This window comes from Tursiops truncatus, chromosome 1 (genome assembly GCF_011762595.2).
Source record: "Tursiops truncatus isolate mTurTru1 chromosome 1, mTurTru1.mat.Y, whole genome shotgun sequence".
Taxonomy (NCBI): domain Eukaryota; kingdom Metazoa; phylum Chordata; class Mammalia; order Artiodactyla; family Delphinidae; genus Tursiops; species Tursiops truncatus.
The window spans coordinates 173,842,522-173,914,610 of record NC_047034.1 but is presented as its reverse complement, the minus strand read 5'-3'; the positions used below and the strand labels follow the sequence as shown (position 1 = coordinate 173,914,610).

The following is a 72,089-nucleotide window of genomic DNA, read 5'->3' as shown; positions in this document are numbered from 1 at the left end:
TTTGCACAATGCGCCCATGGCTCCAACACGATCCCCTCAACTGGCATTACACTTGAAAACTCTAAGTCAGTCTCCTGACCTTCTGCTAGGCCCATCTGTGCACATCCTTGTAAAATCCAGCTTTAGGAAGAACCCTGATTCGTCAGTTTTAGAAGAATCCACACCTTTGATACCTGCTATTCCAATAATAACTGATCCAAATTCCTCACTCCCCACTCTTGGTATCTGATCACAGGATTCGGTAGGAATCCTGTTACACTGGTTTAGCCAGATTTCCCCCAGAACTGAAGTCTCCTCATAGTAATTTTCCAGCCAGGAAACCCCCTGCTTGTTGGTTGTGAATTCCCAAATGTCTTCATTGTATTGTGAACGGAGACCAGTTCCATACTGGTGTATCTTTTCCTCTGTTGCAATAATCCTGAATAAAATTCGCCTTTACCGTATAAACCTGTGTCTGTCTCTGGTTTTCTTTGACACAGCTCCCACAGTTGATTACTGCTCAGGAAAGAAAGCTCCTTCCCAGTATCCTGCAAATTCCCAAATATCCCAGAGAGGCTCAACTTCGAGTCTGCCCACTTTGGACCTTTCCATTTCATCCCTGGAGTTTTCTTCAGAGAATTAGTTACAACCTGCCACTTTAAAACAGTTGTCTTGGGCTTCCCTGGTGGCGCAGTGGTTGAGAGTCCGCCTGCCGATGCAGGGGACGCGGGTTGGTGCCGCGGTCCGGGAAGATCCCACATGCCGCGGAGCGGCTGGGCCCGTGAGCCATGGACGCTCAGCGCCTGCGCGTCCGGAGCCTGTGCTCCGCAACAGGAGAGGCCACAACAGTGAGAGGCCCGCGTACCTCAAAAATAAATAAATAAAATAAAACAATGGTCTTTTTGGATCTCATGGAAGCTGCAAACCCATAGAAACATCCCCACCTGAGACACTGCACTTTCCCCATTTCCACTAACATTCGAGTGAAGTCTCTCAGTCAGTTGTCTCCAAAATTTAGGTTGTTTGACAGCTCAGGGTTCCTTGGTTCCTTCTGATCCCGTCAACAAAGGGAATCTACCAGTTATTCACTGCATGGCAGTGGGCAGATTCCTCTACTGAGTAAGACCCCAATCCACCAGGTTAAAAATGCAGAGAAATAGCAGTGACCTCTAGATTCTGTGAAGGTTAATGTCTTAACTAGTGGATAAAAAGTGTCAGCACCAGTGGTCACCCAGTTTGTGTTCCATAAACAGAGATGGTTATGATTACTGTTGTTGCAGATCTCACTATACTGCAACTCATTAGTAAAGGTGCTTGATGGCCTGGGAGTTAAAAGTCTATTGAGTACAATTTGGTTTAGCCCAATTTTATGTAAAAGTCATTTATACCCATGGTAGAAATATGGTGAAAAGAATCTTCAGGAAAGATACCAAGATAGAGAACAATCTTCAAATAATCCTTGCCTTGGCAACCAGTGGTATACAAGAATTGTTTGGGCACTGTATGGAATGGGGGGTGGGAGGCATGGAAAATTCTGGGGGTGGAGAGAAGGTCCAGCTTTCTTTGTGTCCTGAAACTTCAAAAGAGTCTCTGTGTGGTGTAGCTGGGGTGGAACTCATACCTGAACGTGGCAGACCCTTAAACACCAAATACAGCTTCTGAATTTTGTTTGGAAGAGGTGTTGGTATTTGTGAACAGTGCTTAATATGAAGAGAAAAACAGAATTTTATTTCTGTGCCCATTGCTATTACCTTGATCAGAATCTGTGCTGAACTTAGTTAAGTTTTAGAAAACAGTAATTATCAAAATATACTTGGAAAGGGGACAATGGGACTATGGTTGAGCTTCCAAGACCCCTGGAAAATGGGTGGGGCTATTTGCCATCTGGGAATTATCCTCTGTGGGGAAAAAACCTAAAGGAAAACATCTCTTTTTAGCAGCTGCCCCTGGATGACAGGGTTATTTGTGACTGACGATGTTCATGTCTCCCCCTGGTTCCAAGTTCCCAAACAGCCCACAGTGCCCACCCTCAGTGGCTCTCAGTCTTGGAAATGCCTGACTTCCCAGGGCTCCCAGCCTCTCCCTCTTCTCACATTCTCAGATTAACCTTTTCATGCCTGTTTGCTGTGCTGACACCATCTTTCTGGGAGGAAACACCGTCAGAGATGACACTGCCTCCTCTTAGCCACTCCCTTTTAATTTCCAAACTCCACCCAGAGAATAGCCTTTAAATCTTCTCCCTTCTCAGGAGAAAACAACAACAACAACAACAACTATGTTTTCCACTGTTTGGCTCATTCACATGGTCCCTTTAGGAATGCCCAGCTCCATGCTGCCCAGCCCCACCCTTCTCACTGTGATTTTGACCTGACCTCCTTCAGAGAAGCCTTGACATAAGGCTGGAAAACCAACCACATCCCCCAAAGAACTTCCCTTGCTACCCGAATCAGCTCATGATCTCGCATGTTTCCGACATAACACCTAAGTGACACTTGATACAGGGATGGATTTATTGTGTTTCCGTTGGGAACAACACCACTGTCTTCATGAAGCTCTTTTTATTCTGGGACATTTTGATAATTGTGATATGGCCAAAGATCCCCCAACACTGATGCTTTAAATTTTTGTTTTTCCTATCCAATATCACAAATCAATAGCCCCTTCCCTGTCTCATACCCACAGGTATAACTATTGGTATTGGTCAAACCCAATGAATATTTGTGGAGTGAATCAAGGAACGTGCCTTTGACTCCAATACCCCTCCTTCGTTCTTTCTCTTTCCTGAATGAATATCTGATTCAATCCATTCCTCTTGAGATAGACAAAGATCCCATCAGGATTAACCTGATGGACAGTCTGGAATCTAATCAGGTATGCTTTCTGATTGGAAGTTAGTAGTTGGAAAGAAGGAAGTTGTGATTAGAAAGGTGTATAAAATCTTCCTGGACCAAAGAAGAGATGCAGAATCCAGTCACCTCCTGGATTTTCCGAGGAGTCTGAGGCCCTAGCACCACCTCGCCAATATCATCAGAGCTGGTCAGTTACATACCTCCGCTAAGGACACCCTCATCTTACCCATGATCTCTGTGTCTTGAATGGTGGCATGTAGCTTGGTATGGAAGGTTTCTTATTTCTTTTCAGATAAACTGATTTAAGATTTTGGTTTTACCTCTAAGTGTAAATTTGCCTTAATCCCAAATACTTTGATTTGTGCGTTGGTTTATATTATTTCTAAATGTCTTAACCAAACAGATATTCTTTTTAATGAAAAGTATCTCTTTGGAATTTTATTTCTTGGCGTTTAAAATATTTACTTTGTGCAAATAGCATTCATTTCAGGGGCATCTCCTTCATCTTTCTCAGCCAAGTTAACTGTGGGAATTGAAGATGGAGGCTGTTCTGGACCACATGATGCTCCTATTCCCATAGTTTTGGGGCCCTAAGTGATGGTCTGAAAGTTTTCCCCCAAGAAAGATAAGGGACATTGTTAAGGTTCATGGTACACACTTACCACTGGGACATGAATTAAGCAAAGCAGTGGGTGGAAATGGATGGACTAGTGGTTGCCTTTCCTTCTCCTTGGTACTTGTGAGATACTTGTTCTGCTGCTAGTAGGGAAAGAGTTATGGCTTTGTGTCCGCTGAAACTAGAGTGGAATTCGGGAAAATTGAGGCACTTCTACCACTGTGCTAAGTCCCTCTGAAGGGTGGGGAGACAATGGAGGCTTGCTCATGCTTGGCATGAAAAGGATGTCTTGTTCTCTGATGGCTTCCACAGGTTTCCTTTTGGAAAAGATCAGAATGAGTATCTGGAATCCACCCAGACTCCTGGACCTGGTGGGAATGAGCCTGCTGAGGGATGAGGCCTTGGCCTTTGCTGCTCTGAAGGATCTACCAACAGAGTTCTTCCCATCACTGTTCATGGAGGCCTTCCATGGGAGACACAGTGAGACCCTGAAGGCCATGGTGCAAGCCTGGCCCTTTGTCCGCCTACCTCTGGGAGGCCTGATGGAGATGCCTCATGTGGGGACCTTACAAGCAGTGTTGGATGGGCTTGATGTCCTGCTTGCCCAGAAGGATTGCCTCAGGTGAGTCTGCCAGGTAGGCTGGTAGGGTCCTAGACATTGTTGAAGAGACAGCTGGTGTCGTAAGAGTAGGTAGCCAAGGGATGGACCAGAGGCTTCTGATGATGCCAAGGAAGAAGCTCAGAGGCCTTGGCCATTGCTGAGCTCACTTCGGGAAATGCCTTCTGGAAGTGTAGGAGTGCCTAAGATGCAGGGGAGCCTGAAAGAACATGCCCCCACAGCCTTCTAGTGATGATTAAAGGTACTAGAAGTAGAAAACCAGAAAGAATGGAAGTGGGAAAGGAGATGGAGGAAAGAAAGGCAGAGAGGGAAGAAGAGGACAAGGCAGCAGGTGACGTCAGGAACGTGAAGTAAAAGCACACGTGGGAAGTGAGTGTTGCCTAAATTCTGAGACTGCGGTTTCATTCAGTGTGGATCTTAAACCATCGCTGCCAATCTGCTGTTTCCCCCACAGGAGGTGCAAACTGCGGGTGCTGGATTTAAGGAATACTGGCCAGGACTTCTGGAGCATGTGGTCTGGATCCAATGTCCGTGTGTCCTCAAGCTCATCAATGGCACCTGTGGCTGAGGACAGGTCAAGGACAGAGAAGCCCTTGGCTCCGTTGGAGGTGTTTATAGAACTTTGCCTCAGTGAAGGGACCATGGATGAATTCTTTATCTACCTCATGCAGTGGGTGGAGAAGAGAAAAGTTTCCATACACCTGTGCTGTAAGAAGCTGAAAATTGTTACAATGTCCATGGAAAATATTATGAACGTCCTGAGTATGGTGCAATTGGACTGTATCCAGGAGGTGCAAGTGAATTGCACCTGGCATCTGTCCACCCTGGCCGTGTTTGCTCCTCTCCTGGGCCAGATGGGTAATGTGCAGAGACTCTTTCTCTCCCCCATTCTTGTGTCTGCCTTTGAGGAGTTGGAACAGCAGCACGTTGTCCAAATTACCTCTCAGTTCCTCAGGCTGCACCACCTCCGGGATCTCCGTATGGAATCTCCCTCCTTCCTCCAAGGTCGCCTGGACCAGATGCTCAGGTGAGTGTGCACCACTGACCGAGTAACAGAGAACACAACACTAGAACGTCACGTGCATTGTTTCCTTTGTTGCTCTACCTTGAAGTGTGGCATCACATAACCACACAAATCAAGGTAGAGGGACAAAGTGCGATAGAGGCTCTGGAAAGGGACACCATGCTAGGAAGCTATAGATTGGAGGGTTCAGATGTATCAGAGTGTTTGTGATTTCTTTCTCAGGAAGAGATGTCTTTGTTCAGGTGACTTAAAAAAAACAAAAACAAACAAACAAAAAAAAACAAAAACAAAAAACAAACAAACAAAAAAAACAGGTAAGAGGGCACTGAAGAGGGGAAAGAACCTCAGACCTGAGTATTTCTAGAGGAACTCTGCGCTCAACCGTTTTGTGACCACAGTGAGCCTGTCTCAAATTCCCCATCTGTAAAATGTTGCTTGTGCTCCAGATTAGGTAATTAATATACGGGAAATGCATGATTCTGGTGGTAAGGAATGGGGAGCCAAAAGCAAAATAAAAAGTGGTAGGTGGTTTGCAGATGATGCAGGGATGTAACTGAGCCCCTGCAGACTGGAGACCCCAGGTGATGATGTGGGATCTTGTCCAGGTTGGTTCTCTGTGCATGTCTCCCTCCAGCCTCATCTGGCCCAGAGATATGGGCACCTGGGGCTCAAGTAGTGAGCTAAAGGCACCCTGATGTGAGAGTATTTTTTGTTTGTTTCAACTCTAAATATGAAAATTCAGTGATGCCCGCTCTTGATTGAGGCTCTGTGCTAGGCTCTCCTCTGAGCATGTTCTAGTGAATTCCACTCTTTTCGTTCATCCGCAAAAGGAAGTGCAGTATGTTGTACCCTGCTTGACTGATAAGGAGAGAGAGCTTTCAAGATTCTGTGTACTTATCTCAGCCAAACAAAGAAGATGACAGGAGTCAGGCTAAAATGAGATTGGGCCTTCTGGGTATTGATTGTTATCAGATGGTCAAAATGACCTTGGCCTTGGGTAAAACACTTATCTCCCTCCTTGAGGTCACGTTCCATCCCAGTTTCCAAGACCTAATTCCTCAGTTTCTCTCCCAGGTGCCTGAAGACTCCCTTGGAGAACCTCGCAATAACTCACTGTCTGATTACAGAATCAGACTTGAAACATCTGTCCCAGTGCCTGAACATCAGTCAGCTAAAGGGCCTGGATCTGAGTGGTGTCCCACTGACTGACTTCAGTCCTGAGCTCCTCCAAGTTCTGCTGGAGAAAGTTGCAGCCACGCTCCAGGAACTGGACTTAAATCTGTGTGGAATCATGGACTGTCAACTTGAGGCGATCCTGCCTGCCCTGAGCCACTGCTCCCAGCTCAGGACCTTCAGCATTTGTGGGAACCTCCTCTCCATGGCCATCATGGAGAAGCTGCTGCGTCATACTGATGGACTGCCCAGTTTAATCCTAGAGCTGTATCCTGCCCCAAAGGAGAGTTACAGCTCTCAGAGAATTCTACACCTGGGGAGACTTGCCCAGCTTCAGGCTGAGCTGATTGAGATTATGAGGAACTTAGGAAGGCCCAGGACCATCTGGATTAGCTCTAGCCCCTGTCCTCGCTGGGGCAATGAGATATTCTGTCATGAGAAGACCATTATATACTGCTGTTTTGTCCCTCCCTAGTTGGTTGCCTCTATGAAAAACTTTCTTCTGGGCACTGGAAACTGAAACCTAGGAAATAGGTGCATTGTGAAGAGAACACAGACCTATGGTTTCAGGCATCTGCTCAACGTGAATGTGAAAAGGAAAGGTGACCCAGCAGGGGTACAAGATTGAAGGGGACTTAGGTTGTTTCCATCTCTGGGCTATTGTAAATAGAGCTGCAATGAACCTTTTGGTACATGACTCTTTTTGAATTTTGGTTTTCTCAGGGTATATGCCCAGTAGTGGGATTGCTGGGTCATATGGTAGTTCTATTTGTAGTGCCCATCATCGGATGAATGGATAAAGAAGATGTGGCACATATATACAATGGAATATTACTCAGCCATAAAAAGAAACGAAATTGAGCTATTTGTAATAAGGTGGATAGACCTAGAGTCTGCCATACAAAGTGAAGTAAGTCAGAAAGAGAAAGACAAATACCATATGCTAACACATATATATGGAATTTAAGAAAAAGAAAATGTCATGAAGAACCTAGGGGTAAGACAGGAATAAAGACACAGACCTACTGGAGAACGGACTTGATGATATGGGGAGGGGGAAGGGTGAGCTGTGACAGGGCGAGAGAGAGGCATGGACATATATACACTAACAAACGTAAGGTAGATAGCTAGTGGGAAGCAGCCGCATGGCACAGGGATATCGGCTCGGTGTTCTGTGACCGCTTGGAGGGGTGGGATAGGGAGGGTGGGAGGGAGGGAGACGCAAGAGGGAAGAGATATGGGAACATATGTATATGTATAACTGATTCACTTTGTTATAAAGCAGAAACTAACACACCATTGTAAAGCAATTATACCCCAATAAAGATGTTAAAAGAAAAAAATATATATAATTGTCTCAAAGTGAAAAAAAAAAAAGGTTGAAGGGGAAAAGTTGACTCAAGGAGTTGATGGGAAATTCAGGGTGTTGGTGCGCCAGGGATGGAGTGGATATAGGGGTGGAGGAACATGAATCAAAAGCCTCGGTTGCCTTGCAAAAGGAAGATAATGATACAAACCCAGCTCATTAGACATTTGTAAGTTCCAATGAGAGAATGCACTTGAGGGCTTGGCCCTGGAGCTAGCATACACTAAGAGATAACTAAATGAGTCTTTCCCTTCTTTTTCTCTCCTAGTGGAAACCTCAGTATCTACATTCCTCTAGCTTACCCTCTATTCCTTACAACAGGGTGGAGAGCAAACCCAGGGCCTGAAATGGGTCTCACCTTTCACATGTGGACACCAATGAATCATGGTTCACTCAAGCTGCTCTCTCAGCCAGTGCAGGGAGGAGGAAGGGAGGGCATAGGAGAGATTGGATTCATCTCTAGTGATAGACATTCTGAGCCTCAGGTCTCCTAGGCCACCAGCTGGTAGATCAGACAGGAGGATATAAATCGGTTTTGTAAGCAGGACTGTATACGTCAGTACTTTTTAAAAATTTTGCTGTCCTGTTAATACTAGCTGAGTTTAAATATTTGCACATTTATATGAATATTAAATACATGAAATTTCTTTGAAAATTATAGAGGTAATTTAGTACTTGTAAAGAATGCATGTGGATTTTTTAAAAAATGTTGAACTTCCTTTGGCGTCTCAAGACAAATAAGACATGAAAACTGATTTTAGAGATCAATGAATGAGATTTTTTCTCCTTTAAAAATATTTACAATAATAAAATTTTAGAGCTAGGATTACAATTATATTTTTTAAAGTAGACTTTATTTTTTAGAGCAGTTTTAGATTCACAGTGAAATTGAGCAGAAAGTACAGAGAGTTCCCATTTGTCTCTTGCCCCCACGTGTACAGCCTCCCTGGATATCCAAATCTCCCACCAGAAGAGTACATTTGTTATAATTTATGAATCTACACTGAGACATCCTTATCAACCAAACTTCATCGTTTACACCAAGGTCCACTCTTAGGGTTGTACGTTCTATGGGTTTTGACAAATGTATAGTTGCATGTATCTACTAGTGCAGTATCATATGGAGTATTTTCACTGCACTAACTTATAAGAACCTGCTGTATAGCACAGGGAACTCTACTCAATACTCTGCAATGGCCTGTATGGGAAACAAATGTAAAAAAAAAAAAAGAGAGAGAGAGTGGATATATGTATATGTATAACTGATTCACTTTGCTGTACACCTGAAACTAACACAACATTGTAAATCAACTATACTTCAATAAACTTTTTTTTTAAAAATCCTCTTTGCTTTGCCTATTTGTCTTTTCCACCCCCCAGTCCCTGGCCACCACTGATACTTTTGCTTTCCCCAGAGCTTTGCCTTTTCCAAATTGTCATATAGAGTTACAGATGTAGGAAACAATGTTATGGTTTCCAGGGTGGAAAGGTGGGGGAGGGATAAATTGGGAGATTGGGATTGAAATATACACACTACTATATATAAAATAGATAACTAGTAAGAACCCACTTTATAGCACAGGGAAGTCTACTCAATACTTTGTAATGACCTATATGGGAAAAGAATCTAAAAAAGAGTGGATATATGTATATGTAGAACTGATTCACTTTGCTGTACAGCAGAAAGTAACACAACGTTGTAAATCATCTATGCTCCAATAAAAATTTTTAGAAAAGAAAAAATGTCATATTTCTGGACTCATACAGTACGTAGCCTTTTCAGATCGACTTCTTTCACTTATTAAGTTTCCTCCATGTCTTCTCATGTTTTGATCCCATTCCTTGTCTGAATATACCACAGTTTATTTGCTCACTCATATACTGAAGGACAGCTTTCTTGCTTCTTTGGTTTGCTGCTGAAATCATCTATGTGCATGTTTGGTTTGGACATACGTTTTCAACTCATTTGGATAGATACCAAGGAACGAGGCTGCTGGATCATACGAAAAGGGTACGTATTACAATTTTTTCTGTTGACAAACTTACCTGTTAGACAATGATGAAATAAAACTTATATTTTAAGGCAGGACAAGAAAAGCATTAAACAGAAAAGTCTCTCTCTGTGTTTGTCTGGGCCTCCTGCCTGCCTAATATGCAATGAGCTCCTCAAAGATGGGAGCGCCCGCTCAACATTAAAGATCAATTTTTTTTCTTCTGATGCCAGCAATGTAACTTCTTAAAAGAACAGTGTTCTTTCCCAGCTCTGTAGGGGTTCATGGTGACTTGCTGCTCACCTTGTACGTGCTTACCTGGACTATGTATCCTTGGTGAACTTCATGTAAAACATCAGGATGTCATTCTGATGAGTGATCCTTTGACTCAGAAATGTACATGACTGTGCCTTTGACTTCTAACACATGGAACAGTTCCCAGGGCTTTTTGAGAATCTGCTTCCTGGGTTATAATCCTCAGTTTGGCTCAAATAAAATTCCCTTTTTTTTCTTCTTGAGAGTTAATTGAATTTTCATCAACAACATTAATAGTCTCATAAAGTGCAGGGACTGTGTCTCTATCACCCTGTGGTCCTGCAGCTGAACAAGAAACCTGGTGTGGCAGTAAATGCTTATAACTGTGGGCGCATGGACATATTTAACAACGGTTTATAGCCAAACGTTATTTTGCACTGAAATGCACATTTGGGGAAAGTCAACACTAACTGTCTACCAATAACAAATAAATTGGATACGGAAGAAACAGCACTTGTGGTCAATGCATTTGTACATATAAGTTGTACTTGGAAGTGTAACTGAGCAGAACCCTATGGGTCCTTCCCAGGACAGACACCCCCTCATGTCCTGCACCTGCCTCTTGTTTGTAGAAAACCTTTATCCTCCTAGGCCTACCCTGAGTTCCAAGAATACACAGAAAATATGATAAAATGCAGAAACAAAGGAAACTAATCAAGCAGGACAAAATAATAATAGCTTAGCCATTAAACAAATTCAAAGACCTTTAGTTCCTCCTCAAGGGCTATAGATAACATTCTGAGCCATATCCTTGAGCTACTTTGAAAACACTGAATGAAGTGAACTCCAGGCTGCTACAAGCACATAGAGACCAGAGGGGTTGGAAGCAGAAGCTTGATGATATTTATTCCCGATTACCTCATCACCAACGACCAGAAGAATGTCCATGAGCTGATCACACACCCTACAACACTCTCTCTCACCCTGTCTTTAAAAATCTTTTCCTGAAAGTCATCAGGGAATTAGGGTCTTTGAGCAACAGTTGCCCCCGTTCTTTGCTCGGAGCCTGCAATAAGTGCTACACGTCCCTTCGTCACTCTCAGTAGCAGCAGATTGGCTTCACTGCAACAGATCAGTGGACCCGAGTTTGGCTCAGTAACAAAAGAAACCTTCATTTGTTTCCCATACTTTTGTCGGTTTTGCCCAAGGAAGACAGGACTATACTCTCAATGTAAAACATCCCAACAATACAGAGAGAAGAAACATCTCCCCTGAACTTCCTCTTCATCCCAGGCCCCTCTCCAGAGAGTTCAGTTTAGTGTACTTTCCAGACGTCTCTCTGACTTTCTGTACATTTATTTTTGCATGTGCTAACATCTGGTTCAGCTTCCCTTATAGAAACGGTGTCTTAGGGATTCAGATCATCTTGCTTTTTTACGTTTAAGGGTGGGTCTTAAGGATCAGTCCTCTTCATAACAGCGGGCATATAGTAGTCCATAAAATGAATGGCCCACATTTTAACACTTTGTCTCCTTATGTAAATTTAGGTTGCTCCAATGTTTTGCTGTTCTTGCCAACCATAGAGTAATAAAAATCCTTGTACTCCCCAAAGCTTCTCTTTGGTTTCTCAACGCTTTCTCCCTGTATATAGCCCTGTTGTTCCTGAATTATCCATTTCATCCTCTTAGAAGATAATTTTCCTCAACTTATGTCAAGCTCACCACTATATTCTATTTTTTTAATTAGCCAAAAGGGGGAAAAGAAAAGGTCACTGGATTTCAAATCATCCTCCAGTGCTTCTATCAGTAGGCTGAGCTGCTTGAATTTTTTTTTTTTAATTGAGGTATAGTTGAAGTTCAATGTTATATAAGTTTCAGGTGTACAACATACTAAATCACAATTTTTAAAGTTTATACTAATTTTATAGTTATTATGGTAAAATATTGGCTATATTCTCTGTGCTGTACAATATATACTCCTCGCTTATTTATTTTATACATTGTACTTAGTATCTCTTAATCCCCTAACCCTATCTTACCCCTCTCCCTTCCCTCTCCCTACTGGTAAACACTAGTTTGTTCTCTGTATCTATGAGTCTGTTTCTCTTTTGTTATATTTACTAGTTTATTTTATTTTTCAGATTCCACATATAAGTGATGTCATACAGTATTTATATTTTCTGTCTGACATTTCATTATACATAATACACTCCAAGTCCATCCATGTTGTTACAAATGTTAAAATTTCTTTCTTTTTTATGACTGAGTAGTATTCCATTGTGTGTGTGGAATATACCACTTCTTTATCCATTCAACTGTTGATGGACACTTAGGCTGCTTCCATATCTTGGCTTTTTAAATAATGCTGCTGTGCACATTGGGATGCGTGTATCTTTTAGAATTATTGTACTTGGGGTTTTTAGGTATATACCCAGTAGTGAAATTGCTGAGTCATATGATAGTTATATTTTTAGTTTTTAGAGAAACCTCTGTCCTGTTTTCCACAGTGGCTGCACCAATTCGCATTCCCACCTACAGTGTATGAGGGTTCCCTTTTCTCCACCCCTGGCCGACATTTGTGATCTGTGGTTTTTTTTGATGATCGTCCTTCCGACAGGTGTGAAGTGATATCTCATTGTGTTTTTTATTTGCATTTCCCTGATGATTAACAACACTGAACATCTTTCAATGTGACTGTTGACCATCTGTATGTCTTCTTTGGAAAAATGTCTATTCAAGTCTTCTGCCCATTTTTTTTTTTTTTTTGCTGTTGAGTTGTATCACCTGTTTATATGTTATTTTGGATATTATGTCCTTATTGGTCATATCATTGGCAAATATTTTCTCCCATTCAGCAGGTTGTCTTTTTATTTTGTCCATGGTTTCCTTTGCTGTGCAAAAGCTTTTAAGTTTAATTAGGGAACATTTGTTTATTTTTGCTCTTGTTTCCTTTGTTTTAGGAGACATATCAAAAAAATATTGCTATGATTTGTGTCAAAGAGTGTTCCACCTAAGTTTTCTTCTGGGAGTTTTATGGTTTTGGGCCTTACATTTAGGTCTTTAATCCATTTTTTGTTTATTTTTGTGTATGGTGTTATAAAATGTTCTAATTTCATTCTTTTACATGTAGGTGTCCAATTTTACCAGCACCAATTATTGAAGAGATTGTCTTTTCTCCATTGTATATTCTTGCCTCCTTTGTCATAGATCAATTGACCATAAGTGTGTAGGGTTTTTTTCTGTGCTCTCTATTCTGTTCCATATTTTTATGTTTCTGGGTTTGTTTGCTTGTTTTGCCAGTACCATACTGTTTTGATTAGTGTATCTGTGCAATGTAGTCTAAAGCAGCAGCATGATACCTCCAACTCTGTTCTTCTTTCTCAAGATTGTTTTGGCTATTTGTGGTCTTTTTCTGTTTCTGTACAAATTTTAAAATAATTTTAGTTCTATGAAAAATGCTGTTGTTATTTTGATAGGGGTTGCACTGAATTCCTAGATTGCCTTGGGAAGTATGGTCATTTTAACAATATTGATTCTTCTAATCCATGAACATGGTATATCTTTACATCTGTTTGTGTTAGTTTCTGGCTGGAAACCCAAGATCTTCTGGACAACTGGGCAAGGGGTGAAGCCCAGAGGTAGCCAGATGAGAGAGGATAGGACACTGGACTAGGGACAGGCCTTGGAAGAGCAAAAGCTTAGAAGAAGACCAAGAGTGTTACTGAGTGAGGAACGTCTAATTCAGTCCCCTCTGGAATGGTGTCAGATCACTGGGGTTATGGAAATAGAGCTGGAACTGGAGAGCAGTTGACCTCAAGGTGGACCTAAAGCTCTTCTCCAGAACCTTCCATCAGAGCAGCATTTATGTCTATGCAGGAGAGCACACTGGGCTGTGTCTGGGTTAGTTGTCAACCACATCCTGGGTCCTGGGCTCTAAGTCACCTTCTTCCTGCAGGTTCTTCTCTTCAATGGGCAGAGGCTGGTATGATGGGCTCCTGAAAAAAGAGGTATCATCAGAATACTACACAGGGGGTCAATGATGCTAACAGGAATGGAGGATGGGAGTTTGGGGCTGACTCATCAGCAATGTTGCAGCATCCCATCACTCCTCATGTGTCCACTTTTCCAAAGTCTGAAGAACTGTGTCCTGAGAACATGGATGAGAAGTGTTCTGAGGTGGCCTCAATGACTGTGCACAGTGAGATCTAGGAGTGCTGAGGATGAAATTTCAGTTATAGAGATGAGGATTTGTGCTTCTATTAATAAGTTCAGGGGGCATACTTTACTTCCCAAGACCAGTGACTTTTGTTGAATTGCTGTTTTGGTGGTGCTCCAGGAGGGAATGTGTGTCCCAAGAGTAATCCACAATAATAAAATTGCAGTGCAGGTGACTAGTTCAGGCACCACCAGGCTAGGTGTGTGGTCTGGGTCAGAGCCAAGGGATTGGAACAGAGTCTCTTGGGTCCCTCCATGGAGAGGTCTCCAGGGGGAGTTACCCTCTTACCCCAGACCACAAGTTTCTGCCTGGTTTGCCTTATCCTACACAAAACACATTTCAAGTTCACCTGCATCCCGTATATCTCTACATTCTGCCTATTTGCAGGGGACTGCATGTTTCTGACCTCACAATTCATACTAAATATCATTCTGGCAAAGAAGACATGCAGATGGCCAACAGGTACTTGAAAAAATGCTCAGCATCACTAATCAGGGAAATGCATATCAAAACTACAATGAAATATCACCTCACAAAATTTAGAATGGCTGTTATCAAGAAGACAAGAGATAATGAGTGACGTGAGGGTGTGGAGAAAAGGGAACCCTCCTGCACTGTTGTTGGGGATGTAGTTTGGTGCAGCCAGTATGGAAAACAGCATAGATGTGAATTTTAAATAAAAAATAGAACTACCATTTGATCCAGCAATTCCACTTCTGGGAAGGAAATGAAGTCACTGTCTCCAAAAGATATCTCCACCCCCATGTTCACTGAAGCATTATTCACAGTAGCAAGATATGGAAACAATCTAAGTACTTGTCAAGGGATGATGAAGAAAATGTGAATAATATACAATATATATTATTCTGGTTGGTCAGATACACCACACTAATACTGGTAAGAATGTTTCCCTCCTGCTGTTCCAGCCACTTGCTGACTAGAGCCCTTTCTCCTTCAAAGGAGCCAACCTTCACAGGGAGACAACCTGGTGAGGTGCCTTATGTGGATAAAAGGCACGTAAATTTAGACCCTGCTCCCTCCATTTTCTTGCATATGACCTTGAACCAGTCAAGGGCGACCCTCTCTCCATGGTCTCTGTTCCTCTCAGGCTCACACCCCTCTTCTCCCAGAGATTCAGAAAGGAGGAAAGCACCTGAAGAAAAGATGAAGAAGCCCCGGAGGAAGTGACACAGGCTGGAAATTTCAGACTAACGAAACTCTCTGGGAATTTCATGACGTCAGAAGGATGAAGGATCAAATGTTGGGGGCTGATACAAACTTAGAAAGGAGGATGACAATTTACAAAGCATAGAAACGGTGTTGGCTCCCCGTTGACAATTATGCCATGGGAAGAAGGCAGTCCCTGCTCTTACTACTCTTGATAAGTTTATTACAAAGAAATACAGCACTTTAATTCTCAAAGTTTTAAAATCCAGTGTACTAAATAAATATTCCTTTTACTGTTTTTACATTTACATATATATTTATAACTACATCAAGTGAGTCCTTAACTTTTCTAAAGGTTATGTAATAATCATCATTTTTACTATTGATTATTAAGATTGTGCTGTAGCTTCAGTTTGCATGTTTATTTTTATTGGGGAGGAAAAATGTTTTCTGTAACCTTCAATGTTCTTCAGCTGGTCTAATAATCAAGTTAATCAGAGAAAAACAGAACAAAATTAATTACAAACCTACAGGAGTCAGACAAGTGCAGTGAAACCCAAGGAGAAGCCAAACAATTGAGGCTCATGTGTGATCTCAGGACACGGGATGGGAGACAGTGCCAGGTCTTCAACGGGGAAGAATGTGATTCACAGAAGAGCTAGTAATTTGTTTGGTAATTAGATGTTTGTCCTGCAGTACAGATACACCACTCAGATAAAGTTATGTCTTGATAATAGCTCTCTCTCTGGCCCAGGCCCCCTTTCTAAATTCTTTTAGGTAGTTCAGAGAGAGGGAAAAGGTTTTCTTTGTTTCAGTCTGCTGTGTCTTGATTGCCTACAGCTCAGAACAGTAAGTATACCAGTGTTGCACATTGGGAAGGGCTCTTTTTTAGTCCCTTTACCTTCCTGCACTACTGTGGTCTAGGTACACATCTGTCTGTATTAAATTCATGTTTCAGCTTATGTGTTTTTTGTCTGTCTCAATAGAATGTAAAGTCTGTACATATGAGATAACATGGTAGTGGGACATATCACATTAATTGGATGTTTCCCTGATACCCAGAATAGCAGTTGGTACACTGTAGATACTCAGTAAACACATTTTAATTGAATGATAAGTGACAAATACAATTGTAGATAGTTAAAGTGTGCAATGTGGTGATGTGATATACGTATACACTGTGAAATGATTACCAAGGTCAAGATAATTAAGACATCCACAACCTCATAGTTAACTCTTTGTGTGTGTGTGGTGAGAATGCTTATAAGATCTACTCTCAGCAAATTTTAAATATACAATATTATATTATTAACTATGGTCACTGTGAGTGTACTAGATCCTTGAAGAGACGTCTGAACACCCATGTTCACTGCAGCGTTATTCACAATAGCCACAGTATGGAAACAACCTAAAAGTTCTTTGGTGGACGAATGAATAAAGGAAAAGTTGTATATGTTCATATTGGTATATTATTCAGCCATAAAAAGGAAATTCTGCCATTTGTGAAAATATGGATAAACTTGGAGGACGTTATGCTAAGTGAAGTAAGCCAGAGAGAGAAAGACAAATACTACATCGTATCATTTATATGTAGACTCAAAAAAAGGAAAAGAAAATCAATTTCTCATGAACAGAGAATAAAATGGTGGTTGACAGGGACTGGGCCAGAGGGAATGGAGAGAAATACGTCAAAGGGTACAAATTTTCAGTTACAAGAAGAATAAATAATCCTTTTTTTTTTTTTTTTTTTTTTGCAGTACGCGGGCCTCTCACTGTTGTGGCCTCTCCCGTTGCGGAGCACAGGCTCCGGGCGCGCAGGCTCAGCGGCCATGGCTCACGGGTCCAGCCGCTCCGCGGCATGTGGGATCTTCCCGGACCGGGGCATGAACCCGCGTCCCCTGCATCGGCAGGTGGACTCTCAACCACTGCGCCACCAGGGAAGCCCTAAATAATACTTTTAAATGAATCAAGGAGAAAAGTGAGAGGGCAATACTGGGTAAGAGTATTAGGCTGTGTCACATGTGCTGGAGACAACCCAGTGAACTTGTCCACAGAGCCCTCCCCCCACCCACCGCCACCACCAGAAGCTCCTGCCGGTCGTCAGCCCGGGACTTTAGAAGATTTTCCCACAAGAGGGAGGCCGGTACAGGTCCCTGCGCTCCTCCTTCATTTGTGCTGGACAAGCAATGGGTACTGCTTTGACTTTCATCTCCTATGACCTTCATAAGGATTAAAGTAGGCAATTTGCTGTCATTTGGATGACGGAGACACAGTAACAGACCTCATTATTTCTCATTTTCTCCTGAAAAACACAATTCTCAAAGTCTGGAAGCTGTGATGAGTGAGGAGACAAAACTGCAAAATTTCCAAAGAGCATCCCTCCCTCTGGCATATATGTCAAGGTGAGGATCCTCGCCTTCCCTCCTAACCTGCCCCTGGTATTTGCACCCAGACTGGTTGCCCACCGCTCTTTCTCTCTCCAGACTCTTCGCTGGCCAGACACTGTGCCCTTGCGGTGAGTGCGAGAGCAGCCACTGGAGCCTAATGCCAGTCAGGGCAAAGCAATCCAGACCCTGGGAACTCACAGCCCCCAATCCAGGGCCTCAGTGTCCGCAGTGGCCTCAGACACAAGTTCCCCAGACTTGATGGGACACAGTCTTGTGAGAGCCAGAGGACATGGTCTCCTGCTAGGCTGCCATTTCTCTACTCCCCCGCTCATTCTGGGCCCTACAGCAGCTCCTCTGGACATTCTCTGCACTCCTCTCTCTTCTTTCCTTCATTCCCTGTGGCCCAATCCCACCTGGAGAGAGTCCCGGACATCCACCCCACCCACCATGTCTCTACAAGCCTGTCCTTTGGGATTAATTGCCTGGACCCAGGGTAATGTTGTCATCAAGTCTTTATTGATGAGGAAGAAAGAGCAACAGCTCCTTGTTTATAGCAAGATATTAGTGGATCTAAAGTGGAACCAGACCCTGTTGAGTACTGGGGGAGCAGGCAAGGTGGGCCAACACAGACAGCTGGACTTTTAAAAAGGCATAGAGAGTGAGACATTTCAGGGCAAGAAGAGATCTGAGTTGGGAGAGAAAAAAAACTTACTGAACCTGAGGAGAACATTGTCAGCCCAAGTGCTGGACCAAGAGAGCCACAAAGGGGAGAGCCTCTGCAGGGGACTGGTCCCTAAGGTCTCCCATCAGCTGTCATGTCTAGGAAGACCAGAGGAGTCAGGGTCCTCTTCTGTAACCCAGGATGTGTCGCCCCCCCAGCATTCCTGGGTGCTTTGATGGATCCAGAGATGCAACAGGGGAACTCTATGCATTAGGGTTAGTCAATTTGTCCAAAATAGCACAGAGGAATTAGAAAAGAAGTACTTGATTTTTGCTGATCCCATTGGAAGTGTGTCCCAGCATTGTAACCAGGCTCCAGGTTCCTGGAGAGGTGATGTTGGTGGGCTGCAGAAAGAGAGGGCTGCCAAGTCAGTTCATGCTGGGAGGCGGAACTGGACGCACAGAAATATGCTAACCCCCTGAGCAAAGACCCTGGAGCAATGTTTTAGGATGTCACTTGGGATCGTGTGACTGGAGAAGCGGGAAGGACAACCCCCTGATGGGCTCAGGGAGCTGCTCCGACCTGGGCAGCAAACAAGGTCATGAAACAGGCAATCAGGACAGGGTAGAAATGTCAAATCCAGGCTTCTCACCAGACCCCAAGCGTCCTGCAGGCCCCGAATTGGGTGGGAAGGACGGCACCTCTGTGCACATGTGCTCCCTCCTCCTCGCCGCCCAGTATGTCCCCTGAGCAAACAGGCTCTGTGTGGAGTTGGACAGAGGAGGTCCCCTCTACTCAGGGGGAAGGAAGAGGGCTGGGCTTTTATAATTTCTAGAACATTCCAACACTCTGACCCCTCCTACCTCCTTCGATTTCACAGAAACTGGGAAACATCCCCAGCTTGGAGTCTGCAGTTTACCCCTTCCCACTGACATCATGTGAAGTCTGTCAATCAGTCCTTCCTAACACTCAGGGGACCTTCTGAACCCCTCACATGAGGGAATCTACCAATTATTCAGTGGATGGAAGTGGGCAGGTTTCTATCCCAAGGCCAGACCCAGGTCCACCAGGCTAAAAATGGAGAAAGAGCAGTGAACCTTTCATTTCCTGTGAAGGTTAATCGAGGTGGTGGATAAAAAGTGCTGACACCGTTGCTCACCACGTTGTGTTCAATAAACAGAGAGGTTTATGATTATCGTTGTTACTAATCTCACTCTATTGCAGCTTATTAATAAAGGGGTTTGGCGGCCTGGGAGTTAAAATGTCTATTGCGTACAATCCAGTTTAACCTAATTTTATGCACAAGGCATTTATACCCATAGCAGGAATGTGGTGAAAGGAATCTTCCGGAAAGATATCAAGGTGGAAAACACTCTTCAAAACTCCTAGCCTTCTTTGGCTATTTTATAATTGAATTACTTGGACATCGCAGTGAATGGAGGAAAGGAAGGCATGAAGGACTCTTAGGGGTGGAGGGAGGGTCACACTTTCTTTGTATCCTGAAACTGGAAAAAAAAAATCTCCATGTGATGAAGCCCGGGGTGGGAGTCACCCATGAGCATGGCAGATCCTTAAAAACCAAATATAGCTTCTGAACTTTGTAGGGAAAGTTGTTGGTATTTATGAAGAGTGCTTAATATGAGAAGAGCAGAATTTTATTTCTGTGGCTAACGATGTCACTTTGGTCAGAATTTCTGCTGAACTTTCCTAATTTTGAGGAAATAGTAATTATCATAATATACGTGGAAAGGGGCCAATGGGATTATGGCTTGGCTACCAAGCCCCCAGGAAAATGGCTGCGGCTAATTGCCATTGGGGAGCGTCCTCTGCAGGAAGAACCTAAAAGAAAATGTTTACTGGTAACAGCCACCACGATGAGGACAGGGTTTGGTGCACCTTATCCACGTTCATGTCTCCCCTTGTATCCAAGTTCCCGAACAGCCCACAGTGCGCACCCTCAGTCTTGGAAATGTCTGACTTCCCAGGGCTCCCAGCCTCTCCCTCTGCTCACATTCTCATATTTAATCTTTTCATGCCAGTTTGCTGTGCTGATCCCATCTTTCTGGGAGGAAACACCTCAAACAAACACTGGTTTCCTTTTTAATTTCTAAACTCCACCCAGAGAAAAGTCTTTTAGTCTCCATTTTCCCAGGAGAAAAAGAATATACCCATACTATGCACAGTGATTCATTCACTGTGTCCCTTTAGGAATGCCCAGCTCTACACCGCCCAGTCCCCGCCCTTCCTTCTTATTGTGATTTTGACCTGACCTGCTTCAGAGAAGCCCTGACTTAAGCCCCGAGTGCCAAGCATATCCCCCATTGCATTTCCCTTGCTCCCTGAAGAGGCTCACGATCTGCTATGTTTCTTATATAACACCTAAGTGACAACTTGATGCAGATAGAAGTTTATGTTGTTTCCTTTGGGAATGACATCACCATATTTTTATAATGTTTTAATTGTTGGACATCTTGATGAGTTTGATCTGCGCAAAGATTCTCCAACAATGATGCTTTCTAGTTTTGTTGTTTCTGTCCAATATCAGGAACCAATAATCTCTTCCCACACCCATGGCTATAACTGACCCTATTAGGAAAACTCAATCCATGTTTGTGCAGTGAATCAATGATTGAGTCCTTGAATCCCCTACCCCCATTTATTCCCTCCTGAATGAAAATCAGATTCAATCAATTCATCAGGATGTAGGGGAAGATCCAATCATGATTAACCTGATGGACAGTCTGGAATCTAATCAGGCATCGCTTTCTGATTGGTTGTTAGTAGTTGGAAATGGGGAAGACATGATTAGAAAGGCCTATAAAAGCCTCGGGCATCAAAGAAGAGATGCAGAAACTTCTTCCTCTGGAGTCACTGTCTGGGTTCTCCACCCGGTCTTAGGACTCAGCACCCTGCCAACCACATCAGAGCTGGTAAGTTATAGACCTCAGTCAAGGACACTCTCCTCTTATGTATGGTCAGCTGGTCTTGAACTGTGCCATGTAGCTCAGGATGGCAGGGAGAGGGGTATCTTTAGTTATTTCTTTTCCGATGAACAAATTTAATGCTTTGGTTTTGCCTCTCAGTGTAGTTTTGCCTCACTCTCAACATTTTGATTTGTCCTTTGGTTTATATCATTTTTAATTATCTTAACCAAGAAGATTTTCCTTTTAATGAAAACATCTAACTATTTAGAATTTTATTTCTTGACATTTACAATATTTAGTCTGTACACAAAAGAGCATTCATTTTAGGTGTATGTCCTTCATCTTTTCCAGCCCAAGTTAACAGTGGGAGTTGTGGATGGAGGCTGTGTTGGGCCACATGATGCTCTTATTCCCATAGTTTTAGGGACCTAAGCGATTTTCTAAAAGTTTTCACCAAAAAGATTAGGGTCAGCCTTCAGGCTCGTGGTACTCACTACCCAGTGCAATACAATTAAACGAAGTAGTGAATGGAAATGAATGGACAAGTCGTTGGTTTTCTACCTCCTTGGAAGGAGGCTTGCTCTGGTTCCTGTAGAGGCAGCGTTATGGATCTGTGCCCACAGAGACTAGAGTAGAATTCTGCTAACAGAGGCTTTTCCACTACTGTGGGAGCAGTGATTTGGCTATGAGTTTGTTCCTCTGCAGGGTGAGAAGACAGATTAAGGGGTGTTCATGCTTGACTGAGAAAGATGCCTTGTTCCCTGCAAGTTTCCACAGGATTCCTTTTGGAGCAGAGTCAGAATGAGTGTCTGGAACCCACCCAGACTCCTGGGCCTGGCGGGAATGAGCCTGCTGAGGGATAAGACCTCGGTCATCTCCATTTTGGAGTATCTGCCCACCGAGCTCTTCCCACCACTGTTCATTTTGGCCTTCTATGGGAGACACAGTGAGGCCCTGAAGGCCATGGTGCAAGCCTGGCCCTTTGTCCGCCTGCCTCTGGGGGGTCTGATGCAGACGCCTCACCGGGGGACCTTACAAGCAGTGTTGGACGGTATTGATGTCCTAGTTGCCCAGCAGGATCGCCCCAGGTGAGTCTGATCCAGGTATCCTGGTAGAGTCCTAGACATCCTTGAGAGGCAGCTGGTGTCATAAGAGTGGATGGCCGGTTGATGGACTAGAGGCTTCTGATGATGCCAAATGAAGAGGCTCAGAGGCCTTGGCCATTGCTGAGTTCACTTTGGGAAATGCCTTCCAGAAATGTAGGAGTACCTAAGATGAAAGGGCACCTGAAGGAACATGTCCCCACATCTTTCTAGTGATGCTTAAGGTACTAGAAGTGGAGAACCAGGAAGGATGGAAGGGGAAACAAGATGGAGGAAGGTGAGACGGAGAGGGAAGAAGAGGGCAAGGCAGCAGGTGATGTCACGGATGAGAATTAAAAGCTCAGGTGGGAAATGAGTGCTGCCTAAATGCTGAGACTGTGGTTTCATTATGTGTGGATCTTAAACCATCGCTGCCAATCTGCTGTTTCCCCCCAGGAGGTGCAGGCTGCGGGTACTGGATTTAAGAAATACCAGCCAGGACTTCTGGAGAATGTGGTCTGGATACAGGGTCCATGGATGTTCAAGCTCACTGATGGCACAAGTGGCTGAGGACAAGTCAAGGGCAGAGCGGTCCTTGGCTCCCGTGGTGGTGTTCATAGAACTTCACCTCAAAGAAAGGACCGTGGATAGATTCCTCACCTACCTCATCAGGTGGGTGGAGGAGAGGAAAGCTTCCATACACCTGTGCTGTAAGAAACTGAAGATACTTTCAATGCCCATGGAAAATATTATGAAGGTCCTGAGTATGGTGCAACTGGACTGCATCCAGGAGGTGCAAGTGAACTGCACCTGGCATCTGTCCACCCTGGCCGTGTTTGCTCCTCTCCTGGGCCAGATGAATAAAGTGCAGAGACTCCTTCTCTCCCACATCCACGTCTCTGCACTTGACGAGCAGGAACAGCAGCACGTTGTCCAAATTACCTCTCAGTTCCTCAGGCTGCACCACCTCCGGGATCTCTGCATGGAATCTCCCTCCTTCCTTGAAGGCTGTCTGGATGAGATGCTCAGGTGAGTGTGCACCACTGACCAGGTAATGATGAACACAACACTAGAATGTGAAACACACTGTCCGCTTTGCTGCTCTATCCTGAAGTGTGGTATCACATAACCATACAAATCAAGGTAGGGACCCAAACTGGGATAGGGGCTCTGGAAAGGGACGCCATGCTAGGAAGATATAGACTAGAGGCTAGGATCTAGTGGGTGTGAGTATGTGATTTCTTCGTTAGGAAGAGATATCTTTGTTTAGATGACTTAGGAAAATAGGGGGCCTTAAAGAATGAAAACTCCATCAGGCCTGAACATTTCTAAATGGAAGCTCTGTGCTCATCAGTTTTGTGACCACATTGAGCCTGTCTCAGATTCCCTGTCTGTAAAAGGTTGTTTTTTGCTCCAGATAAGGTACTTAATATATGGAAAATGCGTGATTCTGGAGATGATGGTAATAGAGCAGGAGCCTAAGGGATAATAAAAATTGGAAGATGGTTTGCAGATGATGCAGGGATGTAACTAAGGCCCTGTAGACCGGCAACCCCAGCTGATGTCGTGAGATCTTGCCCACTCTGGTCCACTATGCATGTCACCCAGAAGCCTCACCTGGCCTGAGGTATGGGTGCCTGTGGCCCAAGCATGGGCTGAAGGAAGCCTGAGTAGGAAGAGTTTTAGGGATGTCACGTACTATTAAAATTCAGTGATGCCCACTCTTGATGGACACACGGTGTCAGGCTCTCCTCTGAGCATGTTCTAGTGCATTCCATTATCTTCATTCATCCTCAAAAGAAAGTGGAGTATGTTGTACCCTTTTAGCAGATGAGGAAAGAAAGCTTTCAAGGTTCTGTGGACTTAATCCAGTCACACAAAGAAGGTGAAAGATCTCAGGATAAAATGAGACAGCGCATTCTGGGTATTGATCATTTTCAGATGGTGAGACCAAACTTAGCCTCGGGCAGATCACTTGTCTCCCACCTTAAGTTCACTTTCCACCCCAGTTTCTAAGACATAATTGCTCTGTTTCTCCCCAGGTGTCTGACAACCCCCTTGGACAACCTTGCAATAACTCACTGCCTCCTTTCGGATTCAGACTTGAGCCATCTGTCCCAGTGTCCGAACATCAGTCAGCTAAAGGGCCTGGATCTGAGTGGCATCACCCTGACCTACTCTAGTCCTGAGCTCCTCCCGGTTCTGTTGGAGCAAGTTGCAGCCACCCTCCAGGAACTGTATTTAGAGCAATGTGGGATCATGGACTCTCACCTCGAGACCATCCTGCCGCCCCTGAGCCGCTGCTCCCAGCTCATGTTCTTTAGCCTGCGGGGAAACCTCATCTCCATGGCCATCATGGAGAAGCTGCTGCGACACACCTCTGGGCTGCCCAGTTTAAGTCAAGAGCTGTATCCTGTCCCTCAGGAGAGTTACAGCTCTCAGCGAATCCTCCAACCTGGGAGACTTGCACAGTGTCGGGCTGAACTGTTTGAGATTCTGAGAGTCTTAGGACGTCCCAGGATCATTTGGATTAGTTCCAGCCCCTGTCTGCACTGTGGAGATAACACATTCTCTCATCCCCAGCCCATCGTATACCGCTGAAATCCCCCTAACTACTTGGGTGCATCTGTCAAAAGCTTTCTTCTGAGCACTTGGAACTTGAAATCTAGGACATAGTTGAATCGTAAAGGGAAAACAGACCCAGGGTTTCAGACATCTGCTCAATGTAAATGTGAAAAGAAAAAGTGATTAAGGGAGGGTGCAGGATTGCAGAGGGAAAAGTTAACTCTGACAGGTAATAGGCCTTTAGGGGACATGTGTCCTATAGAGACGGAAATATGAATCTAAGTTTCTTTAGGTGGATTCAAGCTTGAGACACATATGTTGGAGCTCTCCCTGGGTGGATTTTGTAAAGAAATGGTCAGAAATAAAGAGACCCTCAGTGTAAACTGACTGCTGCCCTCCATGATGTATTATTCAGTTTTCTCAGTTTATAACTCAGCAAACTCCAGTTACTGATGGAAAAAAAAAAAGCACTGAGTTGTCTGTGATCTGAAACGTTACCATTCAAGCAAGTTCTTTATTCTGTCTGGGGCATCTCTTTCTTCCATCCTTATTTCTGTGGCTGCCCAGTAGGTTAATACACACAAAGGTGAACATACTCAGTGGTCAGTGAGCTACTGGAGTGAGAGTTCTTGGCAGGGCCCTCACTGCTCATTCAGACCATGACCCTGGATATGAGCAGCCCTCATGGTTCTCCTTGTGGGTCCATATGTCTCAGCCAGGGCAGGAAGGGCGTGGGGAGGGCATAAGAGAGATCGGAGTCATCCCTTGTGATAGACATTCTGAGCCTCAGGTCTCCTAGGCCACCTGTTGGTAGATCAGACCAGAGGATAAAAATTAGTTTGGTAAGTAGGACTCTACAGTTCAGTATTAAAATAATAAATTAGGGCTTCCCTGATGGCGCAGTGGTTGAGAATCTGCCTGCTAATACCGGGGACACGGGTTCGAGTCCTGGTCTGGGAAGATCCCACATGCCACGGAGCAACTAGGCCCATGAGCCACAACTACTGAGCCTGCGCGTCTGGAGCCTGTGCTCCGCAACAAGAGAGGCCGCGATAGTGAGAGGCCCGCGCACCGCGATGAAGAGTGGCCCCCGCTTGCCGCAACTAGAGAAAGCCCTCGCACGGAAACGAAGACGCAACACAGCAAAAATAAATAAATTAATTAACTCCTACCCCCAATATCTAAAAAAATAATAATTAATTAATTAAATTAATTTTTTTAAAAACACAAAAAACAAACCAAAACCCTGCTGTTATGTAAATGTCAGTTGACTAAATCATTGTGTTCTGATCTATCTATTAAAGATATGTGTCATTTTAAAATTATAAAAAATATTTAATACTTTTAAAGAATAGATGTGGATTTAAAAAAATGTTTTATTTGGTTTGGAGCCTCAAAACAAATAGGATTTTAAAACTGATTTTAAAAATCAATGAACACGGATTTTTTTTCTCCCTTAAAAATACTTAGAATAATCAAATTTTAGAGCTAGAAGGATTATAGTTATAGTTTTAAAAGTAGACTTTATTTTTCAGAGCAGTTTTAGATTCATAGTAAAGCTGCGCAGGAAGTACCGAGAGTTCCCATCTAACTGCTGCCCCTATACGTGCACAGCCACTCTATTGGCATCTCCACCACAGGACTACATTTGTTATAATTCTTGAACATACACTGAGACATCATTATCACCCAAATTTCATAGTTTACACTGAGATTCACTCTTGGAGTTGTATATTCTATGAGTTTTGGCAAATATTTAGTTGTAGTGTCCTACAGAGTAGTTTTACTGCCCTAAAAATCCTCTTTACTCTGCTATTTATCCTTCCATTCCTGCAACCCTGGCAACCACTGATCTTTTTGCTTTCCCCAGAGCTTTGCTTTTTCTAAAATATTATATAAATGGAATCATCTGGTATGTAGCCTTTTCGGATTGGCTTCTCAGTTAGTAATAAGCATGTAAGTTTCCTCCATGTCTTTTCATGTTTTGATAATATTCCATCGTCTGAATATACCAGAGTTTATTTATTCATTCATCTACTGAAGGACATCTTGGTTGCTTCCTTGGTTTGCTGTTATAAGCATCTGTGTGCACATTTGATATGGACATAAGTTTTCAACACATTTGGGTAGATACCAAGGAGTGAGATTGCTGGATCATATAAAAAAGGTGTGCATTGGGCTTCCCTGGTGGCGCAGTGGTTGAGAGTCCGCCTGCCGATGCAGGGGACACGGGTTCATGCCTCGGTCTGGGACGATCCCACATGCCACGGAGCTGCTAGGCCCGTGAGCCATGGCTGCTGAGCCTGCGCGTCCGGAGCCTGTGCTCCGCAATGGGAGAGGCCACAACAGTGAGAGGTCCGCGTACCGCCAAAAAAAAAAGAAGCAAGGGAAAACATTTAGAGAAGAGCTAACACTTATCCTTCTGAAACTATTCCACAAAATTGCAGAGGAAGAAACATTCCCAAGTTCATTCTACAAGGCACCATCATCCTGATACCAAAACCGGTGATATCACGAAAAGAAGAAAATTACAGATGAACATCACTGTTGAACATAAACACAGAAATCCTCAACAAAATAGAATCCTAGCAAACAGAATCCAACAACACATTAAAAGGATCATACACCATGATCAAGTGGGATTTATCCCAGGGATGCAAGGATTCTTCAATATATGCAAATCAATCAATGTGATATACCATATTAACAAATTAAAGAATTAAAACCATACGATCATCTCAATAGATGCAGAAAAAGCTTTTGACAAAATTCAACACCCATTTATGGTAAAAACTCTCCAGAAAGTGGGCATAGAGGGAACCTACCTCAACATAATAAAGGCCATATGCGAGAAACCCACAGCAAACATCATTCTCAATGCTGAAAAACTGAAAGCATTTCCTCTAAGATCAGGAACAAGACAAGGATGTCCACTCTCACCACTATTATTCAACATAGTTTTGGAAGTCCTAGCCACAGCAATCAGAGAAGAAAAGGAAATAAAAGGAATACAAATTGGAAAAGAAGAAGTAAAACTGTCACTGTTTGCAGGTGACATGATACTATACATAGAGAATCCTAAAGATGCTCCCAGAAAACTACTAGAGCTAATCAATGAATTTGGTAAGGTTGCAGGATACAAAATTAATGCACAGAGACCTGTTGCATTCCTATACACTAACAACAAAAGATCAGAAAGAGAAATTAAGGAAACAATCCCATTTACCATCACAACAAAAATAATAAAATACCTAGGAATAAATCTACCTAAGGAGGCAAAAGACCTGTACTCAGAAAACTATAAGATACTGATGAAAGAAATCAAACAGATAGAGAGATATACCATGTTCTTGGATTGGAAGAATCCATATTGTGAAAACGACTATACTACCCAAAGGAACCTACAGATTTAATGCAATCTCTATCAAGTTACCAATGGCATTTTTCACAGATTTAGAACAAAATATCTTACAATTTGTATAGAAACTCAAAAGACACCGAATCACCAAAGCAGCCCTGAGAAAGAAAAACGGAGCTGGAGGAATCAGGCTCCCTGACTTCAGACTATACACAAAGGTACAGTAATCAAGACAGTATGGTACTGGCACAAAATCAGAAATATAGAACCATGGAACAAGATAGAAAGTCCTGAGATAAACCCATGTGCCAATGGTCACCTAACCTATGACAAAGGAGGCAAGAGTATAGCAACACAATGGAGAAAAGACAGTCTCTTCAGTAAGTGGTGCTGGGAAAACTGGACAGCTCCATGTAAAAGAATGAAATTAGAACACTCCCTAATACCATACACAAAAATAAATTCAGAATGGATTAAAGAACTAAATGTAAGGCTGGATACTATAAAGCTCTTAGAGGAAAACAGGTAGAACACCCTCTGACATAAATAACAGCAAGATCTTTTTGATGCACCTCATGAAGTAATGAAAATAAGAGCAAAAATAAAGAAATGAGACCTAATTAAACTTAAAAGCTTCTGCACAGCAAAGGAAACCATAAACAAAATGAAAAGACAACCCACAGAATAGGAGAAAATATTTGCAAATGAAGAAACCAATAAGGGATTAATCTCCAAAATATACAAAGAGCTCATGCAGCTCAATATCAAAAAAACAAATCACTGAATCAAAAAATGGGCAGAAGACCTAAATAGACATTTCTCCAAAGAAGACATACAGATGGCCAAAAAGCACATGAAAAGATGTTCAGCATCACTAATTACTGGAGAAATGCAAATCAAAACTACAATGAGGTATCACCTCACACCAGTCAGAATGGCCATCATCAAAAAAATCTACAAATGATAAATGCTGGAGAGGATGTGGAAAAAAGGGAACCCTCTTACACTGTTGGTGGGAATGTAAATTGGCATAGCCACTATGGAGAACAGCATAAAAGTTTCTTAAAAACTCAAAATAGAGCTACCATATGATCCAGCAAGCCCACTCCTGGACATATATCCACAGAAAACCATAATTCAAAAAGACACATGTACCCCAGTGTTCATTGCAACACTATTTACAATAGCCAGGACCTGGAGGCAACCTAAATATCCATCGATAAAGGAATGGATAAAGAAGATGTGGTACATATACACAATGGAATATTACTCAGCCATAAAAAAGAATGAAATAATGCCATTTGCAGCAACATGGATAGACCTAGAGATTGTCATACTGAGTGAAGTAAGTCACACAGAGAAAGACCAGTATCATAGGATATCACTTATATGTGGAATCTAAAAAAAGGGTACAAATGAACTTATTTTAAAAACAGAAATAGAGTTATAGATGTAGAAAATAAACTTATGGTTGCCAAGGAGGAAAGGGATAGGGAGGGATAAATTAGAAGTTTGAGATTGACATATACACACTACTATATATAAAAAAGATAACTAATAAGAACCTACTGAATAACACAGGGAACTCTACTCAATACTCTGTAATGACCTATATGGGAAAAGAATCTGAAAAAGAATGGACATATGTATATGTATAACTGAATCACTTTGCTGTACACCTGAAACTAACACAACATTGTAAATCAACTATACTTCAATAAAAATTTAAAAAAAGAGAAAAAACTCCACAAGGAGATATCACCTCGGAACATTTAGAATGGCTGCTATAAAGACAAGAGATAACAAGTGTTGATGAGGACATGGAGAAAAGGGAGCCCTTGAAACTGTTGCTGGGAATGTAAGTTGATGCAGCCACTGTGGAAAACAGTACGGAGGTTCCTCAAAAAATTAAATATACAACTACCATAGAATCCAGCTATTCCACTTCTGGGTACATATATGAGTGAAATGAAATCGGTATCAAAAAAAAATCTGCAGCCACAGTTTCACTGAAGCATTGTTTACAGTAGCAAGACATGTAAGCAATCTAAGGGTCCATCAATGGATGACGGAGAAAATATGAATGTATATATTTTTATATATATGAATATTATTCAGCCATAAATCCATAAAAAAGAAAGAAGTCCTGCCACTTTCGGTAACATGGATGGACCGTGACGGCATTGTGCTAAGTGAAATAAGTAAAGAAAGACCTATGGGGAAAGACACAAAGTGGTTAAAAGGTACAAACTTCCAGGCACAAAATAAATAAGTCAAGGGGATGGAATGTGTCTGTCATATAGCACAGTGACAAAAGTTAAAAACATTGTGTGTTGTGTATGAAAATTGCTAAGAGAGCAGATCTTTAAAATTCTCATCATGAGAAAAAAACACATTTATGTGATGTGATGTATGATAACTAAACTTCTTGTGGTGATCATTTCACAATGTATACATGTCACATCATTATGTTGTACACTGGAAAAGGAATACAGTGTTATAGGTCAACTATACCTCAATAAAACTGGAAAAATTCTTCTAGGAAAATATGCCAAAAGAAAAATGAAAAAAAATATAAGGAGACAGGGCTTTTACAGTGAAAAAGAAAAAAAACCCACAAATATTTGCATGTCTGACTGACTTAGCTGTGTAAACTATGATAGCCAGTGGAGAAGCAGTAGAGAGAGTGTGGCTGTACCACCCTGTGCTCACCCTCACCACACAGACCATAACACGTGTGTTTGGATGGTGTGTGCAGGATTAAATAACAGTATAAGGGGGAAAGAAACTTCACTTTTCTCACCAGTAGGGAAAAACCACTGCTTTCATTATTGGTAAATTTTCATCCTAGATCCACTGTTCTCAAATTTTCAGTCTCAAGATGCCTTTATATTTTAAAAATATATCGATGATCCTAAAGAGCTTTTGAGTATCTGGGCTATATTTATCAATATTTGTCATCTAGTTACAATGGTAAAATATTTAAAACTCATTTATCAATTCAATTATGCATAACAATACCAACCTGTGACATAAATAACACATTTTTACCGAAAGTTGTTATGTTTTCCAAAACTATAAATAAATAAATAGATAGATAAAAAATTTTTTAAAAGTAATGTGAAGTGTCTTATTTAAAAAGTATAAACTCTTTATTGGGACATAATTTATTACTATGCAGTTCATCTTTTTCAGTAATTTAATTTTTATTTTATATTGGAGTATGGTTGACTTACAATGTTGTGCTAGTTTCAGGTGTACAGCAAAGTGATTCAGTTACACACATACATACATCCATTCTTCTTCAGATTCTTTTCCCATATAGGTTATGAAAGAATATTGAGTAGAGTTCTCCTCCACACTGGACCTTGGCTGACCCTTGCCTGACTTCCAGGTGCAAGTGTCCCAGGAGGACTTGGAGGGAAGGAAACCTGTCGTGAACTCAAGGGAGGGGTAAGCGCCAGGGAGACAACCTCTCCCGCAATCCCCCACCCACTGCCAAACGCCTCTGGTCCCCTTATGGACTTTGCACCCAGGTGGGTGCTGGGGCCCTCTCCTGCACAGGGACAGGTGCAGCTGTCCTGCAGCTGAGACTTCTCTAGAGGAGGGACACAGGAATATGTGAGGAACCCAGAGCCAGCTGTTCTCTGACTCTGCACCTGATAGAGGGAAAGGGCTCACCTGCACTGCAGGCCCTGGTGTGGGTCCTGGTCTCAGCGTCTCATCCTCTCCCTTCCCGAGATCCAGAGTCCAGTGGGTGTGGCCTCAAACCTTACCCCAATCCCCTGGGTTCCCAGCCCAAGGAGAACAAACTCCTCCCAACTCCCTGGTCAATCTGGTCCTTGATCCCCACGGTCCCGAGTTTCTGCCGGGAAACAGAAGCCAGCTTTGATCAGGTACACCATATTAATACTGTTAGGAATGTTTCCCATCGGCTGTTCCAGGGACTTGCTGATCCAGGACCTTTCTCCTTCAAATGGAGCCAACCTGCACCGGTGAGGCGCCTCATGTGGATAAAATGCAGGTAAATCCAGACCCTTCTCCCTCCATTTTCCCATGTGTGATCTTGAACCAGTCAAGGGATCCCCTCTCTCCTGGCCTCTGTTCCTCTCAGGCTCACAGCCCGTATCTCCCAGAGATGCAGGAAAGAGGAAAGTGTGTGAAGAAAAGAATGAAGAAGCTCCAGACAAGGTGACACTGGTCAGAAAGTTCACACTCACAGAACTCTGGGGGAATTTCATGACATTGGAAGTCCAAAGGATCAAATGTGGGAGGCTGATACCAACTTAGTAAGGAGGATGACAATTTACAAAGCATAGAAAAGATGCAGATGTCCTGTCATCAGTTATGAGAAGGAGGCAGCCACTGCTCACACTACTCCTGATAAGTTTCTCACAAGGAAATAAAACACTTTAATTCTCAACATCTTAAATTACAGTGTGCTAAGTCAATGGTAGTTTACTAGTTTTTATTTATCTGTATATTTATAATCACAGCAAAAGAGTTCTTAATTTTTTTTTGTTTTTTTTTGCGGTATACTCTCACTGTTGTGGCCTCTCCCGTCGCGGAGCATAGGCTCCGGACGCGCAGGCTCAGCGGCCGTGGCTCACGGGCCCAGCCACACCCTGGCATGTGGGATCTTCCCGGACCGGGACACGAACCCGTGTCTCCTGCATCGGCAGGCGGACTCTCAACCACTGCGCCACCAGGGAAGTCAGGAGGTAATCATAATTTGTTCTACTGACTATTAAGATTGTGTTGTAGTTTCAGTTTGCACATTCATTTTTAGTATTGTTGGGGAAGAATAATTCCTCTAACCTTCTACTTTCTTCAACTGATCTAATAATCAAGTTGACATAAGACAGATTAACACAAGAAAAAAAGAAGTTTAATTGGGAAAGTTCAGGAGTCCCACAAGCACAGTGAGACCCCAGGAGAAGCCTTTGGAGGCTTATGTGTGATCTCATGACACAGAATGCGAGAGGCGCCCCAGGCTTCAAAGGGGAGGAGGGTGATTCACAGAAGAGCAGGTGTTTGGTAATTAGATGTTTGTCCAGCCATACAGGTACGTCATTCAGATAAAGTTATCTCTTGGTAATAACTCTCTCTCTCTGGCCAGGCCCCCTTTCTAAATTCTTTTAGGTAGTGCAGAGAGAGGGAAAAGGTTTTCTTTGTTTCAGTTGGCTGTGTCTTGATCGCCTACAGCTCCAAAAATATGCATAACAATGCGGCACATTTTGGGGGTGGCGTTTTTAATCCCTTCACCCTCCTGCACTACTGTGGTCTAGGTACAGCTCTGCTTGTATTAAATTTATTTTTCAGCTTATGTGTTTTTTTCCTACCTCAATAGAATGTAAGGTCTGTACATGTGGCCTAACATAAGAGTGGGTCACATTCATTGGATGGTTCCCCGACACCCAGAGTAGCAGTTGGCACACTCTAGAGACTAAGTAAATACATTTTTCTAATTGAGTAATGATTGACAAATATAATCGTAGATATTTAAATTGCACAATGATGATGATGTGATATATTACACATATACATTGTGAAAAGGTTACCAAGATCAGGATAATTAAGACATTCATCACCTAATAGTTAATTCTTTTTGTGTGTGTAGTGAGAATGCTTCAGAGCTACTCTCAGCAATTTCAAGTATACAATATTATATTATTAACTATAGTCACTGTGTGTGTCTTAGATTTTTGAAGAGATAACTGAACACTCATGTTCACTGCAGCATTATTCACAATAGCCACAGTATGGAAACACCTAAATGTCCTTTGATGGATGAATGAATAAAGAAAAGGTGGTATATATACATAATGGTATATTATTCAGCCATAAAAAGAAGGAAATCCTGTCAAAAGACAACTATTATATGGAATCTTTATATGTAGAATCAAAAAAGAAAAGAACAATTTCACAGAAGCAGAATAGGATGGTGGTTGCCAGGCACTCGGCCAGGGGGAATGGGGAGAAGGGTAAAAATGTTCAGTTATATGAAGAATAAATAAGTACATGTAAATGGATCAAGTAGAAAGGAGTGAGGAGGCAGTATTGGGTATTAGGGGGTGTCGTGTGTGCTAGATACTTCCTAGTGAAAGTGCCCATGGAGTTCCCACCTCGATGGGTTCCTGCTGTCCTCAACCCGGTCATTAGAGGAGTTTTCCCACACATGGGAGGCCAGTGCCCCTGACGCCACTGCAGGTCGTCCCTGCGCCCCTCCTTCATTTGTGCTGGGCAAGCAATGGATCCTGGTTTGACTTTTATTTCCCATGACCTTTCTACGGGTCAAAGTAGACAATCTGGTGTCACTTGGATGACAAAGACACAGTGTCAGACCTCCTTCTTTCTCATTTCCTCCTGAAAAGCACAATTCTCAAAGTATGGCTGCTGTGTTGAGTGACGACGCTAAATGGCAAAATTTCCAAAGAGCATCCCTGTCCTTGGCCTAAATACCAAGACGGGGCCCCTCCACTTCCCACCTAACTTGCTCGTCATCTTTGCATCAAGAATGGATGCTATTTACCCTCTCTCTCCAGACTGCCCATTGGGCAGACTTTGGGCTGGGGCTAGGGGCAGCCACTGGAGCCTAAGGCAGGTCAGGCCAAGCAAATCCAGTCTCTTGGGAACTCCCAGCCCCAAGCACTGGCCCTCAGTGCTCCCAATGGCCTCAGACACAAGTCCCCAGTCTTGAAGTGACACAGCCCTGTGAGTGTCAGAGGACACGGTCTCCTGCTCAGCTGCCATTTCTCTTTTCCCTCCCTCATTCTGGGTCCTACAGCAGCTCCTCTGGACATTCTCTGCCCTCTCCCTCTTCCTTCCTTCAGTCCCTATGGTCCAATCCCTCCTGGAGAGGGTCCCAGACATCCTCCCCACCCACCATGTCTCTACAAACCTGTCCCTCGGGATTAATTGCCTGGACCCAGGGTAATGTTCTCATCAAAACTTTATTGATGAGGAAGAAAGAGCAACAGCTCCTTGTTTATAGCAAGATATTAGTGGATCTAGAGTGGAACCAGAGCCTGCTGAGAGCTAGAGGGGGCAAGGAAGGCCAACACAGAGACCTGAACTTTTAAAAAGGCACAGAGGACAAGACATCTCAGGGCAAGAAGGGATCTGAGTTGGGAGAGAAAAAAGACTTACTGGGCTTGAGGAGAACTTTGTCAGCTCAAGGGCTGGAACAAGAGAGCCACGGAGGGGAGAGCCTCTGCAGGGGACTGGTCCCCAGGGCCTCCCATCAGCTGTCACCTCTAGGAAGACCAGAAGAGTCAAGATCTTCTTCTGTAACCTGGGAGGGGTCTCCCCCCAGCATTCCTGGGTGCCTCAATGGATCCAGAGGAGCAGTGGGGAACTCTATGCCTTGGGGTTAGTCATAAACTCCAAAATAACTCAGAGGAATTAAAGCAGAATTCCTGGATTTCTGCTGATCCCAGTGGAAGGGTGTCCCAGCATTGTAGCCAGGCTCCAGTTTCTAGAAGAGGTGATGTTGGTGGGCTGCAGAAAAAGAGGACTGCCGAGTTGCTTCATCCTGGAAAGGGAACCGGATGCACAGAAACATTCTAAACCCCTGAACAAAGACCCTGGAGCAATGTTTTGGAATCTCACTTGAGATCCTGTGACTGGAAAAGCAGGACAGGACGTGCCCCTGATGGGTTCAGAGGGCTGCTCTGACCTGGGCTGCAAATGAGGTCATGAAGACAGGGAATCAAGACAGGGTAGAAATGCGAAATCCAGGCTCCTCACCTGACCCTGGGAGTCCTGCTGGGCCCAGAATTGGGTGGGAAGGACGGCACCTCTATGCACCTGTGCACCCTCCTCCTCGATGCTCAGTGTGTCCCCTGAGCGAACAGGCTCTGAGTGGAGGTGGACAGAGGAGGTTACACTCTACCCAGGGGGAAGGGAGAGGTCTGGGCTTTTTTCTAGAACATTCCAACACTTTGACCCCTCATAGCTCCTTGGATCTCACAGAAGCTGTGATCCTATAGAGACATCCCCGGCTTGGACTCTGCTATTTGCCCATTTACACTGACATAACCTGAAGTCCGTCAGTCAGTCCTTCCTACCACTTAGGTTGTCTGACAACTCGGGGGGCCTTCTGTACCCATCACCTGAGGGAATCTACCAGTTATTCAGTGGATGGAAGTGGGCAGGTTTCTATCCCAAGCCCACACCTGAATCCACCAGCCTAAAAACGGGAAAAGAGCAGTGAACCTTTCATTTCCTGTGAAGGTTAATCGAGGTAGTGGATAAAAAGTGCTGACACCGTTGCTCACCACGTTGTGTTCAATAAACAGAGAGGTTTATGATTGTCATTGTTACTAATCTCACTCTATTGCAGCTTATTAATAAAGGGGTTTGGTGGCCTGGGAGTTAAAATGTCTATTGCGTACAATCCAGTTTACCCCAATTTTATGCAAAGGCTATTTATACCCAGAGCAGAAATGTGGTGAAAGGAATCTTCTGGAAAGATACCAAGGTGGAGAACACTCTTCAAAACTCCTAGCCTTCTTTGGCAGTTTTATAATTGAATTACCTGGATATCACAGTGAATGGAGGAAAGGAAGGCAAGAAGAACTCTTAGGGGTGGAGGGAGGGTCACACTTTCTTTGCATCCTGAAACTGCAAAAAAATCTCCATGTGATGAAACCCAAGGCGGGAGTCATCCCTGACTGTGGCAGATCATGAAACACCAAATATAGCTTCTGAACTTTGTAGGGAAAGGTGTTGGTATGTTTGAACAGTGCTTAATATGAGAACAAAATTTTATTTCTGTGCCTAATGGTGTCACTTTGATCAGAACTTGTGTTGAACTTTCTTAATTTTGAGGAAATAGTAATTATCAACATATACTTGGACAGGAGCCAATGGGGTGGTGGTTCAGCTGCCAGAGGTCCTGGACAAAGGCTGTGGCTAATTGCCATTGGGGAGCGTCCTCTGTGGGAAGAACCTAAAAGAAAATGTTTACTGGTAGCAGCCACCACGATGAGGACAGGGTTTGGTGCACCTTATCCACGTTCATGTCTCCCCTTGTATCCAAGTTCCCAAACAGCCCACAGTGCCCACCCTCAGGGGTCTCAGTCTTGGAAATGTCTGACTTCCCAGGACTCCCAGCCTCTCCCTCTGCTCACATTCTCAGATTTAGTCTTTTCATGCCAGTTTGCTGTGCTGACACCATCTTTCTGTAAGGAAACACCCCAAACATGACACTGTTTCCCTTTTTAATTGCTAAACTCCACCAAGAGAAAAGTCATTTAGTCTCCCTCTTCCCCAAGAGAAAAAAAAAGTATTTCACATTGTTTGGGTCATTCAAAGGGTGCCTTTGGGAATGGCCTACTCCACACTGCTCAGTCCCCACCCCTCCTCCTTATTGTGATTTTGACCTGACTTCTTTCAGAGGAGCCCTGACTTTAGCCTGGGGGGTCGTGAACATCTCCAATTGCATTTCCCTTGCTCCCTGAATAGGCTCATGGTCTGCTATGTTTCTGATGTAAAATCTAAGTGACAACTTGATACAGATAGGAATTTATGTTGTTACCTTTGGGAATGACCCCAATGTGTTTTTAAAGTCGCTTTAATTGTGGGACATTTTGATTAAGTTGATCTGGCCAAAGATTCCCCAACAATGATGCTTTCAAGTTTTGTTTTATCTTTTCAATGTCAGGAACCAATAATCTCTTCCCAGTCACACACCCTTGGCTATAACTGACCCTATTAGTAAAACTCAATCAATGTTTGTGCAGTGAATCAATGATTGAGTCCTTGAATCCCCTCCCCCCCATTTATTCCCTCCTGAATGAATACCAGATTCAATCAATTCACCTGGTTATAGGCAAAGATCCAATCAGGATTAACCTGATGGACAGTCTGGAATTCAATCAGGCATTGCTTTCTGATTGGATGGTAGTAGTTGCAAAGGGGGAAGATGTGATTAAAAAGGCCTATAAAAGCCTCAGGCACCAAAGAAGATATGCAGAAACTTCTTTCTCTGGAGTCACTGCCTGGGTTCTCCACCGGATCTGAGGTCTGAGCACCCTGCCACATCAGAGCTGGTAAGTTACAGACCTCAGCTAAAGACACTCTCCTCTTATCTATGGTCAGCAGGTTTTGAATGGTGGCATGTAGCTATGGGTGGCAGGGAGATTTTCTTTCTTTTCAGATGTACAAATGTAAGGCTTTGATTTTTGCCTCTAAGTGTAATTTTGCCTTAATCCCAAACACCTTGATTTGTACTTTGGTTTTTATCATTTAAGAATCTCTTAACCAACCAGATTTTATTTTTTAATGAAAACATCTGTTTGGAATTTTATTTTTTTACATTAAAAAGCTTTAGTTTGCACAGGGACTTCCCTGGTGGTCCAGTGGTTAAGACTCCACGCCCCCAATGCAGGGGGCACGGGTTCAATCCCTGGTTGGGGAACTAAGATCCCTATGCCTTGTGGTGCGGCCAAAAGATTAAAAAAAAAAAAAAAGATTTAGTTTGCACAAATGGCAATCATTTTAGGCATATCTGCTTCATCTTTCCCAGTGCAGTTAACTGTGGAAACTGAGATTGGAGACTGTGTTGGGCCACAAGATGCTCCTATTCCCATAGTTTTAGGGCCCTAAGTGGTGGTCTGAAAGGTTTCCCCCAAAAAGACCGGGGTCAGCCTTCAGGCTCATGGTACCCACTTCCCAGTGCAACCTAACTGAGCAAAGCAGTGAATGGAAATGGATGGACGAGTGGGTGGGTTTCTTCCTCCTTGGTACTTGTGAGAAGCTTGTTCTGGTGCCCACAAGGGCAAAGCTATGGCTTTGGGCCCACTGAGCCCAGAGTGGAATTCTGCTAAACTGAGGCTCTTCCCCCACTGTCAGAGCAGTGACTTTGGCTCTGAGTTGGTTCTTCTGAAGGGTGGGGAGACCGAGTAGGGGGTGTTCATGCTTAACCTGAGAAAGATTCCTTGTTCCCTGCAAGTTTCCACAGGATTCCTTTAGGAGCAGAGTCACGATGAGTGTCCAGAACCCCCTGAGACTCCTGGACCTGGCGGGAATGAGCTTGCTGAGGGATGAGGCCTCCACCATCACGGCTCTGAAGGATCTGCCCACAGAGCTCTTCCCCCCAGTGTTCATGGAGGCCTTCTATGGGAGATGCAGCGAGACCCTGAAGGCCATGGTGCAAGCCTGGCCCTTTGTCCGCCTGCCTCTGGGGGGCCTGATGAAGATGCCTCATCTGGGAACCTTACAAGCAGTGCTGGATGGGCTTGATGTCCTGCTTGCACAGAAAGATCATCCCAGGTGAGTCTGATCAAGGGAGCCTAGTAAGGTTTTGGGCAGCTCTGAAGAGAAAGCTGAAGTCAGGAGAGTGGATGGACAAGGGATGGAACAGAGGCTTCGATGATGCCAATGAAGAGACACAGAGACTTGGCCATTGCTGAGCTCATTTGGGGAAATGCCTTCCAGCAGTGTATGAGTGCCTAAGATGCAGGGGAGCCTGAAAGTACATGTCTCAGCCAGGGATGCGTAAGGGTAATAGGTGTAGAAAGCCAGGAAGGATGGAAGGGGAAAGGTGATGGAGGAATGTGAGGCAGAGAGGGAAGAAGAGGGCAAGACAGCAGGTGATGTCAGGGATGAGAAGTAAAAGCTCGGGTGGGGAGTCTGAGTGTTGCCTAAATGCTGAGACTGTGATTTCATTATGTGTGGATCTTAAGCCATCGCTGCCAATCTGCTGTTTCCCCACAGGAGGTGCAAACTGCGGGTGCTGGATTTAAGAAATACCAGCCAGGACTTCTGGAGAATGTGGTCTGGATACAGGGTCCATGGATGTTCAAGCTCACTGATGGCCCAAGTGGCTGAGGACAGGTCAAGGGCAGAGCAGCCCAGGGCTCCCTTGGAGGTATTCATAGAACTTCATCTCAAGGAAAGGACCGTGGATGGATTCCTCACCTACCTCATCAGGTGGGTAGAGCAGAGAAAACCTTCCATACACCTGTGCTGTAAGAAGCTGAGGATTCTTTCATTTCCCATGGAAAATATTATGAAGGTCCTGAGTATGGTACAGTTGGACTGTATCCAGGAGGTGCAAGTGAATTGCACCTGGCATCTGTCCACCCTGGCCGTGTTTGCTCCTCTCCTGGGCCAGATGAATAAAGTGCAGAGACTCCTTCTCTCCAACATCCACATGTCTGCACTTGGGGGGCAGGAACAGCAGCACTTTGTCCAAATTACCTCTCAGTTCCTCAGGCTGCACCACCTCCGGGATCTCCATCTGGAATCTCACTCCTTCCTTGAAGGATGCCTGGACCAGATGCTCAGGTGAGTGTGCACCATTGTTCAGGTAACAGCGAACACAACACTAGAATATCCAAAGCACTGTCCCTTTTGCTTCTCTATCCTGAACTGTGGTATCACATAACCACACAAATCAAGGTAGGGGCCCAAACTGGGATAGAGCCTCTAGAAAGGGACACCCTGCTAGGAAGTTATGGACTAGGGGTTAGGATCTAGTGGTGTGGGTATATGATTTCTTCTTTAGGAAGAGATAGCTTGGTTTAGATGAATTAAGAAAATAACTAAGGGAAGGGGGCATTGAAGAGGGAAAACTCCATCAGGCCTGAGCATTTCTAAATGGAAGCTCTGTGCTCACCAGTGCTGTGACCACAATGAGCCTATCTCAAATTCCCTGTTTGCAAAAGGTTGTTTTTTCCTCCTGATAAGGTAATTAATATATGGATAATGCGTGATTCTGGAGATGCTGGTAATAGATCAGGAGCCTAGAGCAGAATAAAAACTGGTAGATGGTTTGCAGATGATGCAGGAATGTAACTGAGCCCCTGCAGACTGGCAACCTCAATTGATGTCCTGAGATCTTGCCCTGGTGGGTCCACTATGCACATCACCCAGAAGCCTTACCTGGCCTGAGATATGCGTGCCTGTGGCCCAAACGTGGGCTGAAGGAAACCTGAGTAGGAAGCATTTTATGTATGTATCTTACTATTAAAATTAAGTGATGCCCACTCTTTACTGAGACAAGGTGTCAGGCTCTCCCCTGAGTGTGTTCTAGTGTACTCTGTTATCTTCGTTCATCCTCATAAGAAGTGTAATAAGTTTTTCTCTGCTTGACTGATGAGGAAAGAGAGCTTTCAACTTGACTCAGTCACACAGGAAGGTGAAAGGACTCAGGTTAAAATGAGACTGGGCATTCTGGGTATTGATCGTTATCAGATGATCAGACTAACCTTGGGGCTGGGCAAATCACTTGTCTCCCTACTTGAGGTCAACTTCCACCTCGGTTTCCGAGACCTAATTGCTCTGTTTCTCCCCAGGTGTCTGACAAACCCCTTGGACAACCTTGCAATAACTCACTGCCTCCTTTCGGATTCAGACTTGAGCCATCTGTCCCAGTGTCCGAACATCAGTCAGCTAAAGGGCCTGGATCTGAGTGGCATCACCCTGACCTACTCTAGTCCTGAGCTCCTCCCGGTTCTGTTGGAGAAAGTTGCAGCCACCCTCCAGGAACTGTATTTAGAGCAATGTGGGATCATGGACTCTCACCTCGAGACCATCCTGCCGCCCCTGAGCCGCTGCTCCCAGCTCATGTTCTTTAGCCTGCGGGGAAACCTCATCTCCATGGCCATCATGGAGAAGCTGCTGCGACACACCTCCGGGCTGCCCAGTTTAAGTCAAGAGCTGTATCCTGTCCCTCAGGAGAGTTACAGCTCTCAGCGAATCCTCCAACCTGGGAGACTTGCACAGTGTCGGGCTGAACTGTTTGAGATTCTGAGAGTCTTAGGACGTCCCAGGATCATTTGGATTAGTTCCAGCCCCTGTCTGCACTGTGGAGATAACACATTCTCTCATCCCCAGCCCATCGTATACCGCTGAAATCCCCCTAACTACTTGGGTACGTCTAACAGCTTTCTTCTGAGCACTTGGAAACTGATATCTAGGACATAGTTGAATCGTAAAGGGAAAACAGACCCATGGTTTCAGACATCTGCTCAATGTGAATGGAGAAGAGAAAGTGATTAAGGGAGGGTGCAGGATTGCAGAGGGAAAAGTTGACTCTGACAGGTAATAGGTCTTTTGGGGACATGTGTCTTATAGAGTCAGAAATATGAACCTAAATTTCTGGAGGTGGATTGAGTCTTGGGACCCACGTGTTGGAGTTATCCCTGGGTAGATGGTTGTAAACGAATGGTCAGAAATAAAGAGACCCTCAGTGTAAACTGACTGCTGCCCTCCATGCTGTATTATCCTGATTTCTCAGTTTATACCGCAGGAATCCAGATACTGATGGAAGAAGACAGTGGCTCTGAATTGTCTATGATCTGATCTTACCGTTCCCACCAGTTCTTTAGTCCGGAGCATCTCATACTTCCTTGCTTATTTCTGTGGCTGTTCAGTGGGTTAATACACACAAAGGGGAACATACTCAGTGGTCAGTGAACCACTGGAGTGAAGAGTTCTTGGCAGGGTCCTCACTGCTGGCTCAGGCCATGACCCTGGACATGAGCAGTCCTCACGGTTCTCCTGGTGGGTCCATAACTATCACTTCTTGACTTTTCAATGTGGGGGGAATGGGCTTTACTGCACAAGGCATGGCTCCCAGTTCTGGAAGGGGTCATCCACACTGCAGATAAGCTGAACCTCTGGACCCATGGTGAGTAATGGTCCTTACTGAATTAATCCAGTTGGACCAGGGAAGTTATACAAATTTCTTTTAGCTAACTATTAAAATCATACAGGCATGTAACATGGTTTTAGTGTTTTTATACCTCATTAAAAATTATATCCTTTCAGGACTTCCCTGGTGGAGCAGTGGTTTAGAATCCTCCTGCCAATGCAGGGGACACGGGTTCGAGCCCTGGTCCGGGAAGATCCCACATGCCGTGGAGCAACTAAGCCCGTGCGTCACAACTACTGAGCCTGCACTCGAGAGTCTGCGAGCCATAACTACTGAGCCCGTGTGCCACAACTATTGAAGCCTGTGCACCTAGAGCCCGAGCTGCACAACAAGAGAAGCCACCACAATGAGAAGCCCCACTCGCTGCAACTAGAGAAAGCCCGAGAGCAGCAACGAAGACTCAACACAGCCAAAAATAAATAAATAAATAAATTTATTAAAAAAAATTATATCCTTTCAGGGGCTAGATTATATCAATGAGAGATTGAATTTATTCCCATAAAACCTATTTCTCACCAACAGGGAAGACTAGAATAGCATGTTTTGCCATCAAATAATCAGAATGTATAATGTATAACAAAACACTTGTGGGTGTAGGTGACCTCCTTGCCTGTGGTAAGACTGTATTTGTCAGGGTTCTCCTGAGTAACCGACAGGGTACGTTTGATTGCTGAGCAATGTGTCAGTGAGGGTTACCACCCCCTTCTCAGTTGAAAAATCCCCATATAACTTATTGTCTGCCCTCCATAGCCTCATTCCCACATCCTTGGTTCCACTAACTAGATCCTGTAGAACTATATTTACTCCTGAAAAATTCTGTGTGTAAGTGAATCTGATCATTTCAAACCAGTGTTTTCCAGGGTCACCTGTATATATATTAAAGGAGATTTATTATGGGAATGGGCTTGCATGATTACAGAGGCTGAGAAGTCCCTCAGCTTGCTGTCTGTAAACTAGAGAGTCAACAAAGCCAGTGGTATAACTCAGACTGAGGATTAAGGTTGAGAATCAGGTAAGCTGATGGTGTTACTCCAAGTCTGAGGCCAAAGACCTGAGAACCAGGGGACTGCTGGTTTGAGTTTCACAGTATGGAAGCTTGAGAGCCAGAAGCTTTGATATTCATGGGTAAGAAGAGAGAGGAGGAGAGAACTTGTCCTCTTTGTTTCATGCAGAACCCAAGGATTGCATGATGCCCACCCATACTGATGAGGGCAGATCTCTTCACTCAGTCTACTGTTTCCAATGTTAATTTCTTCCAGAAACACCCTCATCCAGAATTCGTTCTTTACCATCATTTTTTTGCACAGCAATATTCATAGAGAAAAATTTTAACCATCATAGTGACCCTAACAAAGGGCATTCACAGCAAAGCTCCCTGCTGAGGATTCAGGGGCTGGTGTTGTTGACTCAGTAAGGGAGGGGATATAGAGTTGGGGGGACCTTAGGTTAAAAGCTCAGTTTTCTTGTGAAAGAAAGACAATGTTACAAACCTAGTTTCTGGGACTTTTTTTTTTTTTTTTGGTTTCTGGGATTTTTGTAGGATCCAATGAGATGATGCACTTGTGGGCTTGGCACCCAACCTGGCAAACAGTAAGACATTATTAAATGAGTCTTTTCCTTCATAGCAGAAGCCCCCAGGATTCTTTATCTCTCTAGCTTACCCTCTATTCCTTGCAACAGAGGAGGAGAACAAACCCAGGACATGAAATGTGTCTCAGCATTTACATGTGGCCACCAATGAATCATGATTTACCAAGCTGCTCTAGTAGCCAGTGCAGGGAGGGTTGGGCGTGGACATAGAAGTGATTGGATTCATCTCTAGTTATAGACATTCTGAGCCTCAAGTCCTGTAGGCCACCTGCTGGTTGATCAGGCCAGAGGATATAAATTTGGCCTGTTTGGCAGACAGGACAGCATGGTTCAGTATTTTTTTAAAAATCTGCTGTTATGTAAATGCTAGTTGACTAAATAATTGTGCTGTGAATCATTTAAATATTAAAGATATAAATATTCTTATAAAACTATAAAGGAAATTTAGTATTTTAAAGAATGCATGTGGGTTTAAAAAATGTTTAACTTGGTTTGGAGTCTCAAAACAAATAGGACTTAAAAACTGATTTTAAAAATCAATGAGCATTGGGACTTCCCTGGTGGTCCAGTGGTGAAGAATCCTCCTTCCAATTCAGGGGACACGGGTTTGATCCCTGGTTGGGGAACTAAGATCCCACCCACATGCCGCAGGGTAACTAAGCCCACGGGCCACAACTAGAGAGGGAAAACCTGAACATCACAACTAGAGAGAAGCCCGTGCGCCACAACAAAGAGACTACGCTGCAGCAAAAGATTCCGCGTGCCTCAAGGAAGATCCCAAGTGCCGCAACTAAGACCTGACGCAGCCAAAAACAAGCAATGAGCATTAATTTTTTTCTCCTTTAGAACACATTTAAAATAATAAAATTTTAGAGCTAGAAGGATTACAATTATATTTATAATAGTAGATTTTATTTATTTATTTTATTTTAAGTTTTTAAATTTGTTTTTGACTGCGTTGGGTCTTCGTTGCTGCACGCGGGCTCCCTCTAGCTGCGGCGAATGGGGGCCACTCCTCGCTGCGGTGCGTGGGCCCCTCACTGAGGCGGCCTCTCCCGTCGCGGAGCACGGGCTCTAGGCGCACAGGCTTCAGTAGTTGTGGCACACGGGCTCGGCAGCTGTGGCTCGCTGGCTCCAGAGCACAGGCTCAGTAGTTGTGGCACACGAGCCTAGTTGCTCTGCGGCATGTGGGGTCCTCCCAGACCAGGGCTCGAACCTGTGTCCCCTGCACTGGCAGGTGAACTCCCAACCACTGCGCCACCAGGGAAGCCCCAGATTTTATTTCTTAGAGCAATTTTTGATTCATAGTGAAACAGCAGAAAGTACAGAGGGTTCCCATTTAACTCATGACCCCACCATATGCACAGCCACTCTATCAACATCTCCACCAGAGTAGAAGATTTACTATAAATCATGAGTCTACATTGAGACATCATTATCACCCAAATATCATAGTTTACACTAAGGTTCACCCTTGGTGTTGTGTATTCTCTGAGTTTTGGCAAATACATAATTGTATACCCTACAGAGTAGTTTTACTGCCGTAAAAATCCTCTTTACTCTGCTATTTATCTTTCCATTCCTGCAACCCTGGCAACCACTTATATTTTTTATTTCCCCAGAGCTTTGCTTTATCCAAAATGTTATATAATTGGAATCATCCAGTATGTAGTCTTTTCAGATTGGCTTCTCAGTTAATGATATACATGTAAGCTTACATGTAAGCTTCCTCCATGTCTTTTCATGTTTTGATAACATTCCATTGTCTAAACATACCAGAGTTTATTTAGTCATCTACTGAACAACATCTTGGTTGCTTTCTTGGTTTGCCACCATGAGTATCTGTGTGCACAATGGTGTGGACATAAGTTTTCAACTCATTTGGGTAGATACCAAGATTGCTGGATCATATGAAAAAGTTATGTTTTACAATTATTTTTCTACCTTGACAATCTTACCTGTTAGAGATTATCTCATTAAGGGAAGGGACTGTGTCTTTATCATCTTGTGGTCCCACAACTGAACAAGAAGCCCAGTGAGGCAGTAAATGTCTATAACTGCAGGTGCATGGAACAATTTAACATCAGTTTATAGCCAAATGTTATTTTGCACTGCAATGCAAATTGGGGAAAGTCAACATTAGCAGGCTACTGATAACATAAACAAGTTGGATATGGAAGAAATAGCACTTGTGTTCTATTTGAACCTATAAATTGTACATGAAAGTGTAACCAAGCAGGACTCTCTGGGGCCTTCCCGGGGCAGATCCCCACCATATTCTCCTCCTGCCTCTTGTTTGCAGAAAATCTTTAGCCTCTTAGGACTTCCCCAAGTTACAAAGAATAAATTGAATAACAAAATATGAGAAAATGCAGAAACAAAGGAAAACAGTCAAGCAAGACAAAATAATAATACTTTAGCCATTAAACAAAGTAAAGAACATTTAGTTTCTCCTCACAAGCTATAGATAATATTCTGAGCCATAGCCTTTGAGCTGTTTTGCAGATACAGAACCTCCCATCAGGTGGAAGAAGTTAATTGTATCCAGACCACAAGCACATACACCACAGACCAGTTGGAACCAGAAGTTTGATGATGCTGACTCCCAATTACATCACCATCAGCCAATCAGAAGAATGTCCAGGAGCTAATCATACACCCCACAACACTCTCCTGTCTTTAAAAGACTTTCCCTGAAAGTAATTAAGGAATTTAGCCTTTTAAGGAATAGTTGTCCTTCACACTCACAGAACCCATGATATCAGATGGATGAAAGACCAAATGTGGGAGGCTGATCCAGCCTTAGAAAGGAGGATGACAATTTCCAAAGCATAGAAGAGATGTTGGCTCCCTGTCATCAGTTATGCCATAAGAAGAAGGCAGTCACCCTTTCACACTACTGTTGGTAATTTTCTCACAAAGAAACAAAATACTTTAGCTCTAAATGTTTTAAATTACAGTGTACTAAGTACTAGTTTTAATTTACCTATATATTTATAACCACAGCAAGAAAGTTCTTAAATTTTTTAAAGGCCACAGGATAACCATAGTTTTTCTTTTTGATTATTAAGATTGGGTTGTAGTTTCAGTTTGCACATTCATTTTTATCATTGTTGGGGAGGAGACACGTTTCCTCTACCCTTAAACGTTCTTCAACTGGTCTAATAATCAAGTTGACATAGGACAGATTAACAGGAGAAAAAAAGAAGTTTAAATGGGAATGTTCAGCACAGTAAGACCAAGGAGAAGCCAAGCAATTGAGGCTTATGTGTGATCTCAGAACACGGAATGGGAGAGGGGGCCTGGGCTTCAAAGTGCAGAAAGGTGATTCACAGAAGAGCAGATGTTTGGTAATTAGATAGTTGTCCTGCCATATAGATACTTCATTCAGATAAAGTTATCTCTTGGTAAGAGCTCTCTCTCTGGCCCAGGCTCCCCTTCTGAATTTATTTAGGTAGTTCAGAGAGAGGGAAAAGGTTTTCTTTGTTTGTTTCAGTCTGCTGGGTCTATAGCTCAAAATAATATGCATACCAGAGTAGCACATTTTGGGGATGGAGGGGCTCATTCTGAACTACTATAGTCTAGGTACAGGTCTGCCTGTATTAAATTTATTTTTCTGATTATGTGTTTTTTTGTCTGCCTCAATAGAATGTAAGGTTTGTACATATGAGATAACATGAGAGCAGGACGATGTTATATTCATTGGATGTTTCCCCATCACCCAGAATAGCAGTTGGCACACCCTAGATACTCAGTAAATGCATTTTTCTAATTGAGTAATAATTGACAAATATAATTGTAGATATATCAAATGTGGAATGTGAAGATGTGATATATATATACATTGTGAAATGATTACCAAGATCAGGATAATTAAGATATCCATCACCATATCGTTGACTTTTTGTGTGTGTGTGTTGCGGGGGGAGGGTGAGAATGCTTAAGATCCACTGTCAGCAAATTTCAACTATATAATATTATATTAATAGCTACAGTCACTGCGGGTGTATTAGGTACTTGAAGAGATATCTGAACACCCATGTTCACTGCAGCATTATTCACAATAGCCGAGATATGGAAACAACCTAGATGTCCTTTGATGGATGAATGGATAAAGAAAAAGTGGTATATATACATAATGGTATATTATTCATCCATGAAAAGAAGGAAGTCCTGCCATTTGTAAAATTATGTTTGGACCTGGAGGATTTTACGCTAAGAGAAGTAAGCCAGAGAGAGAAAGGCAAATACTATATGGTATCACTTATGAGTACAATCTAAAAAAAGAAAGAAAAGAAAAGAAATTTCTCAGAAGCAGAATATAATGGTGGTTGCTAGGGGCTGGAGAAGGGAGAAATGGAATGATATAGGTCCAAAGGGTACAATCTTCAGTTATAAAAAGAATAAATAAAAGCTTTAAATGAATCAAGGAGAGAGATGTGAGGGGGCATTATTGGATATTGAGTACTAGGGGGTGTCTCATGTGTTGGGGACATCCCAGGGAACTGGTCCACAGAGTCCCTGCCCCCAGGGGGTTCTGCAAGTCCTCAACCCTGACATTAGAAGATTTTTCCCACAAAAGGCCAGTGTCGCTGAGACCACTGTGCTCCTCCTTCATTTGTGCCAGGCAGCCAATAGGTCTTGGTTTGACTTTCATCTCCCATGACCTTTCTACGGATCAAAGTAGGCAATCTGGTGTCACTTGGATGAGAAAGACATCCTCCTAAAAAGCACAGTTCTCAAAGTCTGGAGGCTGTGATGAGTAAGGAGACTAAACTGAAAAATTTCCAAAGAGCATCCTTTCCTGGCCTAAATGCCAAGATGGGGACCCTCCACTTCCCACCTAACCTGCCCCTCATCTTTTCATCCACAACGGATGCTATTCACTCTCTCTCTTTCCAGACTGTCCATTGGCCAGACTCCATGCCCTTGGGCAGGGGGTGGGGGCAGCCACTGGAGCCTAATGCAGGTCAGGGCAAGCGAATCCAGTTCATTGGGAACTCACAGCCCCAAATCCAGGCCCTCAGTGATCCCCAGTGACCTAGACACAAGTCCCAAGACTTGAAAGGACACAGCTCTGTGACAGCCAGAGGACATGGTCTCCAGGTTGTCTGTGATTTCCCTGCTTCCCCCTTATTCTGGGCAACATACCAGCTCCTATGGACATTCCCTCCTCTTGTCCCTCTGTAACAGGGTGGAAGCTTTGTATTCTATTACAAGTGAATCACTAAAGCGATGTTGCCTATAAACTTAAATTATACATAATGGCACATCTCTGGGAACACTGTCTCCCAGGTAGTGAGCATTAAGCTAAAATACATTTGTTTAGCTCACAGAAAACATCCTGACCAGGCCCACCTGTGAATGACTACAGAACAGAAGAAATTAATACATTCCCTCCAGAGTCTGAACAGAACCAGGAAATGTTCAACTTTACTGCCTCCCCTTAATATAAAAGAAGCCTGAATTCTAACTCAGGCAAGATGGTTCTTTGGGACATGAGTCCACCATCTTCTCTGTCAGCCAGCTTTCCCAATAAAGTCACTATTCCTTGCCCCAGCAACTTGTCTCTCAATTTTCTAGGCTGTCATGCAGTGAGTAGTATGAGCTTTGACTCAGTAACACCTCTCCGTTCCTTCATTCTCTGTAGCCCAATCCTGCCTGGAGAGAGTCACAGACATCCTCCTCACCCACCATGTATCTATAAGCCTGTCCTTTGGGATTGTTTGGACTCAGGGTGATGTCATCATCAAATCTTTATTGATGAGGAAGAAAGATCAACAGCTCCTTGTTTATAGCAAGACAGTGGATCTAAAGTGTAGCCAGACTTTGTTAAGTACTGGAGAGGGCAAGGATGGTCAACACAGGGACCTGGACATTTTAAAAGGCACAGAGGGCAAGACATTTCAGGGCCAGCAGAGATCTAACTTGGGAAAGAAAAAGGACCTACTGGGCCTGAGGAGAACTTTGTCAGCTCAAGGACTGGCTCAAGAGAGTCACAGAGGGGAGAGCCTCTGTAGGGGACTGGTTCCCAGGGTCTCCCATCAGCTGTCACCTCCAGGAAGACCAGAGGAGTCAGGGTCCACCTCTGTAACCCAAGAAGGGTCAACCTCCAACATTCCTGGGTGCTTCAGTTGATCCAGAAATGCAGCAGGGAAACTCTTTGCCTTGGGGTTAGTCATATTTCCATAATAGCTCAGTAGAACTTGAGAAGAATTCCTTGATTTCTGCTGATCCCGGTGGAAGGGTGTCCTAACACTGAAGCCAGGCTTCACGTTCCAGGAGAGGTGATGTTGGTGGGCTGCAGAAAGAGAGGGCTACTGAGTCCATGCTGGGAGAGGAAACTGGATGCACAGAAATATTCTAAAACCCAAAGCAGGGACCCAGGAGCAGATGTTTTGGAATCTCACTTGAGACGCTTTGACTGGAGAAGGGGATCAGGACGTCCCCCTGGTGGGCTCAGACAGCTGCTCTGACCTGGGCAGCAAATGAGGTCATGAGGACAGGGAATCAGGACAGGGTAGAAATGCCAAACCCAGGCTTCTCATCAGACCCTGGGAGTCCTGCTGACTCGGAATTGGGCAGGAAGGATGGTGCCTCTGTGCACACGTGCTCCCTCCTCCTAGAAACACAGTGTGTCCTCAGAGCAAACAGGCTCTCAGTGAAGGAGGACAGAGGTGGTCCCCACCCTCAGGGGGAAGGGAGGTTGCTGGGCTTTTATAACTTCTAGAACATTCCAACACTTTGACCCTTCTTACCTAGTTGGATCTCATGGAAGCTGGGATCCCATAGAAACATCCCCAGCTTGGAGTCTGCAGTTTCCCCATTTCCAGTGACATCATGTGAAGTCTATCTGTCAGTCCTTCCTAACACTTAGGTTGTCTGACAATTCCGGTGACCTTCTGAACCCCTCACCTGAGGGAATCTACCAGTTATTCACTGGGTGGAAGTGGGCAGGTTCCTCTCCCAAGGCCATCCCCGAATCCACCAACCTAACAATTGGGAAAAAAGCAGAGAACTTTACATTTTCTGTGAAGGTTATTTGAGGTAGTGTTAAAAAAATGTACTGGCACCATTGCTCACCCAGTTTGTGTTCAATAAACAGAGATGTTGATGATTATCATTGTTACTAATCTCACTCTATTGCAGCTTATTAATAAAGGTGTTTGGTGGCCTGGGAGTTAAAATGTCTATTGAGTGCAATTCAGTTTAACCCAATTTTACACAAAGGCTCTACAAGGGTTAGAAATGTGGTGGAAGGAATCTTCCAGAAAGTTATCAAGATGGCAAACACTCTTCAAAGAATCCTAGTCTTGGTGACCAGTGGTATATAAAAATCGTTTGGGCATCACATTGAACAGAGCGGGGAGAGAGAAGCATAATAAATCCTGGGGATAGAGGGAGGGTCTTACTTTCTTAGGGTCCTGAACTTCAAAAAATCTCCATGTGATCCAGTCCAGGGTGGGGGACATCCCTGAACATGGCAGACCATTAAACAGCAAATATAACTTCTAAATTTTGTGTGGGAAAAGTGTTGGTATTTGTGAACAGTGCTTAATATGAAGGGGAAACAGAATTCTATTTCTGTGCCTAATGGCGTCACCTTGATCAATATCTGTACTGAATCTACCCAAGTTTGAGAAAAGAGTAATTATCAAAATACACTTGGAAAGGGGCCAATTGGATTTTGGTTCCACATCCAAGGCCCCTGGAAAATGGCTGGTGTTATTTGCCCTCTGAGAAGCATCCTCTGTGGGAAAAACCTGGAAGATAACTTCTGGTAGCAGCTGCCATGATGAGGACAGGGTTATGTGTGACTGATACATGTTTATTTCTCCCCCTGGTCCAAGTTCCCAAAGAGCCCACAGCACCTCCATTAGTGGTTCTCAGACTTGGGAATGTCTCACTTTGCAGGGCTGGTCACCTCTCTCCCTCTGCTCACATTCTCAGGTTTAGTCTTTCAAATGATTTTGCTCGTCTGATACTATCTTTCTGGGAGGAAACACCCTCAAAGGTGACACGGTCTCCTCTTAGTCCAGCCATTTAGTTTCTAAACTCCACCCAGAGAAAAATCTTTTAATCTTCCTCCTGGGAAACAATATAATCATATTTGAGAAACAATATACTCATATTTTACACTGTCTTGAGTCATTCACCGGATCCCTTTAGGAATGCCCAGCTCCACGCTGCATTACCCCACTCTCATTTCTCACTGTGATTTTTTTTTGGGGGGGCTGCGTTGGGTCTTAGTTGTGGCAGGTGAAATCTTTCATTGTGGTGCACAGGCTCCAGAGCGCACGGGCTTAGTAGTTGTGGCACGCAGGCTCTCTAGTTTTAGCTTGCAGGCTCCAGAGTGCGTGGGCTCTGTAGATGTGATGCATGGGCTCAGTAGTTGTGGCACGTGGGTGTAGTTGCCCTGCAGCATGGGGGATCTTAGTTCCCCAACCAGGGATCAAACCTGTGTCCCCTGCATTGGAAGGCAGATTTTTAACCACTGTACCACCACTCTCACTGTGATTTTGAACTGCTCTTCATCAGAGAAGCCATGACTTAAGCCAGGAGGACCAACCACATCCCCAAAAGCACTGCCCTTGCTCCCAGAATAGGCTCGCGATCTGCTATGATTCCAACATAACACTTGAGTGACAACTTGATACACGGAGAAGTTTATTTTGTTTTCTTTGGGGTAGCACCACTGTCCCTGTGAAGATGTTTTATTTCTAGAACATTTTGATAATATTGATATGGCCAAAGGTCCCCCAACAATGATGCTTTCAGGTTTTGTTTTTTCTGTCCAATGTCAGGAAGAGATGAGTCCCTTCCCTGATCACACCCAGGGCTACAACTGTCTGTATTAGTAAAACTCAATCAATGTTTGTGGAGTGAATCCAGGAATGTGTTTTGACTTCCCCTCCAACCTAAGTATTTCTCTTTCCTGAAATGAAAATCTGATTCAATCAATCTGGAGAAAGATAATAAGTATCAGGATTAACCCGCTGGATATTCTGGTATCTAATCAGGTATCACTTTCCAATTGGAAGTTAGTTGTTGGAAGAGGGAAGAAATGATTAGAAAGGTCTATAAAAGCCTCAGGCACCAAAGAAGAGATGTACAGTCACTGCCTGGGTTCTACAAAGTGTCTGAGGTCAGAGCACCCTGCCAACCATCTCAGAGCTGGTGAGTTACCGACCTCAGCTAAGGACACCCTCATCTGACCCATGGTCAGTTGGTCCTGAGTGGTGGCTTACAGTTCTGGATGGCAGAAAGAGTCATCCTTTTTCTTTCTTTTCAGATGAACAGATTTAAGGCTTTGGTTTTCCCTCTAAGTGTAGTTTTACCTTATTCCCAAACTTTTTGTGTGTCCTTTCATTTATATCATTTTTAAATGTCTTAAGAAGCAGATTTACTTTTTAATGAAAAATTGTTTGGAATTTTATTCCTTGACATTTTAAGTAGTTAGTTTCTGCACTTAGATTATAGCTCAAACACTTTGTAGTTTTGTGATTTTACTAGTTAGGATTTCTAAATAAAAACTTAAAAACATTCCATATGCTATTTGTACAGAGTGGCGTCTTTGTACTTAATGTGAAGTATTTCCTCCACTGAACTCCTTCCAAAGTAGTAATTCTAATATATGTAAAGTAAGAGTGCATAGAAATGTACATCTCATCGAGGACCATCAAGAGGAGTAAGACGTGGAGATCACCTTCCTCTCCACAAATACATCAAAAATACATCTACATGTGGAACAACTCCTACAGAACACCTACTGAACACTGGCAGAAGACCTCAGACTTTCCAAAAGATGCCAGAGGGCAACCTACATGCAGAGGCAGGACCAGACCCAAAGCTGAACCCCAGGAGCTGTGCGAACACAGAAGAGAAAGGGAAATTTCTCCATGCAGCCTCAGGAGCAGCAGATTAAATCCCCACAATTAACTTGAGGTAACCTACATCTGTGGAATACCAGGATAGACAATGAACCTTACCAAAATTAAGGCAGTGGACTTTGGGAAAAACTGTAGACTTGGGGTTCGCTGTATGTGACTGACTAGTTTCTGATTTTTTTATTCTTTTTATTTATTTATTTTTGCAGTAGCGGGCCTCTCACTATTGTGGCCTCTCCTGTTGCGAAGCACAGGACGCGCAGGCTCAGCGGCCATGGCTCACGGGCCCAGCCGCTCCGCGGCATGTGGGATCTTCCAGACCGGGGCACGAACCCGTGTCCCTTGCATCGGCAGGCGGATTCTCAACCACTGCGCCACCACGGAAGCCCTAGTTTCTGATTTTTATGCTTGTTATCATTGGTGAATTTGTTTATTGGTTTGGCTGCTCTCTTCTTTTTTTGTTTATTATGGATTTTTAAAAATAATATTTTTATTTTTTATTTTAAAAATTTTATTTTTATCTATTTATTCTTTTTTTCCTCCCTTTTCTTCTGAGCTGTGTGGCTCAAAGGGTCTTGATCCTCTGGCCGGGTGTCAGGCCTGAGCCTCTGAGGTGGGAGAGCTGAGTTCAGGATATTGTACCACCAGAGATCTCCTGGCCCCATGTAATATCAATTGGCGAGAGCTCTCCCAGAGGTCTCCATCTCAACGCTAAGACCCAGCTCCACTCAAAGAACAGCAAGCTCCAGTGCTGGACACTCGATACCAAACAACTAGCAAGACAGGAACACGACCCCGCCCATTAGCAGAGGCTGCCTAAAATCATAATAAGGTCATAGACACCCCAAAACACACCAGCAGACACGGTCCTGCCTACCAGAAAGACAAGATCCAGCCTCATCCACCAGAACACAAGCAGCAGTCCCCTCCACCAGGAAGCCTGCACAACCCACTGAACCAACCTTACCCACTAGGGGCAGACATCAAAAACAATGGGAACCACGAACCTGCAGCCTGCAAAAAGGAGACCCCAAACACAGTAAGTTAAACAAAATGAGAAGACAGAGAAATACACAGCAGATGAAGGAGCAAAGTAAAATCACACCACACCAAACGAATGAAGAGGAAATAGGCAGGCTACCTGAAAAAGAATTCAGAATAATGACAGAAAGGATGATCCAAAATCTTGGAAATAGAATGGAAAAAAATACAAGAAACGTTTAACAAGGACCTAGAAGAAATAAAGAGCAAACAAACAATGAAGAACAATGCAATAAATGAAATTTAAAATTCTCTAGAAGGAATCAATAGCAGAATAACTGAGGCAGAAGAATGGATAAGTGACCTGGAAGATAAAATAGTGGAAATAACTATTGCAGAGCAGAATAAGGAAAAAAGAATGAAAAGAATTGAGGACAGTCTCAGAGACCTCTGGGACAACATTAAATGCACCAACATTTGAATAATAGGGGTCCCAGAAGAAGAAGAGAAAAGGAAAGGGACTGAGAAAATATTTGAAGAGATTGTAGTTGAAAACTTCCCTAATATGGGAAAGGAAACAGATAATCAAGTCCAGGAAGCATGGAGAGTCCCATACAGGATAAATCCGAGGAGAAACATGCCAAGACACATATTAATCAAACTATCAAAGATTAAATACAAAGAAAAAAAATTAAAAGCAGCAAGGGAAAAGCAACAAATAAAATACAAGGGAATCTCCATAAGGTTAACAGCTGACCTTTCAGCAAAAACTCTGCAAGCCAGAAGGGTGTGGCAGGACATATTTAAAGTGATGACAGAGAAAAACTTACAACCAAGATTACTCTACCCAGGAAGGATCTCATTCAGATTCGATGGAGAATTCAGCACCACCAAACCAGCTTTACAACAAATGCTAAAGGAATTTCTCTAGGCAGGAAACACAAGAGAAGGAAAAGACCTACAATAACAAATGCAAAACAATTAAGAAGATGGTAATAGGAAGACACATATTGATAATTACCTTAAATGTAAATGGATTAAATGCTCCAACCAAAAGACATACACTTGCTGAATGGATACAAACACAAGACTCATATATATGCTGTCTACAAGAGACACACTTCAGACCTAGGGACACACACAGATGGAAAGTGAGGGGATGGAAAAAGATATTCCATGCAAATGGAAATCAAAAGAAAGCTGGAGTAGCTATTCTCCTATCAGACAAAATGGACTTTAAAATAAAGACTATTACCAGAGACAAAGAAGGACACTATATAATGATCAAGGGATCAATCCAAGAAGATATAACAATTGTAAATATTTATGCACCCAACATAGGAGCACCTCAATACATAAGGCAAATGCTAACATTCATAAAAGGGGAAAGTAACAGTAACACAATAATACGAGGGGACTTCAACACCCCACTTTAACCAATCAACAGATCACCCAAAATGAAAATAAATAAGGAAACACAAGCTTTAAATGACACATTAAACAAGATGGACTTAATTGATGTTTATAGGACATTCCATCCAAAACCAACAGAATACACTTTCTTCTCAAGTGCTCATGGAACATTCTCCAGGATAGATCATATTTTGGGTCACAAATCAAGCCTTGGTAAATTTAAGAAATTGAAATCGTATCAAGTACCTTTTCTGACCACAATGCTACGAGACTAGATATGAATTACAGGAAGAAAACTGTAAAAAATACATACACATGGAGGCTAAACAATACACTACTAAATACCCAAGAGATCGCTAAGAAATCAAAGAGGAAATAAAAAAATACCTAGAAAAAAATGACAATGAACACACGATGGCGCAAAACCTATGGATGCAGCAAAAGCAGTTCTAAGAGGGAAGTTTATAGCAATACAATCCTACCTCAAGAAAGAAGAAAAATCTCAAATAAACAATCTAACCTTACACCTAAAGCAATCAGAGAAAGAAGAACAAAAATACCTTACACCTAAAGCAATCAGAGAAAGAAGAACAAAAATACCTCAAAGTTAGCAGAAGGAAAGAAATCATAAAAATTAGATCAGAAATAAATGAAAAAGAAAGGAAGGAAAGAATAGCAAAGATCAATAAAACTAAAAGCTGCTTCTTTGAGAAGATAAACAAAATTGATAAACCATTAGCCAAACTCCTCAAAAAAAAGGGAAAAGACTCAAATAAAAAGAATTAGAAATGAAAAAGAAGTAACAACTGATACTGCAGAAATACAAAGGATCATGAGAGATTACTACAAGCAACTCTATGCCAATAAAATGGACAACCTGGAAGAAATGGATACATTCTTAGAAAAGCACAACCTTCTGAGACTGAACCAGGAAGAAATAGAAAATATAAACTGAACAATCACAAGCACTGAAATTGATACTGTGATTAAAAATCTTCCAACAAACAGAAGCCCAGGACCAGAGGATTTCACGGGCAAATTCTATCAAACATTTAGAGAAGACCTAACACCTGTCCTTCTCAAACTCTTCCAAAATATAGCAGAGTGAAGAACACTCCCAAGCTCATTCTACGAGGCCACCATCACCCTGACACCAAAACCAGACAAAGATGTCGCAAAGAAAGAAAACTACAGGCCAATATCACTGATGAACATAGATGCAAAAATCCTCAACAAAATACTAGAAAACAGAAACCAACAGCACATTAAAAGGATTATACACCATCATCAAGTGGGGTTTATCCAAGGAATGCAAGAATTCTTCAATATATGTATACCAATCAATGTGATACACCATATTAACAAATTGAAGGATAAAAACCATATGATAATCTCAGTAGATGCACAAAAAGCTTCTGACAAAATTCAACACAGATTTATGATAAAAATCCTCCAGAAATAGGCATAGAGGGAAACTTACTTCAACATAATAAAGGCCATATATGACAAACCCACAGCCAAAATTGTTCTCAATGGTGAAAAACTGAAACCATTTCCACTAAGATCAGGAACAAGACGAGGTTGCCCACTCTCACCACTATTATGCAACATAGTTTTGGAAGTGTTAGCCACAGCAATCAGAGAAGAAAAATTAAAAAAAAGGAATCAAAATAGGAAAAGAAGAAGTAAAACTGTCACTGTTTGCAAATGACATGATACTATACATAGAGAATCCTAAAGATGTTACCAGACAACTGCTAGAGCTAATCAATGAATTTGGTAAAGTAGCAGGATACAAAATTAATGCACAGAAATCTCTTGCATTCCTATACACTAATGATGAAAAATCTGAAAGAGAAATTAAGGAAACACTCCCATTTACCATTGCAACAAAAAGAATAGAATACCTAGGAATAAAACTACCTAAGGTGACAAAAGACGTGTATGCAGAAAACTATAACACACTGATGAAAGAAATTAAAGATGATACGAACGGATGGAGAGATATACCATGTTCTTGGATTGGAAGAATCAGCATTGTGAAAATGACTATACTACCCAAAGCAATCTACAGATTCAATGCAATCCCTATCAAACTACCACTGGCATTTTTCACAGAACTAGAAAAAAAATTGCACAATTTGTATGGAAACCTAAAAGACCCCTAATAGCCAAAGCAATCTTGTGAAAGAAAAATGGAGCTCGAGGAATCAGGCTCCCTGACTTCAGACTATACTACAAAGCTACAGTAATCAAGACAGTATGGTACTGGCACAAAAACAGAAAGATAGATCAATGGAACAGGATAGAAAGCCCACAGATAAACCCACACACATATGGTCACCCTATTTTGATAAAGGAGGCAAGAATATACAATGGAGAAAAGAGCCTCTTCAATACAAGGTGCTGGGAAAACTGGACAGCTACATGTAAAAGAATGAAATTAGAATATTTCCTAACACCATACACAAAAATAAACTCAAAATGGATTAAAGACCTAAATGTAAGGCCAGACACTATAAAACTCTTAGAGGAAAACATAGGCAGAACACTATGACATAAATCACAGCAAGATCCTTTTTGACCCACCTTCTAGAGAAACGGAAATAAAAACAAAAATAAACTAATAAGACCTAATGAAACTTAAACACTTTTGCACAGCTGAGGAAACCATAAACAAGACAAAAAGACAACTCTCAGAATGGGAGAAAATATTTGCAAATGAAGCAACAGACAAAGGATTAATATCCAAAATTCACAAGCAGCTCATGCAGCTCAATATCAAAAAAACAAACAACCCAATCCAGAAATGGGCAGAAGACCTAAATAGACATTTCTCCAAAGAAGATATACAGATTGCCAACAAACACATGAAAGCATGCTCAACATCACTAATCATTAGAGAAATGCAAATCAAAACTACAATGAGGTATCATCTCACACCAGTCAGAATGGCCATCAACAAAAAATCTACAAACAATAAATGCTGGAGAGGGTGTGGAGAAAAGGGAACCCTCCTGCACTGTTTGTGGGAATGTAAACTGATACAGCCACTATGGAGAACAGTATGGAGTTTCCTTAAAAATCTAAAAACAGAACTACCATATGACCCAGCAATCCCACTATTGGGCACAAACCCTGAGAAAACCAAAATTCAAAAAGAGTCATGTACCACAATGTTCATTGCAGCTCTATTTACAATAGCCAGGACATGGAAGCAACCTAAGTGTCTATCAACAGATGAATGGATAAAGAAGATGTGGCACATATATACAATGGAATATTACTCAGCCATAAAAATAAACGGAATTGAGTTATTTGTAGTGAGGTGGATGGACCTAGAGTCTGTCATACAGAGTGAAGTAAGTCAGAAAGAGAAAAACAAATACTGTATGCTAACACATATATATGGAATCTAAAAAAAAAAAAAGAAAGGTCATGAAGAACCTAGGGGCAGGATGGGAATAAAGACGCAGACCTACTACAGAATGGACTTGTGGACACGGAGAGGGGGAAGGGTAAACTGGGATAAAGTAAGAGAGTGGCATGGACATATATACACTACCAAATGTAAAATCGATAGGTAGTGGGAAGCAGCTGCATAGCAGAGGGAGATCAGCTCGGTGCTTTTTGACCACCTAGAGCGGTGGGATAGGGAGGGTGGGAGGGAGATGTAAGAGGGAGGAGATATGGTGATATATGTATATGTATAGCTGATACACTTTGTTATAAAGCAGAAGCTAACACACCACTGTAAAACTCCAATTATACTCCAATAAAGATGTTAAAAATAAAATAAGAAATGTACGTCTCAAATCTTTGCACCTCAGACTCCCACCTTTTAACAATTCTCTTTGCTCCATGGCTTTTACAGTTTCTCATTTACCATTTTTAAAGTGAATAGAAATAGTCTTTTCATGTCAATTTGTGCTGCTGATCCCAACTTTCTGGGAGGAAACACCCTCAAAGGTGACACTGTTTCCTTTTAGTCACTCCCTTTAATATCTAAACACAACCCAGAGAAAAGTCTTTAAATCTGCCTCCTCCCCAAGGGGAAAAAAAAAAAAACACCTATATTTTATACTAGTTGGGTTATTCACACTGTCCCTCTAGGAATGCCCAGCTCCACTCTGCCCAGCCCCCACCCTTACTTCCCATTGTGATTTTGGCCTTACCTCCTTCAGAGAAGTCTGGACTTAAGGTTGGAAAACCCATCACATTCCCCAAAGGAGTTCCCTTGCTTCCTGAATAGGCTCCTGATCTCCCATGTTTCAGACAGAACACCCAAGTGACACTTGATAGAGGGACACATTTATTTTGTTTCCTTTGGGAACAACACCACTGTCTTCATGAAGCAGTTTTAATTCTAGGACATTTTGATACTTTTTTTTATGGCTAAAGATCCCCAAACAATGATGCTTTAAAGTTTTGGTTTTCTTATCCACTATCACAAATGGATAACCCTTCCCCTGTCTCACACCCACAGTAGGTATAGATGTTGACACACGAGCATATTTTACATCAGTCACTGTAATTATTGCTATCCCAACAGGGGTAAAAGTGTTTAGTTGACTAGCAACACTTCACGAGGACAATAGTAAATGGTCCCCAGCCATGATGTGGGCCCTAGGTTTCCTCTTCCTTTTCACAGTTGGTGGGTTAACAGGTATTATCCTAGCTAACTCATCATTAAATATTGTTCTTCATGATACCAACTACATAGTTGCATTTTCACTATGTACTCTCAATAGCAACTGTCTTCGCTATCACAGGAGGGTCTGTGCACTGTTTCCCACTATTGTCAGGATATACACTCAACATAAGCAAAAATTCCCTTTGTAATCATATTTGTAGGCGTCAACATGACCTTCTTCCCCCAACATTTCTTAGGTCTATCTGGCATACCTCGACAATACTCCAACTACCCAGATGCCTATACAACATGAAATACTATTTCATCAATAGGCTTATAACAGTAGTCATGTTGATAATTTTCATTATCTAAGAGGCATTCACATCCAAATGAGAAGTCCTAACAGTAGAACTTACTACTACAAATTTAGAGTGGTTAAATGGATGTCCTCCACTATATCACACATTTGAAGAACCGACTTAACGTCAATATAAAATAATCAAGAAAGGAAGGAATTGAACCCTCTTTTACTGGTTTCAAACCAACACCATAACCATTATCTCTTTCTCTATAAACGAGGTATTAGTAAAAATTTATGTAGCTTTGTCAGAGTTAAATCACAGGTGGAAATCCTCTATATCTCTATGGCATACCCTTTCCAACTAGGATTTCAAGATGCAACATCGCCCATCATGGAAGAATTACCACACTTTCACACCACACACTAATAATTGTCTTTTTAATTAGTTCTCTGGTTCTTTATATTATTTCACTAGTGTTAGCAACTAAGCTAACACATACCAGCACAATGGACGCACAAGAATTAGAAACCATTTGAACGGTTTTACCAGCCATTATTTTGATTTTAATTGCCCTGCCATCATTACGAATCCTCTGCATGATGGATGAGATTAATAATCCATCCCTTACCTTAAAAACTATAGGTTACCAGTGGTATTGAAGTTATGAGTACACTGACTATGAAGATTTAAGTTTCGACTCCTATATAATCCCAACATCAGACTTAAAACCAGGGGAATTACGACTGCTAGAAGTAGACAATTGAGTAGTATTACCCATAGAGGTAACAATCCGAATTCTAATTTCCTCCGAAGATGTATTGCACTCATAAGCCATACCTTCCTTAGGCCTAAAAACAGACGCAATCCCAGGATGCCTAAATCAAACAACCCTAATATCAACATGACCAGCTTTGTATTACGGACAGTGTTCAGAGATTTGTGGGTCAAACCACAGTTTCATGACTATTGTCCTCGAACTAGTACCGTTAAAATACTTGGAAAGATGATCCCCATCAATATTATAAGCTCATTAAGAAGCTAAGTAAGTAGCGTTACTTTTTAAATTAAAGACTGAGAGCTAAGACTCTCCTTAATGGTATGCCACAGTTAGATACATCAACATGATTCATTACTATTTTATCTATGTTTCTATCACTGTTTATTATATTTCAACTAAAAATCTCAAAATACACTCATTACTCTAACCCAGAATCAACACACACCGAAGTACAATCCACCCCTTGAGAAACAAAATGAACGAAAATCTATTTGCCTCTTTCATTGCCCCAACAATAATTGGCCTCCCTGTAGTCATTTTAATTATTTTATTTCCAACATCAAATCAACTAATTAATAATCGCATAATCTCTCTTCAACTACGACTAGTCCAACTCACATCCAAACAAATAATAAGCACCCACAATCACAAGGGGCAGCCTTGATCATTAATACTAATGTCACTTATTCTATTTATTGGGTCAACTAACCTTCTAGGGCTGCTGCCCCCCTCACTCACCCCCACCACACAGCTCTCAATGAATTTAGGAATGGCAGTTCCCTAGTGAGCCCACACCATGATTACAGGTTTCCATACCAAAACAAAAGCATCATTGGCTCACTTCCTACCATAAGGAACACCCCCCACCCCCACCTCATCCTCATACTAGTAATTACCGAGACTATCAGCCTACTTATCTAACCAGTAGCATTAGCCATGCGATTGACAGCCAATATTACAGCAGGGCACTTGTTGATCCATCTAATTGGAGGGACAACTCTAGCACCAACAAGCATCAGTACTGCTACAGCTTTTATTACATTCATCAGTCTTATCCTACTTACTGTCCTCGAATTTGCCATCGCTCTAATTCAAGCCTATGTATTTACTCTCCTAGTAAGCCTTTACCTACATGATAATACATAATGACCCACCAGACCCATGTATACCATATAGTAAACCCCAGTCCTTGACCTCTCACAGAGCCCTTTCAGTCCTCTTAATAACATTGGGCCTAATCATGTGATTCCACTTCAACTCGATAATATTACTAATATTTGGCCTACTAACTCTCTACCAATATATCAGTGATGACGAGATGTCATTCGAGAGAGCACTTTCCAAGGTCATTACATACCAATCGTTCAAAAAGGACTTCAATATGGGATCATCCAACTTATTATCTCAGAAGTCTTCTATTTTATTGGCTTATTTTGAGCCATCTACCACTCAAGCCTCGCCCCTATCCCTGAATTAGGCGGGTGCTGGCCGCCAACAGGCTTCGCCCTCTAAGTCCACTAGAAGTACCGCTCCTCAACACTTCTGTGCTACGAGCTTCTGGCGAGTCTACTACTCGAGCCCACCACAGCCTTATGGAGGGGAACCGCAAGCATATACCCCAAGCCCTTTTTATTACAATCACCCTAGGCGTATATCTTACACTCCTACAAGCCTCAGAGTACTATGAAGCATCCTTTACAATTTCAGACAGAGTATACGGATCAACTTTCTTCATAGCCACAGGATTCCACCGACTGCATGTAATTGTTGGGTCCACCTTCCTCGTTATCTGTTTCCTACGCCAATTAAAATATCACTGCACGTCCAACCATCACTTCGGCTTTGAAGCCGCTGCTTGATGCTGGCATTTTGTAGATGTTGTATGACTCTTCCTTTACGTATCTATCCATTGATGAGGCTCATAATTCTTTTAGTATTAATTAGTACAATTGACTTCCAATCAGTTAGCTTTGGTGTAGCCCGAAAAAGAATAATAAACTTAACACTGGCCCTATTGACAAACACAGCACTAGCCTCATTGTTCGTACTCATCGCTTTCTGACTCCCCCAGTTGAATAGTTATACAGAAAAAACAAGTCCTTATGAATGTGGCTTTGACCCCATAGGATCAGCCTGCTTGCCTTTTTCTATAAAATTCTTCCTAGTAGCAATCACATTTCTTCTCTTTGACCTAGAAATTGCCCTCCTACTGCCCCTCCCCTGAGCAACTCAAACAAATAATCTAAAAACAATACTCACCCGTAGCCCGTGCTCCTAATCTCATTATTGGCAACTAGCCTGGCCTATGAATGAGCTCAAAAGGGACTAGAATGAACTGAATACGGTATTTAGTTTAAAATGAAACAAATGATGTCGACTCATTAGATTATGACTAAATTCATAATTACCAAGTGCCTTTCGTATATATAAATATTATTATAGCTTTCACAGTATCTCTTGTAGGACTGCTAATATATCAATCCCACTTAATATCCTCATTATTATGTCTAGAAGGCATAACATTATCGTTATTCGTCATGGCAACCCTAATGATCCTAAATTCACACTTCACCTTAGCCAGCATAATACCCATCATCCTGTTAGTGTTCACAGCCTGTGAGGCCACACTCGGATTATCCTTACTAGTAATAGTATCGAACACATACACCACTGATTACATACAAAACCTTAACCTCCTCCAATGCTAAAATTTATTGTCCCTTTGATTATATTAATACCCCTGACTTGATTATCAAAAAATAATATAATTTGAATTAATGCTACAGCCCATAGCCTACTAAATTAACCTCACAAGCCAGCTTCTCCTTAATCAGTTTAATGATAACAGCCTTAATTTCTCATTACTGTTCTTTTCCGATTCATCTACACTGCTATTGATCTTAAAATATGATTCATACCACTAATATTAATAGCCAGCCAATCTCTCCTGCTCAAAGAGTCACTGACCCGAAAAAAAATTTGCGTCACTATAGTAATCACATTACAAACATTTTTAATCATAACACTTACCGCCACAGAACTAATTTTATTTTACATTATATTTGAGGCTACACTAGTTCCTACACTCATTATCATCACTCGATAGGGTAACCAGACAGAACGCCTTAATGCAGGACTCTACTTTTTATTCTACACACTAGTCGTGTCACTCCCACTTCTAGTAGCATTAGTATATATCCAGACCACTACGGGATCTCTAAATTTCTTAGTACTCCAATATTGAACTCAAGCATTACCCAATTCCTGATCTAATGTCTTCATATGACTAGCCTGCATAATAGCTTTTATGGTACAAATACCCCTCTATGGCCTCCACCTTTGACTACCCAAAACACATGTAAGAAGTCCCCATCGCAGGCTCTATAGTCCTTGCAGCCATATTACTAAAACTTGGAGGCTACGGCATATTCCGAATTACAGCAATACTTAACCCACTGACAGAATTCATAGCATACCCCTTTCTTATGCTTTCGCGATGAGGAATAATCATAACCAGTTCAATCTGTCTGCACCAAACAGACCTAAAATCACTTATCGCATATTCTTCCATCAGCCATAGAGCACTTGTCACTGCAGCTAATCTTATCCAGACGCCTTGAAGTTACATAGGAGCCACCGCTTTAATGATCTCCCATGGCCTCACATCATCTCTACTATTCCGCCTGGCAAACTCAAATTACAAGCGAATCCATTAGCTGAACGATGATCTTAGCCCAAGGCCTACAAACCTTCCTCCCACTGATAGCCACTTGGTGACTGCTAGCGAGTCTAACCAACTTAGCTTTACCCCCAGCTATTAATCTGGTCGGAGAGCTGTTTCTAGTTATATCGTCTCTCTTATGATCAAAATTTACCATTATCTTAATAGGAGCCGACATTGTAATTACAGCCTTATACTCTCTCTCTATATTAATTACAGCACAATGCAGTAAATACACACACCATATTAACATTACACCCTCTTTCACACGAGAAAATACCCTTAGAGCCCTTCGTATTTTACCCCTCCTACTCTTGTCACTAAACCCCAAAACCAGCCTAGGCCCTCTGTATTGTAAATATAGTTTAAAAAAAAAAAACACTGGATTGTGATTCTAGTAACAGAAGACTGAAGCTTCTTATTTACTGAGAAAGTATGCAAAAAGTGCTAATTCGTGCTCCCGTGCCTAACAGTATGGCTTTTTCAAGCTTTTAAAGGATAGTAGTTACCCGTTGGTCTTAGGAAACAAAAAATTGGTGCAACTCCAAGTAAAAGTAATAAACCTATTTTCCTCTTTCACTCTGGTCACACTGCTTATACTAACAATCCCAATTATAATAACTAATACAGATCTTTACAAAAGCGACAAATATTCATCATATGTAAAAAATACTGTCTCATATGCTTTCATTACCAGCCTAATTCTAACAATACTATTTGTCCACACAGGCCAAGAAATAGTTATTTCAAACTGACATTGGATCGCCATTCAAACCCTTAAATTAACACTTAGCTTCAAAATAGATTACTTCTCAATAATATTCGTACCAGTAGCGTTATTTGTCACGTGGTCCATTATGGAGTTCTCAATATAATACACACACTCTGATCCCTACATTAACTGGTTCTTCAAATATCTCCTCCTCTTCCTCATCACCATGCTAATTCTTGTTACTGCCAACAACCTCTTCCAACTATTTATTGGGTGAGAGGGAGTCGGAATTATATCTTTCCTGCTCATTGGGTGGTGATACGGGAGAGCGGACGCAAACCACGGCCGCTCTCCAGGCAATCCTATATAACTGCATCGGGGACACTGAACTTATTGTACCAATAGCATGATTACTGTTTAACCTAAACGCATGAGACCTGCAACAAATTTTTATACTCAACTTAAATCACTCAAATCTCCCCCTCGTAGGACTCATACTAGCTGCAGCTGGAAAATCAGCCCAATTTGGACTTCACCCCTAAATCCCGTCAGCAATAGAAGGCCCTACTCCTGTCTCAGCCTTACTCTGCTCAAGCACAATAGTTGTAGCAGGAATCTTCTTGCTTATTTTATTTTACCCTTTAACAGAAAACAACAAACTTATTCAAACAATAGCACTATGCTTAGGAGCCCTTACCACCCTATTCACAGCAATAGGTACCCTCACCTGAAACAACATTAAAAAAATTGTCGCTTTCTCCACTTTAAGCCAATTAGGCCGAATAATGGTAACAATTGGCACCAACCAACCCTATCTAGCATTCTTACACAACTGCACACATGCTTGTTTTTAAGGCCATGCTATGCATATGCTCCGGATCTATTATTCACAGCCTGAACGATGAACAAAGTATTCGAAAAATAGGAGGCCTATTCAAAGCTGTACCTTTCACCACAACAGCCCTTGTTATTGGAAGTTTAACACTGACAGGAATGCCTTTCCTCACCGGCTTCTATTCTAAAGATCTGATCGCTGAAACTGCTAACACGTCTTATACCAATGCCTGAGCCCTGCTAATAATTCTAGTTGCCACTTCCCTCACAGCTATCTATAGTGCTTGCCTTATCTTCTTCCCACTACTAGGACAACCTCACTTCTCTCCCTTAACCTCAGTAAATGAAAACAACCCACCCCTAATTAACTCCATCAAACGCCTATTAATTGGAAGTGTTTTTGCCAGGTTTATTATCTCCAACAACATCCTCCCAACAACGGTCCCCTGTACCTAAAATTAACTGCCCTTCCAGTGACCATCCTGGACTTTGTACTAGCACTTGAAATTAATCTGAACACACAAAACTTAAAATTTATTTACCCTTCAAATACCCTCAAATTCTCTAGTTTTTTAGGATATTTCCCCACTGTCATGCACCGTTTACCTCCCTACCTAAACCTATCAATAAGTCAGCATCCTCCCTCTTAGACTTAATCTAACTAGAAAATATTTTACCCAAACCCACATCCCTTATTCAATTAAAGCTCTCCATGCTAGTCTCAAGCCAAAAAGCCCTTATCAAACTATATTTCCTATCATTCCTTATTACCTTCATCCTTAGCTTTTATTTAATTACCACGAGTAATCTCCATCATAATCACAACACCAATAAACAGCGACCAGTCGTAACAATTACCAACCAGGTACCATAACTATATAATGCTGCAATCCCCATAGCTTCCTCACTAAAAACACCAGAATCGCCAGTGTCATAAATAACCTAGTCTCCCAGAGAGCCACCAGAGAACTACGTTGAATAAAAGATGTGAGAGTACACATCTGTACCTTGTGCCTAAGGAGAAAGGATTCAGTCCTTCATAATTAAGTATGAATTTGGCTATAGATTTTTTTCATAGTGGCCTTTATTATATTGAGGAATAATATTTTATCCTTATTTTGCTAAGAGTTTAGAAAAATCATGAATGGGTAATTGAATTTCGTCAAATGCTTTTCCTGCATCTACTGAGATGATCATATATTTTTGTTTTTGTTTTTATTCTATTGAAATGGTTAATTCTACTGATTGATTTTCAAATGTTAAACCAATCTTACATTCCTGGAATAAATCTCTCTTAAATCACTGGAAGAGATACAGGGATATGGAATTGGCAGGAGGGGAGGGATGGGGGCACACAGCAGCCCTAAGATGGGTGATGCTTACATATGGGCCTTCATTTTACTATTATTTTTTTCAACTGTATACATATGTGTGTGTGTGTGTGTGTGTGTGTGTGCATGTGCATATACATTACATATAGTCTTGTTTGTATGTATAGTTCATAATAAAATGTGTTATAATAAAAATATTAACAACAATATGTTAATAAGTTTTGAAAACCAAGACCAAAAAGGACATATTTCTGGAAAAATATGAAATGACAGTTTTGGTGCCAGAAGAAACAGAAACTGGAATAGACAAATTAAAGAAATAGAAATGGTAATCAATAAGACTTCCCTCCCCCAAACCTCCAGGCTCAGATGTTTGATGTGATTTTTCCACACCTTTGGGAAATTCCTGCCTTACACAAGTTGTTCCAGAAAATACAGAGAAAACTGTGCAATTAATTTTATGAGGCTGTCTGTAACTTATATTTCAAAGCTGAATAAGTACATTAGAAGAAAAGTAAATTATAGGCTCATTTGGCAAAAATTCTTAATTCAGCTAAATGAATCCAACAGTGTATTAAAAAGTAATATATTGGGCTTCCCTGGTGGCGTGGTGGTTGAGAATCTGCCTGCTAATGCAGGGGACACGGGTTCGAGCCCTGGTCTGGGGGGATCCCACATGCCGCAGAGCAACTGGCCCATGAGCCACAGCTGCTGAGCCTGCACTTCTGGAGCCTGTGCTCCGCAACAAGAGAGGCCGCGATGGTGAGAGGCCCATGCACCGTGATGAAGAGTGGCCCCTGCTTGCCACAACTAGGGAAAGCCCTCACACAGAAATGAAGACCCAACACAGCAAAAATAAATTAATTAATTAATAAACTCCTACCCCCAAGATCTTCTTAAAAAAAAAAAGTAATATATCATGATAAAGGTTCATTCTAGGAATATAAGACAACCTCTGAAAAATCTATCAGTGTAATTCAAAATGACAGGCTAAAGAAGGAAAAGTATAGTTTCCTCAAAAATTCAGAAAACAATTTTATAGAAATCAAACCTTATTTTTGAATAAAAATTCTTGGAAAATGAAATGTCGTATACCAAAAACTCGTATTAAACATCGGATGCAATGTAGAAACTTTAGCTGCCTTCCTGCTGAGTTATGAACTAAGACCCTCAGAACAGTTGGAAGGCAGCTATGCTCACCACTACGCAACCAGTCCTGCCAAAGGCCCTCAGAATCTTCTCTTTGTATTCAGAGGCAGCTATGGTCTTATGGTTAATAGCAGAGACTCCAGAGCCAGGCTGACTAATTTAGGTTCAAAACTGACTCAGTCCTCTTTGGTTGTGTGACTTTGTACAATATGCTTAATCTCTCTGTGCTTCAGTTCACACACCCATTAAATGGGGATAATAACAATGTCTACCTTACAGAATTGCAAAGATGTTTTCCATATAGCAAGTAATATTATTGTCATTGTCATTATTATATCTTAAAAACATGCTACCAAGTGAAAAAAAAACTAAGTAAAAGAACAAGGTCTGCAGTTAAGATGACTATAGGTCCAACAGGGTTTCCCTGTTGTTCTGGGAGTATTAATAATAAGAGCACTTCTGTTCACTCTCAAAAGTGTTTCTGGATTGGGCAGCTAATTGTAGGATCAAGCTGTCTGTAGCACTATGTACTATACCATGTATGTGAATTAAAATAAATACACACACAGAATGACACTAGTGTCATTTTATAAGGACACATGCAAATTTAAGGTTAGATCAAATGGTACAGTAGTTATCTATGGTGGGGAAGAGAGTGGAAGGGAATAAGGGGAATAAAAGGGAATATATGCAAATGTATATACATATACCAGCAAGAGAGGGGCCTCTCGTGGACCAATTATGATAATGAGCCATGAATGAAGAATCTAGAATAGTTCAATTCTGAAAGATGGAGGAAGGGGAAAGGGAGGGAAAAGAAGAAATAAAAAAGAAAGAAGAGAGAAGAAAAGAAAAGAAGTAAAATATAAAATTAGTGCCTCTATCCTCCTTCCAAACAATAGAAAAATTTTAATGCCAATTACCCCTCCCCCTTCTTACATAATATTACATTGTTGGATAGAGTTTTAGGATTTTAATTAGCCCTTATTTTTGTATCCAAACCTTGTCATTATTTCTGTTTTATACAGTTGAATTTGTTTAGATTAACAGCCTGTTTTTAAATTTCTTTACTTACTATTCCTTTTTGAATCTCAGACCTTTTTATAGATGGGATTTTCTTTTTTAATAGAGCTAAAAGTGGGAAATTCTCTCAGTCCTCATCTTAAAATGCTTTTATTCCACCTCATTCTTGAATAGGCTTTGCTGAATTTAGAATTCTAAGATGGCAATTACATTCTTACCAATATGGAGCTACTATTCCTATTTGAAGGACTTTTGATTTCCATTGGTGGAGTTGAGAAGCCAGCTGTAAGGCAAATTGCTGTTCCTTTGTAGGTAATTGTTTTTTCTCTCTGGCACTATTAAGATAAGCTTTTTGCCTATGGTGTTCTGTATTTCATATAGTTTATCTAGGTATGGGTTTATTTTCCTTTATTCTGCCCAGGATTTATTGGGCTTCCTGAATCTGAGGGTTGGTGTCTTTTACCAATTACGAGAAATTTTTAGTTTTTATCTCTCAGATGAAGAGTTTCAAAGAGTTCTACTTGCTTCTATTTTTAAATTTTTTTCTTTTTTTTAAATTAGTATTTTTTAAGCATTCAATTCCTTTATGTTTTTATTAATTTCTAATATCTTCTTCTAGAGCCTTTTCCAGATCATTCTATCTGTAGTTTCCAGGGTTCTAATCCTCCTGATTATTATGGGTTGCTGACCCTGATTCTTGGAGGAATATTTTAGAATGAGTGTTTTAATTTTGGTTTGTGAGCTCATCTTCACCAGGCTTTATCTGTGGGAATTTCTCGTAGCTCCTGCTCTTGGATCACCCTCCAAGATCATTTTGCTCTTGTGTTTTTCAAGTGTCC

The 72,089-nt window shown here is 42.2% G+C and overlaps 3 protein-coding genes across 3 annotated transcripts; all 3 read left to right on the top strand.

The window, feature by feature from the left end:
• Nucleotides 1–3,779: 3,779 nt before the first annotated feature.
• On the top strand, nt 3,780–6,735 carry LOC101316312 (PRAME family member 27-like). Its single transcript, XM_004324693.2, has 3 exons — nt 3,780–4,066; nt 4,518–5,090; nt 6,162–6,735. The coding sequence occupies exons 1-3, from the start codon at nt 3,780–3,782 to the stop codon at nt 6,733–6,735; spliced, it is 1,434 nt and encodes a 477-aa protein (XP_004324741.2).
• Nucleotides 6,736–22,069: 15,334 nt separating this feature from the next.
• On the top strand, nt 22,070–24,909 carry LOC101316607 (PRAME family member 8-like). Its single transcript, XM_033839864.1, has 3 exons — nt 22,070–22,314; nt 22,765–23,337; nt 24,351–24,909. Exons 1-3 carry the CDS (start codon nt 22,070–22,072, stop codon nt 24,907–24,909), a joined length of 1,377 nt encoding a protein of 458 aa, XP_033695755.1.
• Nucleotides 24,910–39,221: 14,312 nt separating this feature from the next.
• Nucleotides 39,222–42,259, top strand: LOC101336511 (PRAME family member 12-like). The gene is made up of 3 exons (XM_019918798.3): nt 39,222–39,508; nt 39,953–40,525; nt 41,536–42,259. Exons 1-3 carry the CDS (start codon nt 39,222–39,224, stop codon nt 42,092–42,094), a joined length of 1,419 nt encoding a protein of 472 aa, XP_019774357.2. The 3' UTR covers nt 42,095–42,259.
• Nucleotides 42,260–72,089: the final 29,830 nt, after the last annotated feature.

Coding starts and splice junctions, on each gene's coding strand:
- LOC101316312 (XM_004324693.2), top strand. CDS start 3,780: ATGAGTATCTGGAATCCACCCAGACTCCTGGACCTGGTGGGAATGAGC. Junction 4,067..4,517: donor GCCCAGAAGGATTGCCTCAG/GTGAGTCTGCCA, acceptor TTTCCCCCACAG/GAGGTGCAAACTGCGGGTGC. Junction 5,091..6,161: donor CGCCTGGACCAGATGCTCAG/GTGAGTGTGCAC, acceptor TTTCTCTCCCAG/GTGCCTGAAGACTCCCTTGG.
- LOC101316607 (XM_033839864.1), top strand. CDS start 22,070: ATGAGCCTGCTGAGGGATAAGACCTCGGTCATCTCCATTTTGGAGTAT. Junction 22,315..22,764: donor GCCCAGCAGGATCGCCCCAG/GTGAGTCTGATC, acceptor GTTTCCCCCCAG/GAGGTGCAGGCTGCGGGTAC. Junction 23,338..24,350: donor TGTCTGGATGAGATGCTCAG/GTGAGTGTGCAC, acceptor GTTTCTCCCCAG/GTGTCTGACAACCCCCTTGG.
- LOC101336511 (XM_019918798.3), top strand. CDS start 39,222: ATGAGTGTCCAGAACCCCCTGAGACTCCTGGACCTGGCGGGAATGAGC. Junction 39,509..39,952: donor GCACAGAAAGATCATCCCAG/GTGAGTCTGATC, acceptor GTTTCCCCACAG/GAGGTGCAAACTGCGGGTGC. Junction 40,526..41,535: donor TGCCTGGACCAGATGCTCAG/GTGAGTGTGCAC, acceptor GTTTCTCCCCAG/GTGTCTGACAAACCCCTTGG.